Genomic DNA, 71,948 nt, shown 5'->3' with positions numbered 1-71,948 from the left:
GGCACTGTCTCAAGGCCTGTAGCCCCTGGCTATGACCGACACTCTCTCACGGGGGAAGAAGAGAAGGACTCATCTCTCTATCTAGTTTAAGCAAAACCCAGGAAAGGTCCATAGCTGACAAGTCGGCACATGTATCGATCGATCAACCATACACTCTATAGAGGTTTTACATAACCACAAGATCCGCCTTCCTCGCTGACCGTCGTCAACTGGGCTGATTCCGGCCACTTGCTAGCCTAGGATAATGCCACTCTACCATTCAGCCCTGGTACACCACAAGTCTAGTTTGGGGTGGCTGAAACTGTGAGTCATGAGCCGAGTCCACAAGGTCTCCATGAAGTCTCGGAAGGGTGTGTGGGAAATCCTCCACGCCCCGTACCTCCTTACACTGTCCGCTGTCAACCTAGCAGTAGTGGCAATATCCTACCAAGTAGTCTGGCCGTCCCGTACCATATAGGGCGAGTGGTACGTAAGGCTTCCTAGTGAATCTGAGTACTAGTAAGTCCTTAGGGTTGACCAAGCCAAAATGTCTTCATCAGGGTTTCCATTTACTGTGCCACCACAGCACCTCCATCCCGGGCTCCTCCCATCACAGGTTCACACCCAGGACCACCTCATATACCTTTTTACCAACCATAGGTATCCATTCCCAGGGGTGCCCAGGTAGCACCCCATGGCAAGACTTGCCCCAGGCTCATCGTATACTCTAACTTGGTCGACACAACCCTCACCCTCCACACACCCAAGTCACACACGCAGCACTCTCCCCATAGTCCAGATAACACCAGTTTCCACCACGCATGTAGTATAAGCGTAGTAGAAGTATAAGTAATGAAATATATAGCAGTAAGCATGTGTCTAGCCTAATAGCAGGGTATGCAGGGGTAAGGTTGCATCAAGGTAAAGGCCTTCAAGTAAGCATACTACCATGCAAATCCTATCTTAGTATGACTGTAGCAGTAAAGTAAAGCAATAGCAGTTCTATATTAGCCATGCGTAATAGGTGCTACGAGATTGGGTGGGATGTGGCACCTTCAGTGTAGTCGTCTCTGTACTCCTCACGGTACTCACAATCCTCGTCTGTCTGGTTCTCCTCTGAGTCTGCAAACGATCGCATTATAGTCGCGTTAGCGACGTCTATAGAATAGCACAAAGAAGCAATGAAAATTCAAAAGAGCCAAATGCACTCAAGCATGGGTTCATTGCGTAGAGCTCGATTTTAGATGAATTTTGGTCCTGGTTTCATATTTTTCTGAGGTCATATGAATTAGTTATGAATTTCCAAAGATCAAATCATCTCTGAAAATGGAAAAAGGCTGAATTAATCCTGGGCTGACACGTGTCACGCAGTGACTGGTCCACATGGCATGCTGGTGTCAGCATGATGTCAGCATCTCGGTTCTGAGCTGACAAGTGGGGTCCAGCTGACGTCAGCATGACGTCTGCAACGTCAACGGTTTCGACAGGTGGGTCTAGGGACTCTTGGGTCACTGACATGTGGGTCCAGTCAAAGTCAACATCGGTCAATGGTCAACGGTCAGGGTCACTAACATGTGGGGCCTGGGATGCTGACGTCAGCAACTGATGTCATCATGACGTCAGCATGACGTCACCCTAACTGTGTTGGTTTCTGACATGTGGGTCCCGTGTGACGTTAGCATGACTTCAGCATCTGACATGTGGGTCCAGAGTGTCCGTGCCACTAACATGTGGGGCCAGGTCAACGGTCAACGTTGACTGGTCAACAGTCAACATGGGCTGGGTCTCAAACGGGCTTTGGTGGGCTCGGGTTGGGCCGGTCTAGGCCAGGCTGACCCGGACACGTGGCAGGCTGTGACGCAGCCACGTCACAACCTTGGGCCTCCACTAGGCTGTGGTCTTCGTCTGTGGGCGTGAGCGTGGCTCACGGTGGACCAAGAGGCGCTGGTCCATGGACCGCAGATAGGTCTACGGTGGACCGAGTCCACCCTTCTTCTCTCAGGCGCGGTCCATGTGCACCGGGTGCACGCGTGGGTGGCCGGCGAGGGGAGTTTCCCCTGTTTCTCCCGCGGCTATGCTCTTACCGGCGGCAAGCTCGCTGGTGAGCCTCCGTGGCGGCGCTAGTGCGCAATTGACGTGGGTGGAAGCTCCACCGAACCTCGGCATCTTCATTAGTGGGGTTAACACGGCGTGCGGGGTCCCGTGGTGTGCCGGCCATGGCGGTAGTCTTCCGGGCACGACGGCAGTGCCGGTGAGGTGGCTACGACCATGGTGAAGCGTCCTGGTGGAGCGTGTAAGCTTCTATGGATCCAAGGGGATGCGGCGAGGGCGTCCAGGGCTCAAGGTAGGGCTTCAGGTTTCCAGGTGGCCGGTAGGGGCTTCCTGGCGACCACGATGACATGGTGATGACGGCGGGGCACGCGGGTGCACTACGGGGCTCCGGTGGGGTGGTCACAGCATGGTCGTGGGTGTGTGCGTGGGTGCGTGTGTTCCTAGAGGCCAGAGATGGCCCTGGCCTATGCGCTCCCGGTGTGGAGCGCCATGGCCGACACGGTGAAGTCCGGCGGCGAGCAGGGAGAGACCGAGAGGGGGCTCACCATTGGTGTCGAAGGCGATAAGGTGGTGATGCAGTGGCGGTTCGAGGCCGTGTAGCTCCGGAAGCCGTGTAGTGTCTTGTTGCGTCATGGTGTCATCCTTGCTCCGCTGGCTTTGGAGGTGCTTCGTCGGTGCCTCCTTCTTCTTTCTCCCTCTGCCTTCTTTCTTCCTCTCTTGGCTCTCTCTCTCTTGGCTCGGGTGTGCAGGGGGTGGCCACAAGGTGGCGGTGGGCACAGGAATGCGCTAGGGCAACCGGAGCCGGGGCTTTTATAGCTAGAGCTCCAAGCTCCAATGGCGGATGGCTGGTGATCGGCGGATGGGGATCAAGGGTGATCGGGGGTGCGAGCTTGCATCCAACGGTCGCGAGTGGTTGCATGGGCGCGGCACCAAGGAGACAGGGCCATGCCCCGGGCGTGACCCCCTGGCCCGCCCCTGCTAGTGCTGTCGGGGCTCGGTCAGAGAGGGAATCGGTGTGAGCGGTCGGGGCATGGCGTGGAGAAGATGAACAGGAGGGCTGACATGCGAGGCCCACGTGGCAGCGGCTGCAAGCAAAGGCGGGGAGGCGTGTGGGCGTGAGCGGTGTCCGGGCTGGCTGCTAGGCCTATGCGAGCTCGTGGGCCGGCCTGCTGCTGCGCGCTGGCGGGGCTGGCCGGTTGCTGGCTGGGCCATGAAGCCGAGCAGGCCTGGGCCACAGCGAGGCTTCCTCCCTTTTCTTCTTTTCCTATTTTTCTTTTCTTCTCCTTTGTTTGAATTCAAATTTGGTTTTGGAATTTGAATTCAAAATTGGTGCACCAAATTCATTGGAGTTTTAGATATGAGGCCCACAACATTCTTATATAAATATTAAGAATTTATTTAGCTATTTTGTATAACAAAAATAGGTGTGGTTTTGTTATACAAAAATAGAATTAGTTTTTCTCTTTAAACCTTTATTTTTTGGTTTGAGTTTTAATTATTTTATGGTTTATTACTTTATTGCAGTTGTTAAGCATATCATAACTCAAATGGAAATCCAAATCACATTTTGAATTAACAATGTATGCAATACTTTATTTGTTAGAATTTAAATAAACACAATTAACTAATGTGATGCCATGCTTATGGGTTGACTTGGGTTGGGGTTAGACCTAATGCATCTCTTAGGTTGGGTTACTATACATGACACTCATCATCACATGGGAGTTTTAAGAAAAATTTTGTAGTTGGTATGTTTAGTGTATGGATTTTTGGGTTGTTACAGTCCTACCCCCTTAACAGAATCTCATCCTCGAGATTAAAGCGTAACATACTCTTCGAAAAGGTAAGGATAGTGTAGCCAGAGGTCAGACTCTTTCTCCCATGTTGCTTCTCTCTCTGTGTGATTGCTCCATTGGATCTTGCACATTGGAATAGTCTTGCTTCGGGTCTCTTTGGTATCTCTGCCCAGAATTCTGATAGGATGTTCTTTATACTCAAGTGTATCTTGAATGTCAAGTGTATCAGTTGGAACTACTTCATTAGGCACTCTCAAACACTTGCGTAGCTATGAGACATGGAATACGGGATGTACACCCATCAATTCCTTGGGTAGCTCAAGTTTGTAGGCGAGCTTTCCGATCCTCTTGCAAATCTTGTATGGGCCAACAAATCTAGGGGCAAGCTTTCCTTTCACACAGAATCTGATAGTTCCATGTAGCGGGGATACCTTGAGATAGACGAAGTCTCCCACATTGAACTCAAGTTCTCTTCTCCTTTTGTCAGCATAGCTCTTGTATCGACTTTGAGCAATTCTCAAATTCTCTCTTACTTGAGCAACTCCTTCTTCGGCATCTTGAATTTGAGCAGAGTCAAAGAACGATCTTTCTCCCGGTTGGGACCACATCAAAGGTGTCTTATAAGGTCTGCCATACAGAGCTTCAAATGGCGACATCTTGATACTGGCTTGGTAGCTGTTGTTGTAAGAGAACTCTACATAGGGTAGGCATTTCTCCCAATCAGAGCCATAATTCAGTACACTAGCGCGAAGCATGTCTTCTAAGATCTAATTTACTCGTTCTATCTATCCATCTGTCTATGGGTGATAAGCGGTACTGAAGTCAAGTTTGGTTCCAATGGACTTGTGCAGAGCTTCCCAGAATTAGGACATAAACTGAGGACCACGATCAGATACAATACTAGAAGGAGCTCCATGCAGTCTGAGGATGTGCTCAACATATAGATCTGCTAATTTTTCGGCATTGGTCTTGGCCTTAACTGGTACAAAGTGAGCAATCTTGGTCAAGCGATCAACAATCACCCAGATGGAATCATTGCCTTTCTGTGAATGGGGCAATCCAACTATGAAATCCATGGATATGCTCTCCCATTTCCACTCGGGAACGTCAAGAGGCTTTAGCAATCCTGCAGGCCTTTGATGTTTAGTCTTGACTCTATTACAGGTGTCACATCGTGCCACATGTCCTACAATGTTTGTCTTCATGCCCTTCCACCAGAAGTGTTTCTTCAAGTCTTGGTACATCTTTGAACCTCTAGGGTGAATACAGTACTTGGAATCGTGAGCTTTTGATAGAATTTCCTCTCGTAGTACTGGGTCAGATGCAACACAGATTCTGTTCTTGACCCAGATGGTTCCTTGTTCATCATCTTGGTGGTTGGTCTTGTAGCCTAGTTTCATCAGACCATGGAGATATTCGATCTCTTTGCAACTTTTCTGAGCTTGATGGATGCGATCTATGAGATCATACTGTATGCGGAGCTCATTCAACAAGCCATGCGGTAGTATCTCTAGTTGGAAATCATCAATCTCTTCCTTGAGCTCAGGTGGTACAGATTCAGTGATCAAGGTGTGACAGTAACTCTTGCGACTAAGAGCATCTATGACTACATTAGCTTTTCCTGGATGATAGTAAATTTCTAGGTCATAATCCTTGATCAACTCTAGCCATCGGCATTGCCTCATATTTAGATCTTCCTGAGTGAAAAAGTACTTCAAGCTCTTGTGATCCGTATAGATATCACACTTGTTGCCTATCAAGTAGTGTCTCCAGATCTTCAAGGCATGCACAACTGCTGCTAACTCAAGATCATGGGTTGGGTAACGGTTCTCGTGTTCTTTCAACTGTCGAGACGCATATGCTATCACTTTTCCATCTTGCATCAGTACACAACCAAGTCCTTAACGGGATGCATCACAATAGACCACGAAATCTTTGCTGATATCAGGCAATGCTAGCACAGGAGTTGTGGTAAGCTTCTGTTTCAATTCCTGGAAGCTTTGTTCGCACTCGGGCGTCCATTCAAACTCCTTTGTCTTCTTCAGAAGGTTGGTCATTGGACAGGCTATCTTGGAGAAGTTCTCAATGAATCGGCGATAATATCCAGCCAGTCCCAAGAAACTTCTGACTTCTGTCACATTACGGGGTTGATCCCACTCTTTCACAGCTTAAATCTTAGCTGGGTCAACTGCAACACCTTCAGCTGATAGTACATGGCCTAAGAAGGCAACTTCCTGTAGCCAAAACTCGCATTTGCTGAACTTTGCATAGAGCTAATGTTGGGCTAATTTCTCAAGTACGGTTCTCAGATGATGTTCGTGTTCTTCAGCGGTGTGTGAATAGACAAGGATGTCATCAATGAATACTATGACGAACTTATCCAGTTCATTCATGAAAACCTTATTCATCATGTTCATGAAGTATGCAGGAGCATTTGAGTCCAAAGGACACTATGGTGAACTCAAACTGCCCATACCTAGTCACAAAAGCTGTCTTCGGGATGTCACTCTCTCGAATCTTCATCTGATGATAGCCGGATCTGAGATCAATCTTTGAGAAATACTTGGCACCTCGAAGCTGATCAAGCAGATCATCAATCCTTGGTAGGGGGTACTTGTTCTTGATGGTGACTGCATTCAAGTTCCGGTAATCAATGCACATTCTCATTGAGCCATCCTTCTTCTTAACAAACAGAACAAGGGATCCCCAAGGTGAAGCACTGGGTCTGATATATCCCTTCGAGATGAGCTCATCAAGCTGTTTCTTGAGCTCAGCCAGTTCATCAACTGACATGCGATAGGGTCTCTTGGCAATGGGTCTTGTTCCCGGCAAGAGATCAATGATGAACTCTACATCATGGTCTGGTGGCATACCCAGTAATTCTTCAGGGAATACATCGGGATAGTCTCTGACCGCCGGCACATCATGAATTGTCTTCTCCTCTTTCTGTGATTCTGAACTCGCTTTAAGGGCACACATGATAGAGGTGGACTTTCTGGACTGGGGTTCACATCTAATGACTTGGCCTGATGGGTGGGTCACTTGGATATATCTAGGTGAACATGATATGATACCTCGGTGAATGGTTAACCAATCCATACCTATGATGACATCTAGGTTTGTGGAAGGTAACAGGGTTAGGTTGGCTTTAAAGATAAGACCCTCAATGGTAAGACTCACTCCCTTGCAGATGTGGGTGCATTTTAGGTCTCCTAAAGGTGAGCTGGTGATGATAGGCTTTTCATGTGGGGTTACCGGCAGGTCATGTTCTCATGCAAACTTGGATGATATGTAAGAACAAGTTGCTCCTAAATCAAATAGAACTGATGCAGTATTGCCATTAACTAAAAACATACTATACACCACGTCAGGGGTAGCCTGTGCTTCCTCGGCGTCCAGATGGTTGAGACATCCACGAGTAGTAGATCCCTTGAACTAAGACTTCTGAGCAGCTGAGTTCTGAGGGCATTCAGCGGCTTTGTGACCTGGTTGGCCACAAGCAAAGCAGGTGAAAGGCGTACCGCCTGTAGGGGTTGGCGCGGGTGCCTTCCAGTTTCCAGTGCTTGGTGCAGAGCGGTTCTGTGCTGGGCGTTCATTCGCTGAGCGGGGACGGTTGAAACGGTCCTGAGTGTTGCGGTCCTGAGCATAACAGTCCTGGGTGTAATGATCCTGAGCAGGGCGGGAGTATTTGGCGGTGTAGCCTCCACTACCCCTACTCGACCCAGGGTTGTCATCCCTATTGTGGCGAGAGCGTTCCCTAGATGGTGCATATCTATGGAACCTCTTGCGATCACGTCCACGGAAGGACTCCTCAGACTTACGCTTCCTCTCCCTATACTCTTCTCCAGCTTCAGCACGGTCCTTCTTGATCTAGATGCAGCGATCCACCAGAGCACGCAACGTGTTGCTCTCAATACCGCCAAACTTTAGCTTGATGTGCGGGTTAAGTCCCTTGTGGTAATAGTATAGCTTCTCCTTCTCAGAGTTCACAACATAGGAAGGTGCATAGTGTAGAAGGTTGGTGAAACGAGTAGTGTACTCAGTCACCCTGTCTTTTCCCATCTTGATGTTGCGGAACTCCTCAGCTTTGGCCTCCATGACACCCTTGGGAATGTGATACTCAATGAATGTTTCGGCGAACTCATCCCACGAGATGTTGGCAGGGTCCTCATGGGAATCACTGAAACTATCCCACCAGGCGTGTGCTGCACCTATGAGCTGGTGTGCGGTTGCTCCAACACACTCATCGTCGGTGAAAGTAGTGAGGTCAAGCTTCTTCTCCATCTCCTTGAGCCAGTCATCGGCTACAAGCAGGTCAGGGTTGGTGCCATCATAGGTAGGTGGCCTTAGCTTTAGGAATCCTTCTAGCTTACTTTGGAAATCATTCTGCTGACCTCCCTGGCGACGGTTTGCTCCTTCCACAAGAGCTGCAAGAAGTTGGGTCTGCTGTGCCATTACTTTTGCCAGGTTCAGTGGTGGTGGTGGAGGAATGTTCTCCTCAGGCGGCGGAGTATTCTCCAGGTTGAAGGGTATCCCTCCACGTCCACGGCCATGGCCACGACCATGGTTGTTGCCACCATGTCCCCTATTTGGTTCGATTGGTTCAGGGGTGGGCGCACGTCCACGGTTCATTAGGCGATTAGATCGGCGGTTCGGCATCTGCAACACGGGTCATAGAGAATTTAGTGCTTGTGCCATAAGTGCTTATATTTCAATATGATTACATGATTTTTACGATTTAAAGAAAAACATTTATACTATCCAACACTCATTACAAAGAAGCAATAAGATCCATAAGATGCAATAAGATCCGAAACATTCATTACATGGGTTTTATTACATAGCATCATCTCCAGTAGTTACACTTGAAGACGTGCGAGAATCGTACTACGCGTAATGTCTCATAATACATCTCATAAGGGGTACATCATGGGGTACAACTTACGAAAGCTACTGACATGACTCAAGACCACGTAGGGTCATCCTACTCTAACTCATATACCGCAGCTGGGATACGACTGTTCTCGATCTCAATCTCCTCGTTAGACTTGTGAAGTCGGGACACATACTTCAAGGCCTCGGCGAGCTCCTCAGTAGGCTTGGCTCTAGGTAGGGTAGGGCAGGCGTCTAGGTTAAGGCGAGTCGGGGCAAACTCAAACTCCTCTATCCTAGGCTTTGTCTTGCTGCGAATCTCCTTGGGTAGCTGATCCCACATACCCTTCATCTCCCTGAGGCGCTTTCTGTCAGACTTCTGCCAAGCCTGCCATGTCCTCTCACACTTGTCTTGTAGGTACTCGGTTTGCCTGAGTGCCTTGATCAGGTGACCCTAGTTGCGAACGGCCTTCTTCCTGAACTCCTCTAGCTCTTGAGTCATGGTCTTATTCCGAGATTGGATCTTTAGCATATCAATCCCCTTGGATCTCTCTCTGTCTCCTCTGCGGTTGAACTTGGCCTTCCTGTCGTCCAACTCTCTCTGCAACTCCAATACCTTGCTGTCGAGGTAGCAGTTCCTATTGCCTAGGTCGGCTGCTTTGTCCTGTAAGTCAGTGACCTCAGCTCTGTGGACTTCTTCACGACAGTTGAGCTTGTCCTATAGCTTGGCAACTGTCTCAATTAGACTAGCTCGCTCCTGTGCTCCCTGCGAGTCTTGCTCCTGGTGCTCCCACAGAAGAGCCTGGTCCTGACGTCTCCTCTGCTCCAGCTGGGTCACATACCTGTCCTGCTCCAGTAGGTGGATAGCTGAGACACGAAGGCATCTATCCTCCTCAGCAAGGATAACTCTGCCGGCTGTGAAACTCTACTCCCTAGGGGTAAGGCTAAGGTCGAGGGCCTGGGGAAGTAGACGGAACTCTATCATCTTTAGGTGCTCGTAGTGGTCCCTCATCACTCTACGAAGTGCCTTGTGTGAGACAGCTCGCAGTCCCTCCTCGACTGTGTCCTCTATAGTCAACTCGGTGAAAGCTAGGATAGAAGGTAAGGTAGTGCTAACTGGGAACTCGAGTGAGGTGACAACTGGTCCTTCGATTCCTCCTTACTGAGCTGGCTTCCCGGTGCAGGTGACCTTGACAAGCTCGTCGGGGATACCTAACATGATGAGAACTCGGCAGAGGGTCTGTGCAAAACCCCCGAGCTCACGTAGGTCGAAGGTAAGCTTGGCGTGGTCTAGAGGTAGGGGTCCTAGAGGCGGCCAGTCGACGTTCGTTGCCATCTGCATGTTTTAAGGAATCAGGTGTTAGCAGGTCAATAATAGATAAGCCTTGCATAAAAGTAAATGCAGGGTCAATATATAACCGAAAGAAGGGCTGTTCACGTCCTATTCTATCGTCCATTTCTAAGGGTTTCGTCCGATGGTCAAGTATGGCTCTGATACCAACTGAAATGACCCCGATTTCCACGAAGGGAAATCCACAGCGTCGAAGTGTAATAAGACCATTGTAGATCATATTACCCAAATTCCAGTCGAATATCACATCCACACAACGATAATATCAGAGTACAAATAGTGCGGAATTACATAAATTATTACATCGCCGCATTGGTAGAATCAAAAGTAGCATTCATTCAGAGCAGCTTGAAGATAAGATCGCCAAACTCGAGCGTAGGCACGAACCCCTCAACCATCAAACTCCTCGGAGCTATACTCCTCAGCAGAACCTGTGTGCCAAAATTTATCAGTACGATTTGTACTGGCCACTCCCAACCCTATGAGCATTGCTTTGTGAAAATTGGATGCATGTTGGATGTAATCAAAAGGAACCTATAAGGCTGGGGTTTCCTATGCATTAGCATATGAAGTACATATAAAAGTATAGTCAATTTTAACACCATTCGCACACACATTCCACTCCATTCCCTTTCTAGAGCTAGGTTTCGATCCTGGGATCGATACACCACCATCACCACCCCATCACCATACCATAACCATACCATCGCTCAATCGACAGGCCAACTCCCTCTCGGCACTGTCTCAAGGCCCGTAGCCCCTGGCTACGACCGACACTCTCTCACGGGGGAAGAAGAGAAGGACTCATCTCTCTTTCTAGTTTAAGTAAAACCTAGGAAAGGTCCATAGCCGACGAGTCGGCACATGTATCAATCGATCAACCATACACTCTGTAGAGGTTTTACATAACCACAAGATCCGCCTTCCTCGCTGACCGTCGTCAACTGGGCTGATTTCGGCCACTTGCTAGCCTAGGATAATGCCACTCTACCATTTAGCCCTGGTACACCACAAGTCTAGTCTGGGGTGGCTGAAACTATGAGTCATGAGCCGGGTCCACAAGGTCTCCATGAAGTCTCGGAAGGGTGTGAGGGAAATCCTCCGCGCCCCGTACCTCCTTACACTGTCCGCTGTCAACCTAGTAGTAGTGGCAATATCCTACCAAGTAGTCTGGCCGTCCCACACCATATAGGGCGAGTGGTACGTAAGGCTTCCTAGTGAATCTGAGTACTAGTAAGTCCTTAGGGTTGACCAAGCCAGAATGTCTTCATCAGGGTTTCCATTTACTGTGCCACCACAGCACCTCCATCCCGGGCTCCTCCCATCACAGGTTCACACCCAGGACCACCTCATATACCTTTTTACCAACCATAGGTATCCATTCCCAGGGGTGCCCAGGTAGCACCCCATGGCAAGACTTGCCCCAGGCTCATCGTATACTCTAACTTGGTCGACACAACCCTCACCCTCCACACACCCAAGTCACACACGCAGCACTCTCCCCATAGTCCAGATAACACCAGTTTCCACCACGCATGTAGTATAAGCGTAGTAGAAGTATAAGTAATGAAATATATAGCAGTAAGCATGTGTCTAGCCTAATAGCAGGGTATGCAGGGGTAAGGTTGCATCAAGGTAAAGGCCTTCAAGTAAGCATACTACCATGCAAATCCTATCTTAGTATGACTGTAGCAGTAAAGTAAAGCAATAGCAGTTCTATATTAGCCATGCGTAATAGGTGCTACGAGATTGGGTGGGATGTGGCACCTTCAGTGTAGTCATCTCTGTACTCCTCACGGTACTCACAATCCTCGTCTGTCTGGTTCTCCTTTGAGTCTGCAAACGATCGCATTATAGTCGTGTTAGCGACGTCTATAGAATAGCACAAAGAAGCAATGAAAATTCAAAAGAGCCAAATGCACTCAAGCATGGGTTCATTGCGTAGAGCTCGATTTTAGATGAATTTTGGTCCTGGTTTCATATTTTTCTGAGGTCATATGAATTAGTTATGAATCTCCGAAGATTAAATCATCTCTAAAAATGGAAAAAGGCTGAATTAATCCTAGGCTGACACATGTCACGCAGTGACTGGTCCATGTGGCATGCTGACATCAGCATCCCGGTTCTGAGCTGACAGGTGGGGTCCAGCTGATGTCAGCATGATGTCAGTATGACGTCTGCAACGTCATCAGTTCCGACAGGTGGGTCTAGGGACTCTTGGGTCACTGACATGTGGGTCCAATCAAAGTCAATGTCGGTCAATAGGCGAGTCAACAGTCAACGGTCAATGGTCAGGGTCACTAACGTGTGGGGCCTGGGATGCTGATGTCAGCAGCTGATGTCATCGTGATGTCTGCTTGACGTCACCCTGACTATGTTGGTTTCTGACGTGTGGGTCCCGTGTGACGTTAGCATGACGTCAACATCTGACATGTGGGTCCAGAGTGTTCGTGCCACTGACATGTGGGGCCAGGTCAATGGTCAACATTGATCGGTCAACGGTCAACATGGGCTGGGTCTCAAACGGGCTTTGGTGGGCTCGGGTTGGGCTGGTCTGGGCCGGGCTGACCCAGACACGTGGCAGGCTGTGACGCAGCCATGTCACAACCTTGGGCCTCCACTAGGCTATGGTCTTCGGCTGTGGGCGTGAGCGTGGCTCATGGTGGACCAAGAGGCGCTGGTCCATGGACCATAGATAGGTCTACGGTGGACCGAGTCCACCCTTCTTCTCTCAAGCGCGGTCCATGTGCACCGGGTGCACGCGTGGGTGGCCGGCGAGGGGAGTTTCCCCTGTGGCTGTGCTCTTGCCGGGGCGAGCTCGCTGGTGAGCCTCCGTGGCGGCGCTAGTGCGCAATTGACGTGGGTGGAAGCTCCGCCGAGCCTCGGTGTCTTCATTGGTGGGGTTAACACGGCGTGCGGGGTCCCATGGTGTGCCGGCCATGGCGGCAGTCTTCTGGGCACGATGGCGGCACCGGTGAGGTGGCTACGGCCATGGTGAAGTGTCCCGGTGGAGTGTGTAAGCTTCTACGGATCCGTGGGGACGCGGTGAGGGCGTCCAGGGCTCAAGGCGGGGCTTTGGGTTTCTAGGTGGCCGGTAGGGGCTTCCTGGCGGCCACGGCGACATGGTGACGACGGCGGGGCACGCGGGTGCACTACGGGGCTCCGGTGGGGTGGTCACAGCATGGTCATGGGTGTGTGTGTGGGTGCGTGTGTTCCTAGAGGCCGGAGACGGCCCTGGCCTACGCGCTCCCGGTGTGGAGCGCCATGACCGACATGGTGAAGTCCGGTGGCGAGCAGGGAGAGACCAGGAGGGGGCTCACCGTTGGTGTCGAAGGCGATAGGGTGGTGATGCAGTGGCGGTTCGAGGCCGTGTAGCTCCGGAAGCCATGCAGCGTCGTGCAGCGTCGTGGCGTCGTCCTTGCTCCGGCGGCTTCGGAGGTGCCTTGTCGGTGCTTCCTTCTTCTTTCTCCCTCTCCCTTCTTTCTTCCTCTCTTGGCTCTCTCTCTCTTGGCTCGGGTGTGCAGGGGGTGGCCACAAGGTGGCGGTGGGCACGGGAATGCTCTAGGGCAACCAGAGCCAGGGCTTTTATAGCTGGAGCTCCAAGCTCCAATGGCGGATGGTTGGTGATCGGCGGATGGGGATCAAGGGTGATCAGGGGTGCGAGCTTGCATCCAACGGCCGCGAGTGGTTTGCATGGGCGCGGTGCCAAGGAGATAGGGCCATGCCCCGGGCGTGACCCCCTGGCCCGCCCCTACCAGTGCTGTCGGGGCTCGGTCGGAGAGGGAATCGGCGTGAGCGGTCGGGGCGTGGCGTGGAGAAGATGAACAGGAGGGCTGACATGCAGGGCCCATGTGGCAGCGGCTGCAAGCGAAGGCGGGGAGGCGCATGGGCGTGAGCGGCCTGCGGGCTGGCTACTGGGCCTATGCGAGCTCGTGGGCCGGCCTGCTGCTACGCGCTGGCGGGGCTGGCTGGTTGCTGGCTGTGCCGTGAAGCCGAGCAGGCCTGGGCCACAGCGAGGCTTCCTCCCTTTTCTTCTTTTTCTGTTTTTCTTTTCTTCTCCTTTGTTTGAATTCAAATTTGGTTTTGAAATTTGAATTCAAAATTGGTGCACCAAATTCATTGGAGTTTTAGATATGAGGCCCACAACATTCTTATATAAATATTAGGAATTTATTTAGCTATTTTGTATAACAAAAATAGGTGTGGTTTTGTTATACAAAAATAGAATTAGTTTTTCTCTTTAAACCTTTATTCTTTGTTTTGAGTATTAATTATTTTATGGTTTATTACTTTATTGGAGTTGTTAAGCATATCATAACTCAAATGGAAATCCAAATCACATTTTGAATTAATAATGTATGCAATACTTTATTTGTTAGAATTTAAATAAACACAATTAACTAATGTCATGCCATGCTTATGGGTTGACTTGGGTTGGGGTTAGACCTAATGCATCTCTTAGGTTGGGTTACTATACATGACACTCATCATCACATGGGAGTTTTAAGAAAAAATTTGTAGTTGGTATTTTTAGTGTATGGATTTTTGGGTTGTTACAATCGTCACATGTAAAGTTTGCATTAATTGTACATTTCATCATCACAGGTTCTTTGGATCAATATGAAATTTGGCTTTCATCATCACATATTTGGGTCATAGTAAAACTCACCGCCGGGAGTTAAGACCTGATCATTCAGAAATCCACCTATTGTCTCTTGGATTGCTTTGAGATGGTGTGTGTCCAGGGTTTTTTCCTTCAACCAACGAGTCTTCAATTTGAGATATGAGATAAAGAAAAAGTATATTAGTATGTATATATATGTGTGTATCAAGAATAATAATAAATAAATTGTATCTATCACGAATATATATATATATATGTGCACACTTACCCTTTTTTCCTCTAGACTAGTTCTTTTTGAGCACACTCTCATGAACTCGCAAACATAGTATCCACAGAGATTGGTCCCCTGGGGCTACAGCAGAACCCACTTTATGAGAAAAAGATTCGTCATCATCCGAGCATAGGGAAATTGAACTAAGGTAGGTATATAGTACTTACTTTGTATAGCACTACTTTCAGTGGCACTTTGCGTTTCATATGGTGTTCCTGATAGACCTTTTCCCAATAGCTACCAAATAACATAAAAAATATTTGAACCATTAATTTGCATGCAGAGAGACTGGAATAGTTTTGCTAGTGAGACTGCAATTACCTCTGAATAATATCTATTATCTCTTGGAACTCTTTTTGCTCTTTTCTCATCGAGTCCCAGATGCCTAGATGACCTTTCTCCAGATCGAGTTCCATCAATATCCAGTGTTCACTGCCATGTCCATTAACACTCATTAATTAGCTAACAGGTATAGTGAACATATATATATGGATACACGATCGTTGACATTATGAACACTTACCTGAAGTTGTAGGGGAAGAGTATACATTTCTTGTCACGTTGCTTCTCTAAGAACATCTTGATATTGGCCTCCGTTTCTGCTTTCCATGTTGGATGGGGTTTAGGGTTTTTGAATATGATATGTGGATCAATGAAACCAATATCAGTACACCCTCTCTTTTTGCACTCTCCCATCTCAAACCTGCATCATATATATAGAGTGAGGATAATAAACACAGACATGTATGTACGTAGCGACTTATTATTAATTAGTAGAAAGAATCACTTACGGACAATAGTAGCTGATGAGATTCTTGTCGAGAGAGTTTCGGTGGACTAGTTGGTGTAATTCAGCAAACTCAATGTACATAACGTCATCGCCACAGAACCAATGGTCGTCTTTGATTCTGATAGAAATATAGAACTCTTTCCGGTGACACGCGTCGAAGTACAAGGTGTTTAGCTTGAACAATTGTGTACCCAGTTCATTGATGGTCTTAGGATTCCATAGACTCCTGCCATGCTCATATTTCTGCCATTCATCCGCTACCGGTGCACTTTCGAAGAGGAAATCACCAAGGTCGATACCTCTCATAGCATAAAAGTTAGCAAGTTCTGTCATATCCACTTCTTTATCAGCCGGTATTTCCATCATATCCAGCATATCTATGTTTGAACCATATTCATTAGCAATAACTAGAGGAGGGACTAATTGCAATTCTTGTTCTCCGAGTTGTGCAATAGTTTTCCCTGCTTTAGCAGCTTTCTTGATTATCTTGCTAAGAGTGCGGTCAAAGTCTGATGGTGGCGAGGGCTTACGAGCTTACCGCCTCTTTTTCTGCTTAGCTTCCACCATCCGCCTTAGTTTAGCTGGAGGTAGGTGGAAGTGCTTCTGCTCCTGCTGCTTCCTCTTCCCTATGCCTGAGAAGAATGCTTTGATGGTTTTTTTAACCTCATCATCTAACTCCTCTTTACTCATTTCACCAGGCAATTTCTGTGGAATTGGCCTTGGTTTCACGGGGGCCTTCTTGGTCATCTTCGCCGGTGGGGCAGATGGCTTATTTGTTTGTAGCTGTCTTCCCTGGTTCATGGGAGGAGGTGGGGGAACAGGCGTTGGAGACCTTCGAGGCGGCGTTGGGGAATGCCTTAGAGGTGGGGGAACAGGCGTTGGAGACCTTTGAGGTGGCGTTGGGGAACGCCTTGGAGGTGGGGCAACAGGCGTTGGAGACCTTTGAGGCGGCGTTGGGGAATGCCTTGGAGGCGGTGGCGGCGGCGGTGGAGACCATCTTGGAGATGGTGGGGATGCAGCCGTGTCTTCTACCCCATCGTAACCGCCGCCCGGAGCACTATGCTTGTCTGGTGATTGTACTATTGGACTTAGGTTGGGGGAGGCCCTGCTGTGTGCGTACAGAAGACAATGAGTCAATTGTTGTTTAAGAGGCAATATAAAATTAATCAAAAAATTGTTTCGTTCACTTTCATCCGTACCTATTGTGCAGCAACGGCTTCCCGAGAATATTGATGTAGCGCTTGCGCCATGCAATGAATGACTTCTTTGCTTCTCCCATGGTCTTCTCCCCGTCACCTCCATGAATGTCAAGAGGCACATCGCTAAAACCTTCAATAGCTTTATCCACCGAGACGATAGCATATCCAGCTAGTACTACTACCCCATGGATTCTTGATGTCTTGGTACGGTCGATAGGGTTTACAACACCAATAGCCACGTTCACTGTGCCATTATCTTTTGGAATGTGCAGCTCACATGATGTAAAAGATTTAGTGACGTCATCCCCAGGGAAGCGTAGCTCTGCATCTTTTATGGCATCAGGCAGCTCCGTAGAAGCACAACTGCTTCTCAACTAATCGGGGGGGGGGTAATGTTGATTCCCGGAGCTGTTGTAATCCCGTGGGCACTCAATTGTATTTGCACTTGCCTTGCGACTTCCTCTTGCATTTTCGCTTGCATTTCTTTTTCTCGCCTTTGTGATTCAAGCACCGCTTCCCGTGACTCAATAACATATTACTGCAAGATGCGGATCCTCTCTGCCTCCTCATCCTTCCATCTCTGGCGGCTTCTGTATGAATCGATCCATTCAGGGAAACCTTGCACCCATGGAACGACCCCTTTGCCTCTAGTTCGTCCAGAATGCTCAGCAGTCCTGATGGAATATGTCAGTTCATCTTTCTCTCTATTGGGTCAGAATACTCCACTATCTCTAGCTTTTAGAATTTGAATCAACATTTCTATTGCTCTTTCGAGTTATGCCATGGACGAGCTTCCCGGTGACTGGGTCCAATCCTCTCCCATGTCCTAAAAACCAATGCTTTGTGCGTTCAGGCCATGGTGCTGATTCAGGTACGACCCCCTTGGTAATATGGTCTGCTTCTATTTTTTGCCAGTTGGGAACGGAAGTCGCGTAGCCACCTGATCCCATGTTATGGTGGTATTGCTTTTGTCTAGAATTCTCTTGGTTCCTTCTCGTCTGTTCCGCACTCTCTTCTGATGTCTTATACTGTACAAATTCCTCCCAGTAGGGCCTTGCCTTCGCGATTGGGCCCTTATCGTTCCAATTTAGAGTCTTGTTCTTCTTGACGTATGATTTGTACAGCTGCTTCTTCCAAGATTGGAATTGGGTGGCCATCTTCTTCATTGTCCAGTGCCTAACTCGCTCCGTCAACCTTTCGTGGGTGATGTCTTCATGATAATCATCTGTTTGGAGCGTGAAATGTGCAAGAACATCTTGCCAAATCAGCTCCTTGTCCTTATCAGAGACATAACTAATATGAGGAGCATTGTTATTTTTTTTCATTCACGGGCATTGATCGGGAGCTTGTCCCTTACAAGGTACCCATAGTGGTACACGAATTTCTGTGCATATTGTCCTAGTGGTTCGCCTGTAGCCACGTTGAATTCTGAGATGATGTAGCGGCCTTCCAATGACTTTTTGTCCCCTCGAACATTCTTTGTGTTCCCAGTCATCATCGTCGATCCAGACGGCTATGTACGCATAGAAACACAAAAAGTATTATAAAACGAAGGTCGATCCAGTGGGCTACATGTATGCATAATAAATAAATGAGAGCTAGATATTGAGAAATATATACCTCGCCGGAATTATCTTCATGATCGAGATTCAAGTATTGACTCCCGTCGTCTTCCTGCTGGTCATTATCAACATCGACACAATGTTCAGTGCTGGCGTTGATAATATCCATCATTTCCGCCTCTAGGTCATCGTCTCTCGGGTTGGCCATAGAGAGCCTAAACAATTATAAAACAATAATTATGCAATTAGGGTTTCATAGACATTTCATATACATTTCGGGGCGGTGGTGCCTGCGCGGGGCGGCCGGCCAGCGTCGGTGGCCGGGGAGGGTTTAGGGTTTAGGGTTTAGGGTGGTTTAGGGTTTAGGGTGGTTTAGGGTTTAGGGTATAGGCCACATGGTATCAGAATATAACACAATTGATTTTATCTTCTTTCTTTCTTTAGCCAGTATGCCATATTTGATTGTATCGAAACTTTTACTTTGAAAGCCTACCATAAAGCATACTAAGCAATTATACATCTTTGTAAATGAAATCATCTTCAAGGATGGTAAACAATTAACAAGGTAGGCAATGCATCAAGTAGGTAACATTTGAATTAATCAACTTAATGCAATAGGTAACATAGATGATAAACTTTTTAAAGTAAACAAGGTAATGGTTTAATGCATAAACCGGGGCTTGCCTTCGTTGATGATCTCGGGTTCCGAATCAGAACCACAATTATCGAATCCTGAGACAACCGGGGATTCTTCCATAACTTGCTCAACTAGAATCGGTTCACTCTCGGATTCTACACGAAATAATAACATATGCTTCAACATGATGATAATGTAAACATGATGCTTTCATGGTGCATGAAATATGACCAAAACAAGATCAAACCCTAAACCTAACACTTAGGGTTTGCTTTTATCCATTTTTGAATTAATTTGGAAATAAGCTCAAACCGAACTTGTTCCAAATGACCTCAAAATTTTATGTAAGCTTCCTCATGACAAATTAGTGTACCAAAATAAATTTCATAATTTTTGGAGTTATACAGTGGCCTACAAAAATCATGAAAATTACATTTATTAATTAATTGACTGAATTTTTGAACATTAAAAATTTATTCAAATTTCAAGTTTCATATTTTTAAACCATAATAGAACATGTATAGAAGCTACACACAAATTTTTAGAATTTTTGGAGCTGTAATTATTTTCCTATGAATTTCCAAAGTTGCTGCACTATTCAAAATCTAGAAAATAAGAAATCTCCCTATTCTCTCTCCCTCTCTCTCACTGACGACCTGGCCCCGCATGTCAGCGACCCAAACAGAGCGCACGGCAGTGCTGTCGACTCTGGCCGACCAAACTCGTCGGTGGCGAGGCTCCGGCGAGGCGGACCGCACCAGCATGACCAACACCACCCCGCGAACTTACCCCGACACCCAGAACAACAGTAGACGCACCGGAGGAAGCTCTACGTCAGCCATGGCGGCGAGACACACTCCGACGTGACTGGGCTATGACTGGGAAAACGATCGAGCTTACGAGCAATAGGATGTCACAGGGAAGGCGCGGCGTCGGGGGCGTCGGGACGATGCCCTCCGGTGAGGAAGAAGGCGCGGCATCGGGGGCGGCGTTGCACGCGCACGGCGTCGGGGGCGGCCGGGGGCTCCTCGGTGACGGGCGTGGCGTCGGGGCTACTCCGGCGAGGTGGACGAGCCTCGGGGTGCCCTCCGGTGAGGATGGCGGCATCGGGGGTGGCCGGGGAGGCGAATCGGCGACGGTGGAGCTCTGGGGACGCGCTGAAGACGAAGACAATCGATGAGGAGGAAGAGAAAAGGGAGGCGGCGGTTTATACGAGAGGGACCTTTAGTCCCGGCTCCATCCACCGCTCAGGACTAAAGCACCTTTAGTCCCGGCTCCATCCACCGCCTGGGACTAAAGGGGGACCTTTAGTCCTGGCTGTTGGAAGAAGCCGGGACTAAAGGATTTTTTGGCGGACCGCCGAATGCAGTCCACCTTTAGTCCCAGCTGGCCACAGGAGCCGGGACTAAAGGTGGGCTACATTTTCATTTTCCGCCAACTTTTAAGCAGATCAGTTTATTTTATATATGTTTTGTATTTAAATGTTTAAGTCTTATTATTTGCACAGTAAATTCAATACTAGGCATAAATTTTTTTAGAAAAAGTAATAAACTTTATTTTCATTTACTGCACACAAAAAAATATGTGACCTAAACTATTGTGTTTTTATTATAAATGTTGAACATAATGCAACTAATACTCACTATTTTCGTTAATGCAAAAATGTAGACTTTAATTGAAATTATTAAATTTATTGGTTTTCGACAGGAAATTAGTTTTCACGTAATTGTAACGTAAATCTTTAGGTTCTTCATTAATCATTGTATAATTAATCGGTGAGTTCGGGCGCAAATTCAATTAAAGTTAAAAAAGTACCAAACCACCTCAGAAAAATCTCAAACTTGGTGGTGGCTACACACAGGGCATTTGTAGTCTTGAGAAAAAGTTTGAGACCAATCCGGCACTGGAAAGCAAATGGACTTGAGAGTCCCAGAGAACCTAGGTGTATAGATAGGGTTCGACGAAAGGTTCTATATACCTCTGTGAAGCACGTCGACTCTGCCTATGTTGAAATGGCTTGAAATTTTTTTGGCAGTCATTTACACCCAAAATATGGCCCCCACACAAGATCTTAGATTTTTCTGATAATTATTTTTATTATTACATTTTTCTTTGTGCCGCGTGAGACGAAATACGGTGAATTACACATTGAAAATAATATAATTTTGCATCAACCTCCACAAATATTTGTCTCCTAGGGCACAATAGACCATTTGGCAAAGTTTGGCACCATTCCGGATCATTTAGGGGGTTGACCCAGTTCAACGTATAATTAATCGGTGAATTCGCGCGGAAATTCAATTAAAGTGCAAAAAGCACCAAACCAGCTCAGAAAAATCTCGAACTTGGTGGTGGCTATACATAAGGCATTTGAAGTCTTGAGAAAAAGTTTCAGCCTAATCCGATACTAGAAAGCACATGGACCTCAGAATCCTAGAAAACCTAGGTGTATAGATAGGGTTCGACGAAAGGTTCTATATACCTCTGTGAAGCACGTCGACTCCGCCTATGTTGAAATGACTTGAAATTTTTTTGACAGTCATTTAAACCCAAAAATATGGCCCCACACAAGATCTTAGATTTTTTTGATAATTATTTTTATTATTACATTTTTCTTTGTGCCACGTGAGACGAAATACGGTGAATTATATATTCAAAACAATATAATTTTGCATCAATCTCTACAAATATTTGTCTCCTAGGGCACAAGAGACCATTTGGAAAAGTTTGGCACCATTCTGGATCATTTAGGGGGAGGACCCAGTTCAACGTATAATTAATCGGTGAATTCACGTGGAAATTCAATTAAAGTGCAAAAAGCACCAAACCAGCTCAGAAAAATCTCGAACTTGGTGGTGGCTATACATAAGGCATTTGAAGTCTTGAGAAAAAGTTTTAGCCCAATCTGGCACTAGAAAGCACATGGACATCAGAATCCCAGAGAACCTAGGTGTATAGATAGGGTTCGACAAAATGTTCTATATACCTCTGTGAAGCACGTCGACTTCGCCTATGTCGAAATGGCTTAAAATTTTTTTGGCAGTCATTTACACCCAAAATATGGCCCCACACAAGATCTTAGGTTTTTCTGATAATTATTTTTATTATTACATTTTTCTTTATGCCGCGTGAGACAAAATACGACGAATTACATATTCAAAACAATATAATTTTGCATCAACCTCCACAAATATTTGTCTCCTAGGGCACAAGAGACCATTTGGCAAAGTTTGGCACCATTCGGGATCTTTTCGGGGGTGGACTCAGTTCAACGTATAATTAATCGGTGAATTCGCGCGGAAATTCAATTAAAGTGCAAAAAGCACCAAACTAGCTCAGAAAAATCTCGAACTTGGTGGTGGCTTCACACAGGGCATTTGTAGTCTTGAGAGAAAGTTTGAGACCAATCCGGCACTAGAAAACACATGGACCTTAGAATCCCAGAGAACTTAGGTGTATAGATAGGGTTCGACGAAAGGTTCTATATATCTCTGTGAAGCACGTCGACTCCGCCTATGTCGAAATGGCTTGAAATTTTTTTGGCAGTCATTTACCCCCAAAATATGGGCCCACACAAGATGTTAGGTTTTTCTGATAATTATTTTTATTATTACATTTTTCTTTGTGCCGCGTGAGACGAAATACGGTGAATTATAGATTGAAAACACTAGAATTTTGCATCGAAATACGGTAAAATAAAACTTAAAAACTTATGTGTGAAAATTATATTTTCCCCCTAAAATCTAAAACTATTTTTTCAACAAAAGACTCTAAAAATCAAAGTATACTTAAGAAAAGAATATAAATGAAACTAATAAACTAAAACTATTTGTTTTTTAATGACTACTGGCGGAAGCTTTATTCCCGGTTAGAGGTTATAACCAGAAACAAAGAGCAATATTTATTCCCGTCTAAAGCCTCCAGCCGGGACTAAATGCCGATCTTTAGTCCCGGTTATAGCCTCTAACCGGGACTAAAGGTTTGCCTGCCGAGCCAGCAGCGTTGGGCAGCGACCTTTACTACCGGCTCGAGGGTATAGCCGAGATTAAATCTCCTTCACTCCCGGGTTCAAAAAAAATGCCGGGAGTAACTCCGAAAATGGTGCCGAGACAAAAAGGTCTGTTTTCTACTAGTGTATATTCCATCGGCCTCCCCCTTGACATCAATAGGGTAGCTGGTGTTTTCCAAGATACAATAGTCTATCTCATTACAAAAAACTGGATAGGATTTCCTTTCCTTCATTCATTAATACGGCACACGTTCCCTATACCCATAGCATACACTTTGTATCACTCTCCATGCCACCCTTGTTTTCTCCTCTTTTCGTATCTCCAGACCATCATGCGTGCATCGTTTCATTTCAGGAGGATTCCAAGGGCAACAGAGAGTTCAATTCGTATGGCATGCATAATTCCACTTCTTTCCCCCATCTAAATTCATAATTTGTTCCACACGAGGCTTGGAGACCCCTCTCCAGCTTTCTTCCCCAAGGTCTCAACCTCACAAGTAGCTGCAGGTCTGCTCTCTTCCCTACGTGTCTAGCAGTAGAGTAAGTTGTAGCATTTTTTAGACACGGTCCAACATTTTTCAGATATGGTAGGTTATTATTATATTTGGACACGGATGACACCGTTTGACAAGTTTAGGGACTTGTTGTGACCACCTTGAAAATTGAGGGGTTGAGATGACACCGTCGGCCAAGTTTAGGGACATGCGGTGATCATTTTGAAAGTCCAGAGACTTGGATGACACCATCTACCAAGTTTAGGGACCCACAGATATCATTTTAGAAGTTTAGGGACCTGGATGAAACCGTCGGTCAAGTTCAGAGACCGGCGGTGAATTTTGCTCTTTCTTCTTTGGATAATTCGAATCACTTTAATTGATTTGAATCAGAAATAAGATCAGCCCTATATTACCTCAAAAGAAAAATCGCCACCGTCCCTCGTCGTCGTTGGTCTCTTGCGGCCACTGTGTGTGAGACCATGAGTTATAGATAACCTGACCCGATAAGATTCTGTGTATAAGTGAAGTCTTGATTACTACTACAGCCATTCAAAATTATAAGTCATTCCAATTTTCTTAAAGAGTCAAAGCAGCATCTTTAGTTTGACCAATTCTATATAAATAAAATAATGACATTTATGATACTAAATAAGTATCATTAGATTCTTCATTAATTATATTTTCATAATATATCTATTTGATGTCATAAATCTTTGTAATTCTCTCTATAATTTTGGTCATACTTAAGATGCTTTGACTCTACAAGAAAGTTAGAATGACTTATAATTTAGAATAGATGGACTACAAGACTATATACAAGAAAAGAAAAAAAATAACCTTCCTATGTTTGAATGCAAAACATTTTTAGATTTTTAAAAAGATACCTTGGTTTTCTAAAATACTTTGGTAGGATTTCGATCATAGCGTTATGTAATGTTTGGATGCAATAATTTTTAAGGTTTTGAAAACCATAATACTACAACATCTTTTAGGGTCTACATCTTTGTTGACATGCCTATTCTATAGCTGCAATTCACTCCTACATGCGAAATGCTATATATACATGTAACCTTCCACCTAACTGATTTTCAATTTTATGGTTTATATAGTGGTTGTTTTTATAAACATATGCATGTGGGCTCAAACACTCATAGAGAAGTAGAGAACAGTATACGCGCCCATGATATTCGAGATTGGTTAACTGATGCAAATAAAATAGTTTTGAGTGACCATGGGGGTGGATTGGTGTCTTCAACTACTACTGCAGCCTACTATAGAGTAATAGCTAGTGGTTAGCGTCAACAAACTTGCCTTTTATACGCTATTGATTGGTGTTCAACTAATGCAAATCTCTGCAGGGGCATATTACGTGGCGTATAGAAACATCATTAACCAAACTTCAGTTAGGTCGTAGGATCTTTTATACACCTACCTGACATCGAGCATTCGCTATTCATATTTATGACTACTTTTTTATTTAATTAGTGGCAACCAACATATATTCTAAATAATAAGATATTTTAGTTTTTTAGATATATATAATTTTTACTATGCACTTAGATATAAACTATGATTAGATACATAGTAAAAATAATATATAGAAAAGTCAAAATGTCTAGTAATTTGAAACAGATGGAAATATCAGTTTATAATGTTCTCCCAAATAAGCCTAAGATCATCCACCAGCCATCCAGTGAAAGGTACATCATTTAAATCAAGCTTCATATGGTGTACAGTCATATCAAGTTGTTCACAGAGCTTAAGGGCATGCATGGTTAGTAGTCCCCCATCTTAGTCTCATTTAGTCCCTAAATTACCAAACATGGGGACTAAAAGAGGGGCTAAAATGGTTTAGTCCTGTAGTCCCTTGAGGGGTGGGTATTTTAGACTACAAGACCAAAAGGACAGCCCATGCCTCCCCCTCTCTCTCCTCCTCCCTCGCGCGACTGCGAGATCCAACGTCGTGGCTCTCTCTCCTCCCCTGAGGGCGTCCACACCAGCCGCGCCCGCCTCAATGGTCTGCACGCCACGCCGCACCCGCCTCGGGCCGCCGCAGCCTCCTTCTCTGCCGCCGCAAGATCCCTCGCTCGCCTGAAAGGAGTCCGCCGCGAGATCAAAGCACAACAGAGCAAATATGGTACGAGCACGGGCGCAAGCCACAGCTGCGGACAGGGACGGGCGCAAGGAAGGAGCCATCGTGGATGGGGAAGGAGGAGTTGGACTAGAGACGTTTTGGTCTTCCTTCACAGCAACTTTAATGACTTTTAGTCCCTTGAACCAAATAGGGTTAGTCCCTTGAACCAAACAGGCCCTAAAAAGATCAGAAAAAAGATTGCAGAGGGGTTTGTCATAAATCCAGGCATCCATCAAAGGGTTGTCTTGCCATCTCTGAGTTTCGCTTGCCTACCTTGGAGTTATATGTCTCTAATTTTTAGGAGGCCTGACGACATGGCTGAATCAGTTTGCCTGTGACTCACAACACAAAATAGATTTGGCATTAAGGTATTTGACGTGAATGATTTGTTGCCAAAGCCCATCCTCATTATCTAGCTTCCACCACCACTTGCAGAGCAAGCTAATGTTCATTTTCCTAATATCCTTAATACCAAGCCCACCTTTTTTCTTATGTTTACAAATTTTTGTCCATTTGATCAGATAATATTTCTTCCTAGTACCCTCTCCCTACCAGAAGAAACTTCTTCTAATTTTGTCCAATCTGGAAACAATGGTTTTAGGTAGAAGGTAAATGGACATATGGTATATGGGAGCATTGTTTAAGCTGGAATTAATCAAAGTTGATCTACCAGCTACGGACATAGGTCACATAGTCCCACCTTTCCATGTGTCTTGGCACTTTTCTCAACTAAATTTGCTTTGTCCATAACTAATTAGCTCCTCTATTTATTTACTACAGCAACCATCCTGGCTTCTGGTGCCCACCACTGAAACACACGTCTCTTCCCGCCTATAAATACATGGTCTTTTTCTCTGTAGGATCGCAAAGCTACCGGTACGACACTCCACTACCTAACATCCAGCAAGTAGCCTTTAACCCTTCTCAATTTTTTATCACAGTCTCCACATATAATATCTTGACATCTCGACAAGTTTCAAGATTTTCGGTCTTCATTTGCTTTTTATAGAATTTAAAAACAACTCGACCGCAAGTTCGTGGTCACGTTTCGTGAACAAGATGTTCGAAATTGGTGGTATGTTCGTGGATACGGCCTCACATTATACTAACTAACATGAATATCATTTTTCCATTCTTTTTTTTCATTATTCGAATCACTAGCAGTTATAATTTGAATTATCTAAGAAAATTCAATTAAATGAAAGAAATATAGAAAAAGTCTGAGAAATATGTCACATTAGAACATGGAGTATTAGGTACTGTATGTGGACTGCAGAAAAAGTTTGGAGGTCAAAAGTGGAATTTTTTTTTGGTTTGCCGAGTGTCAAGTGTCAGGAGAAGACACTCGGCAAAGAGATTTTTTTTAAAAAACCCTCTTTGCCGAGTGGCAGTCCGGGTGGCACTCGTCAAAGAATTATAAAAAATAAAAAAAATACTTTGCCGAGTGCCAGATCGGGGGCACTCGGCAAAGGGGGATTTAACCCGTCGGCCCACACACACTGCACACACGCACGCAGGCACGCCCGTGCCACCGCCGCTGCCGCCCCCGCCCGTGCCCGCGCCGCCCCCGGCGCCGCACCGGCGGAGGAGGAGAAAGAGAGGAAGAGGAGGAGAGGAGGCGAGGAGGAAGAAGGAGGAAGAAGGAGGAAGAGAAGTAGGAGGAGGAAGAAGGAGGAAGGAGGAAGAAGAAGGAGGAGGAGGAGGGGGCGCCCTGGCCACCGTTGCCACATCCTCGGCGCTTCCCCATCCGTCGCCTTGTCCACTGGCGCCCTGACCCCTTCAACCTCCGCCGCCCTACGACGCCCACTAGGTATGCCCTACCGTCGTCGTTGTCAAAGTATTACTAGTAGTTGCGGTAGTAGTAGTGGTAGAGTAGCAATGGTGGTAGTCGTAGGAGTCGTAGTAGTGGATGTGACATTGTTATATATATGTGGTTGGATATAATCTTGTGCGTGTCGGCCATCGTGCCGTTGGTTTTTTTGCAGGTTTTGGAAACCTCACCGTGCGGGGGAGGTGCTGCCAAAATTTTGTATTGATAGTTTTATGTTTCTTTTTTTGCAGAGAAGAGCCCATCGGAGCGGAGCCAGAGTACCTCGGCGACCCCGATCGCCTTCTTCGCCGCTGTGGGTCTGCCTGCACCGCGTCGCCTCGCCACTGCACCGACCCGCCATGGCACCACTAGCCTGACTCCACCGCCACCCTAGGTATAACCCCTCTTTCCGTATCATGGTCATAGATCACGTAACCCAGTTAGGCGTCTCCCGTTCGAAAGAGATACGGTTGGAAATATGCAAATATTTCAATATCTAAAACTATATCTGTTTTGAATTGTCCACATTTTTTGGACAGCCCACAGATGCGTAGGTGGGGTTAGTTTCCATGGTCTGCTTCGATCCGAGACAGAGTTTCGGGCATCATCTCCCTGTTGTTCTCTGGATACACACTCTCCCTGGCAGAACGTGTATTTGGAGAACAACAGGGAGGTGCTGCCGAAATTCTATCTTAGATAGGAGTAGAGCATGAAAACAAACCTCATCTATGGATCCGCGGGTGGGATTAGGACCTATCCTCACCTATTAGTGCTGGGTACAGATGGTGGACAAGTGGTGCTCATGCGAGTGGGAGGAGACACACAACTTGTGCCAGGAGCGGTGTTTGATGATGCCAGGTGTATCACACCATCAAGGCAGTCGCAGCCTCATCGGATACGTAGAAATATGGGTACGCGAATTCATTTATTTATTCTAACTCTCAATTCTGCATGATTTCTAATCATCTTGCTATTTTTCTCGCAGTCGGCGTCACATGGTGGCCACCCTTGCTCCATCTTCAAGACATTTGCTATGGCCCACAAGGGCAAGGCGACGTCCGACGTCGACTACAACCCGGAGGACGGGCTCGAGGCGTACAACAATGCGACCGTCCACAACCGCCTCAGTGAGTACACATCGATGGCAAGGGAGGTCCATGAGCCAGAGTACGATCCGAGCACTGAGGACCTTGATGGAGAAGTCGTCATGAGGGTGGGAGGAGGCAAGAGGCATGGTCGGTACTGGATTGGCGACGGCGCAATTGACTTGGCCGCTACTCCCTGTCTCTCCCAGATTCGAGTAAGAAGCACGAGCACGAGCCCGGTCATACGACCTCGGCAAGACACTTCACACCACCAGATGGAGGCACTCGAGGTTATTCTTGGTTTATTCGTCGTTCATTGGTTTTTTCATACCTTTCCTTTGCATTTTTGTAACATTGGGGTGAATATATTGTAGGCCCAACTGGAACAAGAGAGGAGGATACAGAAGCAGATGCAGGCGAAGATGGAGAGGGTGGAGGCCGAGCAGCGGAGGATGGCGGACATTCTTCAGTACATGCAAAGTCTTGGCGCCGCTACGGGTGTAGTTCCGCCACCTTCGCTATTCTCTCCACCTCCACCTCCTCACTATTCTACTCCTGTGGGTATAAATATTTTAGTTTGTATGTTCATGCTTACGGTCAAACCTAGTAGAGTATGAAAGTTTTATTCATGTATGGTATATATTTATCCTGTCTCACACATGCAATCTCTTCTCCTTTATGCAGAATCAATCGGTGGCATCGAACGATCCTCATGCTTCAGCGAATCCTTCACCAAATCAGTCTCATTGGCCATCTTGATGATGATACTTGTGGTTGTTAATGGTACTTCTATTTGCAATTATGGTTGTAGATGATGGAGCACTTGGATTACTTGTGAACTTAATTGTGTTATATTGTGAGACATGTGACGTTTGTGATATATATGTGACGTTTGTGATATATATGTGGTGTTGGTGATATATATGTGCTGTTGATGATATATATGTGATGTTGGTGATGTTTGTTATATATATCTTCTGTTTGTTTCGATGGGATGTAAAAAACAAATAAAAAGGCTGTTTTTAGTCACTTTGCCGAGTGCAACGACCATGACACTCGGCAAAGTGACTACCTGGGAACATGCTTTGCTGAGTGCAAAGGCCATTGCACTCGGCAAAAATCATAGATTTGCCGAGTGCCACGTGCAAGGCACTCGGCAAAGGTCGCCTGTTTGCCGAGTGTCTTGCCGGTGGCACTCGGCACAGCGTCCACCTTTGCCGAGTGTCTAAGTCAACGGCGCTCGGCAAAGCGGCGACCTTTGCCGAGTGCTTGACCTTGACACTCAGTAAAACCACTGTCACGGTGGCGCTCGCCGTCACGGCGACTTTTCTTTGCCGAGTGTCAGATTAGAAATCGGCAAAGGCTTTGCCGAGTGCCCGATAAAGTGCACTTGGCAAAGAGGTCTTTGCCGATAAACTATTTACCGAGCGTCCTTTGCCGGGTGTAACACTCGGCAAAGGCTTTGCCTAGTGTAACACTCGGCAAATGCTTTGCCGAGTGTATATCAGCCTTTGCCAAGTGCCTGAGGCACTAGGCAAAGAAGCTGAATCCGGTAGTGTTAACTGATGCGAATAAAATAGTACGTTTTGAGAGACCATGGGGGTGGATTGGTGTCTTCAACTACTACTGCAGCCTACTATATATAGAGTAATAGCTAGTGGTTAGTCAAGTTAGCGTCAACAAACTTGCCTTTTATACGCTATTGATTGGTGTTCAACTAATGCAAATTTCTGCAGGAGCATACGTGGCATATAGAAACATCATTAACCAAACTTCAGTTAGGTCGTAGGATCTTTTATACACCTACCTGACATCGAGCATTCGCTATTCATATTTATGACTACTTTTTTTTATTTAATTAGTGGCAACCAACATATATTCTAAATAATAAGATATTTTAGTTTTTTAGATATATATAATTTTTACTATGCACTTAGATATAAACTATGATTAGATACATAGTAAAAATAATATATAGAAAAGTCAAAATGTCTAGTAATTTGAAACAGATGGAAATATCAGTTTATAATGTTCTCCCAAATAAGCCTAAGATCATCCACCAGCCATCCAGTGAAAGGTACATCATTTAAATCAAGCTTCATATGGTGTACAGTCATATCAAGTTGTTCACAGAGCTTAAGGGCATGTATGGTTAGTAGTCCCCCATCTTAGTCTCATTTAGTCCCTAAATTACTAAACATGGGGACTAAAAGAGGGGGCTAAAATGGTTTAGTCCTGTAGTCCCTTGAGGGGTAGGTATTTGAGACTACAAGACCAAAAGGACAGCCCATGCCTCCCCCCCTCTCTCCTCCTCCCTCGCGCGACTGCGAAATCCAGCGTCCACACCAGCCGCGCCCGCCTCAATGGTCTGCACGCCGCGCCACACCCGCCTCGGGCCGCCGCAGCCTCCTTCGCCGCCGCCACAAGATCCCTCGCTTGCCTGAAAGGAGTCCGCCGCGAGATCAAAGCACAACAGAGCAAATATGGAACGAGCACGGGCGCAAGCCGCAGGGGCGGACAGGGACAGGCGCAAGGAAGGAGCCATCGGGGATGGGGAAGGAGGAGTTGGACTAGAGACGTTTTGGTCTTTCTTCACAACAACTTTAATGACTTTTAGTCCCTTGAACCAAATAGGGTTAGTCCCTCGAACCAAACAGGCCCTAAAAAGATCAGAAAAAAGATTGCAGAGGGGTTTGTCATAAATCCAGGCATCGATCAAAGGGTTGTCTTGCCATCTCTGAGTTTCGCTTGCCTACCTTGGAGTTATATGTCTCTAATTTTCAGGAGGCCTGACGACATGGCTGAATCAGTTTGCCTGTGACTCACAACACAAATAGATTTGCCATTAAGATATTTGACGTGAATGATTTGTTGCCAAAGCCCATCCTCATTATCTAGCTTCCACCACCACTTGCAGAGCAAGCTAATGTTCATTTTCCTAATATCCTTAATACCAAGCCCACCTTTTTTCTTATGTTTACAAATTTTTGTCCATTTGATCAGATAATATTTCTTCCTAGTACCCTCTCCCTACCAGAAGAAACTTCTTCTAATTTTGTCCAATCTGGAAACAATGGTTTTAGGTAGAAGGTAAATGGACATATGGTATATGGGAGCATTGTTTAAGCTGGAATTAATCAAAGTTGATCTACCAGCTACGGACATAGTCCCACCTTTCCATGTGTCTTGGCACTTTTCTCAACTAAATTTGCTTTGTCCATAACTAATTAGCTCCTCTATTTATTTACTACAGCAACCATTCTGGCTTCTGGTGCCCACCACTGAAACACGTCTCTTCCCGCCTATAAATACATGGTCTGTTTCTCTGTAGGATCTCAAAGCTACCGGTACTACTCCACTACCTAACATCCAGCAAGTAGCCTTTAACCCTGCAAGGCATAGTACATATCATCAGAGAAACTCACAGATAGACCGACACGGACCACACTGCCTGCACATTCGAAGATGATAGGTGAACTGGATTCAGATGTTGTACGCTACTTCAGAGGCAAGAGCATCCTGATCACTGGTTCAACGGGCTTCCTGGGGAAAGGTACGGTACCTCTTCATGCATGAACTCGTCCAGCTAGTACTCCTTAATTTCAGTGTGTGCACGCAGTGTGTCTGCACAATGCATGCATGGCTGATCATCTCAGTGGGGATGCTTGCTTGCTGCCTTTTGGTCTCTTCGTAGTTCTTGTGGAGAAGATACTGAGGGTTCAGCCGGATGTCAAGAAGCTCTTCCTCCTTATTCGAGCCGCCGATGTCGAGTCTGCAAAGCAGAGGCTTGAGAATAAGGTGAACACAAAATATTTCTCTGTTCTTCCTTCCATCTTAGTTTCTGAAGTTGTATCCAATGGCCCACTCTGAACTTTTTCCATCACATGCACATATGTTTATGGAAACCATTTCTACAAAAAAAAAAAAGGCAGACCGAGTGCCGGAGGCTCCCACAAACCATTTCTACATAAAAGAACAGAACAATCATTTTTTCCGAAGTGTCGTCAAGAGCTTTGCTGAAATATATTAGTAGGAGAAATAAAAATTATACAGAAAAGTTACATACCCCAAGCAAAAAAAAAAAAGACAACCAACAACAGACCACTATCATGGAAAAAACTTGCTCCGACAACAGAGGAAAATTGTGTATGAATCTTTTAAGTATGCAAATTTGATGTCCTCTCTATCTTTACTACTGTGATCGTGCATATCTAGCAATGAACAACTCATGCAAGATGCATGCGCCACCCAAATCTTGCTCACCCAATATTAATAAAGGAAAGAAGAGTACATTACACACATTTGTTCTTTTATCTGAAGAGCAATTAAACGATTTGTTTTGTAGCTATGTCTAGCCATCCATTACCCTGCCTATCACCCATTCAGCAAAATATGGCCTCCAATCCGACTTCAATTTAAGATGACCTGTTGTCAAGCAGAAATACGTAACTGTGTGGCTATACTGTGCAGTAACGATCATCAATTACATAATGACAAGAACAATATACTTCAGTATGTTCTCTACTCGTGCAAATATGCAACGAAAGCAGAAAAGATCCCTTTAGTAGAAGAAGACAATGAGTGGTCCTAAGAGGTGGCAGTTGCGGCAAAAGCTTTTGATAAATGAATAGGCATAGCACTGATATGGAAGTAAGAGACAAAGTGATCCCTTGCAATAGCTGAGGGGGACCGAGTTCTTAATAAGTGGAGCGAAATCTGAAAATAATCTTGCACGGCCCCAACTCTGCAGGTTTGATGAGTCGAATGTGTCCTGATGGATTTGCTAGCTGCATTCAATCTGAAATATGTTTTCTTCTGACAAAATTTGAATGTTTGAAGCAAGACTTAAAGTACTATATACCTATTAACTGTTGCGTTTCACTAAATAATTTCGGTCTTATGGTAATCTTTCAATGCAAACTCTGTTTTTTTAACGGAATATGCAAACTCTGTTTCGTTATCGCTAGGTGACAGGAAGGGAGATCTTTCAAATTTTGAAAGAAAAGCATGGCAATGGGTTTGAAAGTTTCATCCAAGAAAAAGTATGCCCTTTGCCAGGAGACGTCATGTATGAGAACTTGGGCCTAGGCCCTGCCAAACTGAGAGAACTATGCAAAGAAATAGACATCATTGTCAACGGAGCTGCGACTACAAATTTCTATGAAAGGTCAGAGCTTATTTCTGTTAACATATTATATCAGATGGCATATTGTGGAAGCATTTGGTTAATTATTTGGCCAAACTCCAGGTATGATGTAGCTTTCGATACAAATGTCATGGGAGCCAAGCACATATGTGAGTTTGCAAAGAGGTGCAGTAACCTCAAGATGCTGCTACATGTTTCAACAGGTAGGAAGCAACAGTCCCGTGTTCCATGTGTGGCCAAATCTGGACCATCCATTTTCTTCAATTAAGGGGTATAATATAAGTATCACTAAAAGAATTATTAGCAATCTGAATCCATATAATTACATTATTCGTTGAGCAGCTTATGTAGCCGGTGAACAAGAAGGGATAGTGATAGAGAAGCCATTCCATTTGGGTGAAACTCTAAGGGAAGGGACACACCTGGACATCGAATCCGAACTAAATCTGATAAAAGAGACCAGGAGAGAACTGAAAGCCAACCCTTGTTCAGAAAAGGCTGAGAGAAGAACCATGAAGGAGCTTGGCCTCAAGAGGTGAGTGAGAACTAGAGAACTCATTGCTAGAAAAGTACATCTGTCCTGTTTATGCATCTTAATTTGCTGCTACCTACTAATACTGTCCAAATAATCACAAGCACATGACATGTCTCTGTCAATGATGAAGGGCAAGGGAGTTCGGGTGGCCAAACACCTATGTGTTCACCAAAGCGATGGGGGAGATGCTGCTGGGGCACCTTCGAGGAGATCTCCCGGTCGTCATCGTCCGGCCTAGCATCATAACCAGCATCCTGAACGAGCCGTTGCCTGGATGGATGGAAGGGATCAGGTACGTACGTGGCCAAAAAGACAGCAAGTTCACCAGTTGCAGACATCCAATAATTCTCCATTAATTTTGTTGATTTCTTCATTGGCTCATGCATGCATGCCTCATGGCAGCATATATATGCAGTATGATGCACAATTGCACAATGAAAATGTTCGCCTTCTGCAGGACAATTGACTCGTTCATCGTCGGTTACGCCAAGCAGGCTTTGTCAATCTTCTTAGTTGATCTCAACTTGATAATGGACGTGGTGAGTTTCGAAATTAAACACAGATCAAATTTAGAGAAGGGTTTTTGCTACGATACTCCAAAATGATTGAGCCGTCCATTAATTACAGGGTTTTGCTACGATACTAACCGGCAGGGGACGCGCTGTTGCTCCTACATACGTTTCTCTGACACAGATTCCGGGGGACATGGTGGTGAACGGCATGATGGTGGCCATGGCGGCACACTCGGAGGAGCAGGCGCAGCAGCTGAGCATCTACCACCTGACGTCGTCGACGCGGCAGCCGGCGCCCTACGCCGTCCTCGCGGAGTCGCTCCAGCGCTACTTCCTCCACAACCCGCCGCGCTCCGGCGGGAAGAACAGCGGCGAGCCCGTGCAGCCGCCTAGCAGGATGCGCTTCTTTCGCACCCTCCCCAGGTTCCGCGCCTACATGGCCGTCAACTTCAGGCTTCCCCTCGAGGTTTTTCGCCTGCTGAACATTGCCGTGTGCGGCGCTTTCTCCCGGCGCCACGACGAGCTCAGCCGCACGTACAGATACGTCATGCATATTGCAGAGCTGTATGCGCCATACTCCTTGTTCAAAGGATGGTAAGGAATTGAACCAGCCGATCAAAGCCTTCTCCTTCTTTACATTTTCTGCATTTTGGGATGCATGCATGGCCGCTGACGACGTACCGGTCTTTGGGTTTGGTCGAAATGAAGCTTCGATGACTCCAACACGGCGAGGCTGAGGGCGGCGATGATGGCAAACAACAACGGGCAAGACAGGAAATATGACGGCTTTGGTTTCGATCCCAAGTGCATAGACTGGGACGACTACTTCTACAGGGTTCACATCCCCGGTGTTATCAAGTACCTGTGTGATTAGTACTTTGTAGAGAGAGAGAGAGAGAGCCACATGTATCTCGTGTGTTTTAATACACAAGTACTGCGTATGTCAGTGTGCGGGTGTTGTGCTGAAAATGTTACTAAGCCAGAGTCTAGAGAGCTGCATTTTTCAGATTCTTTCCCTATTATATTTTTCATTGTAACATTTGGATGTTTTTAAATGGAAATATTTTAAGAAAAAAATATTTGTTTGATTGTGTATTGGCCTCTCTCTCTTCCCCCTGGCTAGCAACTGTATTCATTGACAGAAATTCTATTTAGCTATCATCAATAAATTACATATTAAAGCTATTGTTGTCCCTCTTCCTTTCTCCGCACTCCTATCCCACTATTCTGCAACTGTTGGTGATGCCAAATCAAGGTACCTTTCAATCTTTTCTCTTGGTTGGTGAGTCGCACTACTAATGAATAGATTTTTTTGGAGGCGGCCGAATCCGATTTTTGGAAGTCAGGAAGGAGTCTGCCTTGAGAACAACACCTACATTAATAGATATTTTCGGAGACGGGTGCCTGTCTTCGAAAATAGATTAAAAAACAAAAAAAATTGTGGACAAGCCCGCCAAGTCGATCCACAGGCCATCGAGCCCATCACCGCCAAGTTAGTGCTTCATGTTGAGCTCATCCTAGGGTGTTCCTAGGAACTTTTAGAGCTAATCTACCAAGGTGCATTGCAAAGAGAGTGCTCATGTGAATCTATAAGTCATTGATGGCTAGGTGGTCCTCATCCAAGTGATGTCTTTGGGTTGCTCTAGGCTTTGCATGTCCAACATATATCCATAACTCACCAATGCTTGACCAACAAGTGGTGGTAAGTAAGGTTGGCGTGGAGGTCTTGGAACCCTTCTTGCTGCTAACGTCTTCTCCTTATTTACCACAAAAGCAAGGGGCATACTAGAGCTCTACTAGCTCCACCGAAGCAATGGTGGTGACAGCTTGCGATTAGGGATATGATTGGGGTGTCCTCCTTGGCTTCGTCCTATTTCCTTTCCCTTCCCTCTTCTTCCCCTTCTTCCTTCAAGTGTTCTTAGAGAGAGAGAGAGGGTGTGGGGAGATGAGAGTGGGAGAGGTGTAGTGAAAGTGAGTGATGTGCTTAGGTGTGGAGATGTGGGACACTGGCTGATGAGTGGGACCAAAGGGAAGTGGAGTTTGATAGCTCAACTCTGCATGGTCCATGTTCTAGTGGACTATCTAGTATCCCTATTGGACTATTCGTCTAAGCTCGACGCTAACTAATTGGCAAAGTAAATGCTGGACCATCCATTGGTCGTTGCCGAACTATCCGCCACTCCACAACAATGCCAGATTAAAAACTTTTGACAAATGGTATTCGATCATCTACTCCTAGATTTTCTTTAATCATCTTAGCTAAATGATTCTTATACTTTGTAAGATACTAAACTCAAGCGATAAATTTGGCTTTGTAGATGTGGAGGTATTCTTCCGATTACAGCAGATGCTACAAAACTAACCCGACTGGTTTCTGGAACTGGCATGTCTGATTTGTGTTTGTTTTACCATTGTTGAAAGCATTGGTAAAAATATGGCTTGCAATAAGTGCATTGAAAGTGCCATCTGGAGGTACCTAGGGCCATAGGCCCCAGAAGTATAAGGGGAGGGGTTCAAAACCGTTACCTATTCGCATAAGGCCACCCGCTTTATTTATACGAGAGGATCACAACCGATTGAGCGATCCATCTATCCAATTATAAAAACACATGTATATATCTTCGCTTTTTATCTTCTACCGAGCTTTTCCAACCCTGTTTCTGTCCAACACGTCTCTTGATGAGATTTTCTAGCTTTCTAGGTGGCCTTGCCGATCTTAGGGCCCCACTATGCATATCCCTGATGGGTCTTCCTAGGATGCGTTCGTGGGTTTTTTAGGTGAAGCGGAAGCATTGAATTGGCCTGATTGACTTGCTAGTCGACCTTGTCGTTTAGACCTATCTTCGTTTTGTATCTAGGTCGTATGCATCCTCGGGTGATGTTTCCCCTACCAGTGTGTTGATTGAGCATCAACACATTTTTTGGCGACTCTGCTAAGGATGAAAGAAAGTTAAACTACTAAGATGGTCAACAGAAAGCCTTTGGTCGATCGACTCCCAAAGGAGATTCTTAAGATGCTGGAGGAGCGGGTGAAGGCCCGAGAAGTTGTATGTCCTTTTTGCTAATAATATGGCATTACAAAATCTTCCTAAAACTCCAACAAGGAGTCAGTAGGCTGATATGTACAAGTACTTTAGAAATCAGCAATTGGGAAACTTGTAAATTACGTGTGGAATAAGTTTTCAACTTAGATAGGAGGAGGTCCATCCCCATGAGACATCTTGCTCTAGGCGGTTAAGCCTAAATATGTGAGCACGAGGCTCCGATACCAATTAAAAGGATCAAGATGCCCAAGAGGGGGGGGGGGGGGGGTGAATTGGGCTAATTCTAAATTTCTTTGCAATAATTAAGTCCTATGGTTAGCCCAATTAACCCCTTATGCCTAAAAAGTGTTTCTAGTTGTTCAAACGCACAAAAGACTTGCAACCTAAGTTCCAATCCTACTCTAGCATGGCAATTCTAAGAATGTAAAGACATAAATTGAATTGCGCAAAGTAAATGCTCAAAGGAAATGCTCAAAGTAAATAGAGAGGAAAGAACGCGGTGATGTTTTGCCGAGGTATCGGAGAGTCGCCACTCCCCACTAGTCCTCGTTGGAGCACCCGCGCAAGGGTGTAGCTCCCCCTTGATCCGCGCAAGGATCAAGTGCTCTCTACGGGTTGATTCTTCGACACTCCGTCGTGGTGAATCATCCACAACCGCTCACAACTTGAGTTGGGTCACCCACAAGCTCCACCGGGTGATCACCGAACTCCCAATCACCACCAAGCCATCTAGGTGATGGCGATCACCAAGAGTAACAAGCACGAACTCTCACTTGACCACGACAAGCCTAATGAGAAGGTGGATGCACACTTTGCTACTCTTGATCTTCACTAATGAGGGCTCTCTTTGGGATTCTCAAATCTCAATCACCTCACTAGGACCTTGCTCTTCTTGGCACTCTCTAAGGTGTTTCTCAGCTGTTGGAATGAGCAAAAGTATCCCCACACACGAGTGGAGGTGGTATTTATAACATGGGCTGAAAAACAAACCGTTATGTGCCTCTGCGGGGTGACCGAATGCTCTGGTCATGTTGACTAGACGCTTCGGTTAGTATACCCTGAACTCTAGTGTTTACAGTGTGATCGAACGCTGGCCAGTGTCCGGTCGTGATTTTCCCTCTCTGGAACCTTACTGGAGTCGACCGAACGCTGCTTCTCAGCGTCCGGTCACTTGACCTCTCAGCGTCCGGTCCAACTAGACGCAATCACCTTGGTCAAATGAACTAATCGGACCTTGAGCCAGCGTCCGGTCACACCGGAGCCAGCGTCCGATCAGTATTTGACCCTCCATTCACTTGTTGTGGAGCTACCTAGTGCTAGTTTTAACAAGTGTGCACCACACCTAACTCACTAGACTCACCTAGGTCAAGCTACCCCTTCATACCCCCCTTAATAGTATGGCCAAAGGAAAAATAAAGTCCTAAACTACTCTAAGTGTCTTTCCAACTCTAATCGACACTTAGAACTAGTCCATCCTTAACCTTGTCGTCCATCCTTTGAAAACCAAAATGATTTCCATCGTAGGGGCATGACCACCTCGATTGCCCAATCGATCTCCATTACCATGACCTAACTTAAATGCCTCTAAAAACACATGTTAGTCATAGTAATCTTGTATTATCATTAATCACCGAAACCCTACTAGGGGCCTAGATGCTTTCAATCTTCCCCTTTTTAGTGATTGATGACAATACTACCTCAAGTATGTGAAAGAGATGAGGTTTTTAACATGCTTGGATCATATAAGCTTTTGTCAATAAGAACAAAAGGGTTAGGCGAGCTTATATGAACCAAGCCAACATGTTGTACTCAAAAGATATGAAATAAGCATGAGTACAAGTAATAAAGCTCATTTGCATCGGAGTAAAGCACGGAAGCAAGGACAAATGAGCATTGCACAAGTGATATGACATATAAATAATTCAAAGTAGAGAGCACACATGTCATATATCACGATCACGTAGATATCACTATCACACATATAGTTCAATGCATGAAAGTAAACACACGATGAATGCATAATAGTGTATCACACATAAAAACTCCAAATGTAATATATAAGCTAATATAATAACTAAGCTCCCCCTAAATAGTCGCTCCCCCTAAGACTATCATACTCGAACCCTCTCCCCCTTTGGCGTCAAACACCAAAACCTAAGGGTCGGTCGGCGGGGCTGCAGTGGACGAGCCAGGTGCTGAAGAACGAGGAGCAAGCTGAAACTGAGTGCCATCATCATCAGACCCTGAGCTCTGAGCAGTCTGACCCTCTATAGCTAGAAGTGATGCTGTAGTAGTCTAGGTCGGATCAGGAACTAGAGCTACTATAGACTGAGCTGGTATGACTATAGTAGGCTCTGATGATGCCACTGAAGAAGGGAGCGTCTCTGTAGTCCCGGTAATAGGTACAACTGTAGAAGGACCTGGGACATGTAGATATGGAGGAGTGGGCATCCCTGTCAACTCACTGAATGAAGCACCAAGGCTCCTGGACACGGTGGTCTCTGATACAAGCAGCGAAGACGTCCTAGCCGGTGTGAAGCCTATCTGAAAAGGTGTGAACTGCGGGGCTAGTGCTGGCGAAGCAAAGTACTGGGACACCTGCTCTGTAGGAGAAGTAAACGGCGATGGTGGTTGTCCCTGACTCTGAAGCCCACTGGGCTGTAATGCTGGAGTCGTGGAAGTAGTGGCTGCCTGACCAAGCTGGGGTGAAGGCTGTGGCGGTGGAGCCCCAATAGCTATCACTACATGCTACATAAATCCAAGGAGCTGCTGCTTCATGAGTATCTATTGCTGATGCATGGCCTGCTGCTGCTGCTGCTATAGAGCTTGAGTCTGCTGCTAAATAGCTAGCTACTGCTGCTGGATCGCCTATTGCTGCTGCTGGAACTCATCCTGCCGAGTCTGGAACTGTGCAAACGTAGCAGCTGTCTCCTGAGCCTGGTGTGCTTGGTCCTGCCTCATCTGCTCAAGGATAGCAAGGAGTGCGGGGTCTGTCTGCGAGGCAGGTGGCACTGAGCTAGAACTGCCGGCCTCATGATCATGTCGCTGTGGAGGCATCCGAGGAACGGGCTGGTAGTCATCATCAGAACTATCACAGGGGTCGCTCATGACTACACCCTCCTGCTGAGCAAGCTCCTCCTCCTTAGTAGCTACAATGCCCCTGATAATATCATCCTGCTAGGCTATAGACTCTAGCACCTCAGGACATCGACGCGGCTGACTGGGTGCTGTAGGTGTACTATGCCTGATCATCTATGTCATGTTATAGGTAGGACACTCTGTGGTGGCACCACTATACTCAGCAAGCATCTCTGGCGGCCTCACTATGACTGCCCTATGGATAAGCCATGTGATCCAGTGAGCATAAGGTAGCTGCCTGTGTCCTCTGAAGCCCTCAGCTATAGTGTCCTCCATCTCTGACAGAATAAGATCCCAAATATCAAAGACTGTCTGCTGCATCAGAGAGTTGATCAGCCACAACTGTATACATGTCAAGCCCTCTCTGTATCCCATCCTAGGAAGCAGTGTCCTCCTCATAACAGCCTCAAGTATGCGAGTAGTGGGATTTAGGTCACTGGGGTTCCTGCGTGATCCCTCTCCAAAGGGCTCAATGAAGCAGTGGCGAACCAAGTCCGTAGGGGGCACATTGCCTCCATGAGGACATCTAGGGGTGCTGTCTGGCCATAGCACACCTCGTGAAGTCTGACTGGCTGCTCCTGAAGCCTCAGTATCTCCCTAACCCTATGGCTTGTCAGGCGGTAGTCTCTTCCTCAGAATGCGAAGTGAATATATCTATGCTGCGGGTCAATCCAGAGGGAAGCATAGAACTACCAAACCTAAGATGGAACATATAGTCTGGTCCGTCCAATCAAACCTGATAGCCCCAATAGATATGTAAGGTAGGGGCGGATGTGCTCTCCAGCTGTTGCAACTATAGAGTCAATGTGGCACACCCTCTGAGATCTGAAAACTGCCCCACTGTTGAGATAGGCATTGTAGAAATCCTCCTGCAGTGGAGTGTAGAAGCCCTCTGAAGCTCTCTCATCCCTCCTCGGCGGAAACCATACCTCAAAATCAACAAATCTCAGCTGCTGAACCTGCTTGGCCGTGGCGGCCCTCAAGTCAAGATGGGTCACTGGAGGTGGACCCTGTGGTCTGGACGGTGGACGAGAACCCCTCCACTGTGTGTCAGCCCTCGGTGTGACTGGGGCACGGGTACGACCAGAGCGGTGAAGCTGTGGCTGAGGTGCCTGCTCTATCTCCTCACCCTGCTAGCCCTCCTAAGTCTGCGCTGTCGGCTCTGCTGGTGGGGGCTGTTACTGTGGCTCCTGCTGTGACTCCCCCTGAGGCTGAGGCTCCTCAATGGCAAGACGTCGTCCTTGCATCATGACAGTCCCAGGTGGACCACCATGAAGACGCTCAATACGCTCAAGTCTACCCTGTGCTTCTGGTGACAGATGATCTACAATAACAACTCCACTGCGAGTACCTCCTCTCTCGGCACGCTCTGCGGCCTCTGCAACTGCAGCTGCTCTGGCTATCTCTACATCAGGGTACTTCCGCTTCTTTGATGCAATCTTCTTCATTGCCTTGCCTTTAGGATCTGCAGGCAAGCGAGGTGGATGCCTCGGATCCTCATCTCCTAGACCACCTCCAACATTCTTTGTGCAAGCCATCTGATGAATCAAAGAAGAATCAACTGCCTCTATCAAAGATCAACTGCCACTGATACTTTCGAGGCTTGGCCTCGATCCGTACTCGCGAGCTTGGCCCTGAGTTAACTGACAACTGCCACACGATCTCAACGGCACCGACTCGCTGCACGATGGAATAGAAGGATATACAAATAAATACAATATATCTAATAGATGCAAAACCCTAGGAAGCAAGCAATTTAGATACGAAATTGAAACGACAGGCTTTCTACCTGATGAACCAGTGACCCGAGGAGAAAAGAGATGACGCGTGGGGAACCACCGAAACGCGAGGCTAGGGTTTGCAGTGGTGGATCGATGATCTGATATGGTGAATCGATGGCCCTAGATAGCAATGGGTGCTAGGGCACTGCAGCGCTTGCAATGAGGGTGCTGAGCTCGGTCTAGGGCGACACTGCTGCGGAGGATCTTGGCGGCGAGCTGAGCAGCGGTGGCGCGTAGGGCAGCTGGCGGCGGCGTTGGAGCAGCGGTGGCACGCGAGGCAGCTGGCGATGGCGCTGGAGCAGGGGCAGTGGCGGCACGCGGGCGGGGCAGCGGATTCGGCGACTTGCGGTGACGCACGGGCAAGCGGCGGTGCGGAGCTCGGGCGGCGAATCCGGTGAGTTGGCGACTAGGGCAGGGATGGCGGCGTGGAGGCGTTGGAGCGGCAATATCGGCATGGTGTGGAGATGGGGTAGGGTAAGACGACGCACAAATTAGGTTATAAGGTGACCCCCATGACTCAGAGAAGGAAACGGGAAAAGAGATCTGATGCTGCACGTTTTCTACTGACTGGACGCTCTGGTGGTAGCGACCGGACGCTACCACCCAATGTCCGGTCGATTCTAGAGAGGTCCAAATCCTCTGGAATCGCGACTAGACACATCCGGTGGACACCGTCCGGACGCAGCCAGAGTCCGGTCACCTAGCCTTGATGTCTTCATCATCGACCGGACGCTAAAGCTCCTTCTGACCGGATGCTGGAAAAACACTGTTTCAGCGTCCGGTCACTCCTTCGGCAGCAGGTTCACCTCCTGTGAACTGACCGGACGCTGGACATCAGAGTCTGGTGCAGCGTCCGGTCACTCCTTCAACAAATCTTCAAAGTCCTTCGCGCTGCCTGTTCTCAATCAAGTCCCAACTCCAATAAGATCCAAATAAACACCAATTGGTACTGATATGAGTGACCTCTCTCAAACCCTCAAGTTTTTCAAAATATTTTGCCTTAGGCTATAATTCTTTTTAAGAAAATAGGCAATAAGAGGGCAATTTGAAGACAAATGACAAACAACAATCATGCATATGCAATGCAATACTTGAAAGTAAATCTAGTTGCTTGTCAAGTTTGATCTAAGGTTAAGCTTCTTCACACGCTTTTCGGCGGTTATCTTAACCATGTTAGACAAGCGCTATATGCATTATAAAGCATTAAACATGTTGTATATTACAATGCAATGCAAGAGACAACACAAGCTCAATTTTTAGTGAAGTTGCTAAAATCAAGCACATTTAGTTCATTCCGTAATCTATAAAATGTTGCCTCATCTAGCGGTTTAGTGAAGATATCCGCCAATTGATTCTCGGTTCTTACACCTTCTAGTGATATATCATTTTTAGCAACATGATCTCTAAGAAAGTGATGACGGATATCTATGTGCTTGGTGCGAGAGTGTTGTACCGGATTGTTTGCAAGTTTTACCGCACTTTCATTGTCGCACAAAAAAGGTACTTTATCTAGAACTACACCATAGTCTAGCAAAGTTTGTTTCATGTAAAGTATTTGTGCACAACAAGCACCCGCGGCAATGTATTCCGCTTCGGTGGTGGACAAAGCCACACTATTTTGTTTATTGGAGGACCAAGACACAAGTGATCTACCAAGCAAATGGCACCCTCTGGATGTGCTTTTTCTATCAACTTTGCACCCGGCATAATCCGAATCGGAATAGCCAATTAATTCAAATCTAGCTCCTTTGGGATACCAAAGGCCAATGCTTGGTGTGTGCTTAAGATACCTAAGGATTCTTTTTACGGCAATTAAATGAGTTTCCTTATGATTAGCTTGAAACCTAGCACACATACACACACTAAACATGATGTCGGGCCTAGATGCGGTCAAATATAACAAGCTACCAATCATAGAGCGGTAGAGAGTTTGATCAACCGGGTTATCTCCCTCATCTAGGTCGAGATGTCCATTGGTTGGCATTGGAGTCTTGATTGGCTTACATTCATCCATCTTGAATCTCTTGAGAAGATCATTAGTATATTTCTCTTGAGAGATGAAGATCCCTTCTCTCATTTGCTTGACTTGAAAACCAAGAAAGAATGTAAGCTCTCCAATCAGTGACATCTCGAACTCCTTCGACATCAATTCACCAAATTCTTTGCATGAATCTTCATTTGATGATCCAAAGATAATATCATCAACATACACTTGACAAATGAAGATATGCCCATCAAGCTTCTTGGTGAATAGTGTGGTGTCGACCTTCCCAATGATGAAGCCCTTCTCAATGAGGAAGTCCCGAAGGCACTCATACCAAGCTCTTGGGGCTTGCTTAAGCCTATATAGTGCCTTGGACAACCTATAAACATGATTAGGATATCTAGGGTCTTCAAACCCGGGAGGTTGATCAACATAGACTAGTTCATTAATAAAGGCATTTAGAAATGCACTTTTCACATCCATTTGATAAAGTTTTATTTTATGATGTGATGCATATGCAAGGAGGATACGGATGGCTTCTAATCTTGCAACCGGTGCAAAGGTCTCTCCAAAATCCAAACCTTCAACTTGAGAGAACCCCTTTGCAACTAGTCTTGCCTTGTTCCTCACAACAACACCTTGATCATCTTGCTTGTTTTGGAACACCCACTTTGTTCCAATGTGTTGATGCAAAAGTGGATCTGCAAACACAAAGGGCTAATACCCGAATCGATATCCAAAGCATGCCAGTCGATTTGACCTGTTAATCGACAAGGATGAAGATACGAGCACTTTGGTCTTGACAACAGCGATACGCCCGGAAGTCACGGCCAAGAGGTACTCACACGGAACTCGAGAATCACCGAAGGTCGCACTGAAGCGATGCAACTCGCCGAATCAATGAGAACTCGTAAAAAGAAAAAAAAATATGCAAATTGACGAAGTCGCCGAAAAGTAAGTAGATGCAAATAGGAGTAAAAATTGGTTTTGATATTGATTGATATTACATTGCCCCTCAATCTATATTTATACCCTGATCGAAAGAGACATAACCAAATACGACTAGGACACCAAGTCCATATCTAAGGAAACACGTGACTCTTACATGAATCATACTCTAACAAATATAGAAAAGGAAATCAACTCCTATCTATTTCCCTGTCCGCCTCAATTACGATGGAATTCTCACCGACCTCCTTTCCATCGGCATACTTCCTGTTTCATCGGCAGTAGTTTTCAAGCCTTCCTTCATCGGCATCGACAATAACATCTCCAACCTTATCGGCAACGCCCGAGTCTAAATCAACCTTTCCATCGATCACCACCATTCATCGGCAACCATCTTTACAAGCTAATTTTCATCGGCTGTCAGCGTTTACAGTAACTTTCCTCCTGCCGATTAGCCCACTCTGATCATTTTGACACGTGCAAAAAACGGTGTCAACACATGCCCCCCAATTTCGAAGTATAAAACCATTAATGCTCCGAAATTTACTCCGGATAACGTTTGCCTTCGCCCAATTACCGTAACTCATCCTCCAAGCCAAAACTTGATCTATTATCAAATCTAATCAAATCTAGTCCTGATTCATGCACCTCAGTAAATATCGCACAATTTCCAACCACTCTTGCCCTGATTATGGTTAAGATACCGAAACAATAATCCATCGGCAAGATCCTAACATAATAATGCCGCCATTTTCAGAATTAAAATATCCTGTACCGAGATCTCTTCCAAGTCATGATTACTTGCCATCAAATCATCTGTACAATCCCTTGATTATCGTGCGAACAGTTACCATATCCATCTGAACCACCTTGACCCACATGCGCGCTGCATAGAGATAAGTCCAGAATACCCCTACTCCAAGCGGCTTATAAATAGATTTCTCCGGAACGCTCGTCTTCTACCCTCAGACTCCAATCTTTGGCATTCTCTCTTTCTGGCGGCGACTCCGACGAACAACTGCGCGACCTCAACCAACAAGAACTTTTCTCCAGCGTCAACCTCGAGTCTCCAGCTCGTGCCCCCATCTACCTCAAGATAATGGCAATCAACTTCGACGTCCCTGCGGTTTGTTCCACTTCCGTTACTTTTTACCTCGATTCCTCTGGTCTTTGCGAGTTCATACAGTTGGTAATTTTTCTCTTTTTCTTTGTTCTTCGGATCCTCTAAACTTAGGAACTTCGCAACAAATTAGTTATTCCAACCGATCAGCCGCATTTCCAATGCCTAGGACCAATGGGCAACCCAGATCCAACTGATCTAATTAATGTAGAGGTTACTAGAATCCCTTTTAGAGCCTAAAATTTCTCTCTGAATTTATGGAAAGATACATTCCGATCTTGGCCCAAAACCACCAAAGGGTGGAAAGATTGGTACTTGAGGGTCAACAGGTCGATGCAAGTACACTGGGCAGAACGGAAGCTAGACCAATGCATTAGACTATCCATTGCCGATATGCAAAAGAACGAGTCAATGATGATTGCAGCTGCTTACTTCTGGTCAGACACAACAAACACTTTTATGTTTGGACATGGCCCAGCTACTCCCACACTTGCCGATGTCTACATGCTCACTGGCTTGGACATTTCAACTACCGATGAAGGCTCCATCTATGGCAGAAAATCTGAATATAGGGTGAATACCCGCAACATCGGTGGTTGGATGGGATATATTCAAGAATGCCAGAGGACTGGGACAGTTAACCAGACGGAACATGCCACATTCTTAAATATGTGATTAGAAAAATTTATCTTCTGTGGTCAATCAATAGGACCAACCAACGCCTTCCTCCCCGCGGCTGAACTCTTGGCCAATGGTGTAAGGTTCCCTCTTGACCGATACCTTATGAGCTCCACTTATCATCTTCATCAAGTGTCTCAGAAACTTTTGCTTGGCGAACCCATCGGCAACTTAGGAGGCCCGTGGTGGTTTATCAACATGTGGCTGAATGCCCATATGCACAAACGTTTGCAATGGGACTTCTTTGCCCAACAATTCCCACAAGAAATTGCTGAAGACCACGTGCTTGGGGATGAGGAATCGGCAACACGCTCACCCCTCAATTTTGGTGAAGCCATAATTGTCCTTCCTAGAACAGAGGCCAATGAAGACCAGATCGGCAGATTCTTCCAAAGCTTCTATAATGGTCTTTCTTGTGATCATAGGGCCTGGGTACCTTATATTGACAAAGAAAATAGATTCCCCCTTCTTTTCAACTTTGCCGATGACACTCTGAATCAAGATAATGAACTCATGATGGCCATCATTACTCCCAGGGCAATCCCAGTAAACACATTCGGTAGCGGGAAAAACACCAATATCACGTATGAATTTTACAATCCATCGGCAGTATCCCGTCAATTGGCTTTTGGGCAACTGCCAATCAAACTTTGTTTTGCCGATGTGATCAAACCCAGAGAAACAATCACCCGCGGAACAGATTGGAGCAGGGTAGTGCGACTCTCCCCCGATGTCGATACTACAGATGTCGATATATCTATCTGGATGCCAGCATCTTTCATCACCGAATCATATAAGCAATGGTGGCGAGAGTGGAAGGAACAACTGTTTGCAACATCTGCTCACACATATCGGCACATGATCGACCTTGAATACGCCATTCCTGATGACACAGTAAGTTTCTTTTAACTCCCTTCTACTTTTTCCTTTCATATATCGGTAACTAACTTTCTCGTGACAGGTTAACAACCCAGCACCATCTATGAGCAAAAGTGGGAAACCCTTCGATCTTCGGCCTGTTTCCCCGATATCACCGATCGGCTACAACACCCCCACCTTAGCTGCTTTGACTCACCAGAAGACCCATGCCAAGACCATCACCTCCAAGTCCAAATTGGCTATAGCTAGGGCCACTCCATTGGCTGCTGCTACAACCCTGATCAAGGCATTCAAGGTAACAACCCTGTTTATTTCTACTCATGCCGATCACAAACTGTATTAACATTAATCATCAGGGTGTAAGAGCCACTGCTGGATCGTCATCGGCAATTCCTCCGACATCAAGCATCACTACCTCTGACAAACCTTCAGAGGTATTCCTTTGATTTTACATTTTATCTGTTAAATATCATACCTTACACTTGTTTTGCAGCAACAAATGGGTACATCGGCAAGCATACCAGATGTTCAAGCTCTACAACCAACAAGTGCCGATGCCCCCTAGCCAACCGTTGCTGAGGCCCAAGCAAAGCGCAAAGCCTTAACAGATGCCGAGGCACAGCCAAAACGACAGAAATCCATGCCGATCCCCACATCTGCCCCAACGTCTACAAGCCGGCCAGAATCAGTCGATGCAACTGAGCAAGCAGTTAATCCTCCTGTACAGGACATACCATCGGTCATCATACCCCAAGGGCCAACCACCGATGAGGCCACAGAGGATATCCCATCGGCAAGCTCAGCTGATCCTCCACACGGCATACTCCAGGCTGCTTCCTCCAGCCAAGTACAGGAAATTGCCTTGAAACAGGTAAGCCGATTGACCTAGTCGATTTATAATATTCATACTTATCCTTAACTGACCTCTTTTTCTTTTTCTCAGGAACAAGACTCCCCAAACAGCCTATTTTCCTTTGCCATTGACGTTTCTGACGATGATGGAGAGGAAACAAGTTCTTCCCTTGCACTGGGAACAATATCGGCAGAAATTAAGTCCAAGTTAGAAGCTCTCCTGGACTTGTTACAGCAGGATACCGCCCAACTGGTAGATGACTCGGACCCCGCAAAGGCAATTTTCAAAACAATCCGTGGCCAGGTCCCTGCCGATGTTGCAGAAGCACTCTTCCCAGCAGCCCATTTAGAAAGCCGCCAACTGCAATATCAATGGGCTGCTCAACGCATTGCCGATAGAGCAGCTCAGGCTCAACTCAAAGAAGAGATGCTACAACTGAAACAGATTGCCGATGAGAAGCACAAGGGCATCGGCAACTTGCAGACTTTGGGCGCTGAACTTAAGCAGAAAATCTTAGATTTATCGGCAAAGAGGATGGCTCTATTGGCTGAATTGAAAGAAGTCGAGGCAGCCTTAACTCATGCCCAACAAGAAGAAAGCCAGCTACCCGATGTCATCAAGGCCCTTCAGCAAGAAAGAGACATCCAGGCTCGCAAAGCCTTGGCCATGAAGAAAAAACTCAAGCCTGTGGAGGGTGCTGCCGATGAAGACATCAAAGAAATGAAGGAAGCCGACCAGATTCGCCTGCGTGCGATATTGGCTATCCAATCCTTGTTAAACTTGTAAATCTTGTCTATTGCATCGGCACTTTATGAGACATTGACATCCTTGTATAATTTTAGCCGATAGGACTGTTATCGGCACTTATACTTTTATGCATCCATCCAGATACTAGGGTAATATTTCTTTAAATATTTTCCATTTAATGCTCTAGGAAACACAACCCCTTCGAGGGTTTCTAGAATATATGCGTTACTAGGAACAGACTGATTTATCCGATATGGACCTTCCCAATTAGGAGACCACTTTCCAAACTTTGAACTTTTAGTCCCAATCGGTAAAATCAATTTTCAGACCAGATCTCCATCGTCAAACTCCTTTACCTTCACCTTCTTGTCATACCATCTGGCTACTCTTTTCTTATTTTCTTTGATGCTAACTAAAGCCCTTAACCGATGACCCGCCACATCTTCCAACTCATCCTTCATAAGAGTATCATAATCATCGGCTGTGAGCCGATTTTGAGAACGTATTCGCCTAGAGCCAGTTTTAATTTCCCAAAGCAATACTACGTCGTGTCCATATACTAACTGATAAGGCGTTACTTTGGTTGTACCATGACATGACATTCAATATGACCACAAGGATTCATTTAATACTGTATGCCACCTCTTAGGATTTTCTTTAATTTTGCGCTTAATGAGTTTGATGATCCCTTTGTTAGAAGCCTCAGCCTGACCATTAGCTTGAGCATGATATGGAGAAGAATTTAAAACTTTAATTCCCATACCTACAGCAAACTCATCAAATTCTCCCGATGTAAACATAGTACCCTGATCGGTAGTGATAGTTTGAGGAATACCAAATCGGTAAACAATATGCTCTTTCACAAAATCGATCATATTAGTCGATGTCACCTTTTTTAAAGGAATTGCCTCAACCCATTTTGTGAAATAATCGGTAGCAACCAGAATAAATTTATGTCCTTTGCTCGATGGCGGATAAATCTGACCGATGAGATCGATAGCCCATCCCCGGAACGGCCAAGGTTTAATTATAGGGTTCATAGCCGATGCAGGCGCTCTTTGAATATTACCAAATTTTTGACACCCCTGACATCCTTTAAAATATTTAAAACAATCTTCAAGAATAGTCGGCCAATAGTATCCATTCCTTCTGATCATCCACTTCATCTTGAAAGCCGATTGATGCGCTTCGCACACTCCTTCATGAATTTCACCCTTCAAACTTTTCGATTCATCACTGCTAACACATCTGAGTAAAACTCCATCTATAGTTCGATAATATAATTCATCATCGAGGAGCACATACTTGGTAGCTTGGAACCTTATATGTCTTTCAACCTTTTTATATGGATCCTTTAAATAATTGACAATCTCCTTTCTCCAGTCATCGGTATCGACTGCCGATGTTAGCACTTCCTGAATAGGCTGATACCCTGAAGCATGCTGAGCTAGTCGATTAGCCTCCTCATTATGCAGTCGAGAAATATGTTCAAGACGAAAATTTCTAAACCCTTTCAACAATTGCAAACATCTTTCATAATATGAAATTAAAACTTCACTTCGGCATTCATAAATCCCAGCCAATTGATTTATAACTAGCATAGAATCACCAAAGATTTCAACAGCATCGACACGTATCTCCTTCAGCAATTTTAACCCTTTTATCAAGGCTTGGTATTCAGCCTGATTGTTTGTCGATGTAGCAACAATCGGCAATGAAAACTCATACTTCCTTCCTTGAGGTGAAATCAACACAATGCCGATACCTGCTCCTTCACCACATGTGGACCCATCGAAGAAAAGTGTCCAAGGAGCAACCTCCAGAGAGTCCACTGTATTACAATGCCGAGTGACAAAATCAGCCATAACTTGCCCCTTAACTGCCTTAGTCGATTCGTAACGTAGTTCAAATTCTAATAATGCTAAAATCCACTTGCCGATTCTACCACTTAATATCGGCATCGACAGCATATACTTGACTACGTCGTCTTTGCATATGACCGTACATTCGGCAGATAACAAATAATGTCTTAATTTGACACAAGAAAAGTATAAACACAGACATAATTTTTCGATGGCCGAATACCTTGTCTCAGCATCCACTAATCTTCTGCTCAAATAATAAATAGCACGTTCTTTCCCTTCAAATTCTTGAATAAGAGCTGAACCGATAATGGTATTATCAGTTGACAAATACAACCGATCAAAGATTGCAATTCAGTTTTATTGGCAGGAGCAACCACCTTGTTAATTGCATCAATAGACTTCCTACTGATTTTGATGCCCCGCTGATGCACCATAAAACCCAAGAATTGACCTGCCGATACACCAAATGCACATTTATTAGGATTCATCTTCAATCCATGCTTCCTTGTGCACTCTAGTATCTTTCGTAGATCGGCTAGATGTTTTGTGATATCTCCAGACTTAATCACTACATCATCAATGTAGATCTCCACTAATGTGCCGATGTATTCATGAAAAATAAAGTTCATAGCTCTTTGATAAGTAGCGCCGGCATTTTTCAAACCAAACGTCATGACTATCCACTCAAACAACCCTACATGACCTGGACATCTGAAAGCAGTCTTGGGAATATCTTCTTCAGCCATGAATATTTGATTGTAACCTGCATTACCATCCATGAAGCTGATAATTTGATGTCCGGCTGCAGCATCAATCAACAAATCAGCAATCGGCATTGGATAGCCATCCATCGGTGTGGCTTTGTTGAGATTCCTGAAATCAATACAAACACGAAGTTTTCAGAGATCCACTCTGCATATCGACACTGCCGAATAAACTTTGCCTCAATTAATTTAGTTATTTCGGCCTTAATGTCAGGAAGTATATTAGGCTTGCATCGGCGCGCTGGCTGCTGATGTGGCCAAAATCCAGATTTGATAGGTAACCGATGTTCAACTATCGATCGGTCTAATCCAAGCATCTCAGTATAATCCCAAGCAAAACAATCTTTATACTCTTTTAACAAATCAGTTATTTGCTGCTTACACTTGGAATCTAACTTAGCACTAATAAAAGTAGGTCTTGGCCCATCGCCATCACCAATATCTACTTCTGCTAAATCATCTGCCGATGTGAACCCTTGACCTAATTTTCCATCATCGACAAACCTATCCATTAAAACTCTTCTTCAGAACCGACTGCTTGGATCGGTGGAATTTCATAATCAGCAACTCTAAGGAACTCTTTTTCCCAAACTTCTCCTGATATGCATTTAGTTCGCTCATAAGTATCTGATTCTGTCGATGCGATGATATAAGAAGAATCACCAGGGACAAACTCAATCTTATCCCCAATCCACTGTACGAGGCAGTGATGCATTGTAGAAGGAACACAACAATTAGCATGAATCCAATCCCTCCCTAGAAGCAGATTATATGCACCCTTGCCATTAATAACAAAGAACGTCGTCGGCAAGGTTTTGCTGCCGATGGTTAATTCAACGCATACTGCCCCTTTAGCCAGTGACACATTGCCTTCAAAATCCTTCAGCATCATATCGGTTTTGGTCAAGTCTTGATCTCCCTTACCAAGTTTCTGATACATCACATAAGGCATAATATTAATCGCAGCCCCTCCATCGATAAGTATCTTAGATACAGGCTGCCCATCAACTCTGCCTTTCACAAACAAAGCCTTAAGATGCTGTCTCTCATCATCGGTATGTTTCTCAAAAACAGCCATCATTGGATCTAGTGTCAACTGAGCTACTTGATCAGAGAGAACAACTTCTTCCTCATTATCAGATAGTGCCAAAAACTCCATCGGCAACATGAATACCATATTAATATCTGCCAATGGACCCTTATTTTTGTGTTTTACCTGCCACTGCTGATGACCAGACCTCTCATTGGAGGAATTTTTCTCTCGGTATAAATCCTCCTGATGCTCACGTTGCATCCTCCTTTTCTGTGTCTTTGTTAGACCCTCCGGGCACCATCGAGGAAACTTGGTTTTCCAAACCGGCTGATAACAGGTCCCAGTTGATTCTACACGGCGTATATTAGGGTCCCTATAGAATATTTCTTCATCGAGAACTCTTGCGTTTGCCATCTCCTCAAGCTCCTCTTGATTCCTTGGAAAATATCCAGCGCGTTTACCAAGCCTCTCATGTACACTAAGTCTACCCCCCAGCCGACCATGCACTGATGCTCTGCCTCTGATCGGCTCATTGATAAATAAACCCTGATTGCCAGGTTGAAACCTCCTTTCTGACCGATTGACCCCATAATAACCATTGCACTCAGGGCAATTTTCAACAGTTGGCAATTTAATACCTTCTTCCCAGCAATGGATGAAAAACGGGCACCTCCAATGATCTTTATGCCGATACCATTCTTCCCGACGTCTCTCTTCTTGCTGTTGTCGATATCGGTCCTTACGCTGACGCCAACCCTCCTGCTGCCTTCGATGGGTAATCACAATGCTAGGTCGAGGAGGGTTTTTGGAACTACTGCTTTCTCCCAGCAAACCCTTACTTTTTGCATCATCGGTAGTTATCCGATGTTGGGGATCCACTGATACGTTTTTCTCAGCAGCCTCTGACGTCAATACCTTGGTCTTCCCTTTGGCCTCCAACATATTTGCTGGAAAAGGGTGTTGATCAATTTTTATTGGCTTCTGGGCCTTGGAAGTATCAAACTTAATTCTCCCAGATTCAATAGCCGATTATAACTGTTGCCTGAACACCTTGCACTCATTTGTACTGTGTGAAGTTGCATTGTGCCATTTGCAGTACAAGATCTTCTTCAACTCTTCTGCCGATGGGATCACATGATTAGGTGACAGCTTAATTTGGCCCTCTTGAAGCAGAAGATCAAATATCTTGTCGGCCTTGGTGATATCAAAGGTAAACTTTTCTGGCTCTTTCTGACCAAAGGGACAAGATATCGGCTTTTTATTCTTAACCCACTCAGCTAAGCCGATAACTGGTTCTTCATCAGAATCAGAATCTCCTACTTCTTCAACAAATGATACTTTTTTACTCCAATTCTTTTTTGGTTCAAAAACCCTAGTATCTTGATCAGAGATCCTTTGCACAAGATGATTGAGGCTTTCAAACTCCTGAGAAGCATATCTATCTTTAAGATGTGGCAATAACCCTTGGAAAGCCAGATCGGCAAGCTGCTGATCATCCAGCACCAGGCTGTAGCACTTATTTTTTACATCTCGTAGCCTTTGCACAAAGCTTTCTACCGATTCATCATTACGCTGTCTCAATTTTACTAAATCGGTAAGCTTCTTTTCATGGATTCCAGCAAAGAAATACTTATGAAATTGTTTTTCTAGATCAGCCCAAGTAATAATAGAATTTGGTGGTAATGAAATGAACCATGTAAATGCCGATCTAGACAAAGATGATGAAAATAATCGAACTCTTAATTCATCTCTGCTAGCTGCCTCACCACATTGAATAATGAAGCGATTGACGTGTTCCATTGTTGATGTATCATCTTGCCCAGAAAATTTAGTGAAATCTGGTACCTTATACCGATTTGGGAGAGGAATTAAATCATATGCAGGAGGGTATGGAGTCCGATAAGAATAAGTATTGACCTTGGGCTTTATCCCAAACTGATCCTTCATAATTTCTGCTATCTTATCGGCCCAAAAAGCATCAGCCTCCTGTTGACGAACTGGCTGAATTTCTACAGGAGGTACCTACTGATATCCCTCCACGTATCTTTGTGGCCCACGATCCCCAGCAATCGGCATATTTGCTGTTACTTGTGGTCCATTAACCTGCTAGAAAGGATTCATCGGCTGAGCTGCCGATGCTTGATTCTGGAAACCAGCTTGCATATGACCTTGTTGAATCCCTGCAACCTGCTGATTTTGCTGAACTGTATGTTGAACAGGTAACTGTCCTGACCAACCATTATTAGAACTCATCGGTACAAAACTTACCGATGGCTAGTAATTTGCTGACATTGTTGGATAATTATAACCAGCTTGAGGCATGAACTGAACCCCAGTTTGACTCATAGCAGGGGCTTTCTGCTGCATCGGCAGTAAGCTTGCCGATGGACTTGAATTGGGTGTTTGAACCAAAGGCATCTGGAAACCTCCTGGAGTTGGTTGCATAGTAGTTGCTGTGGCATATTGAGGCACTTGAGCCATCGGCGAAATAGCCGATAGTATAGGAGCTTTTCCTACTGCATCAAACACTTGAGGTAACCCAGGATTGAAAGCAGATGACTCCGGAGGCATACCATATCCTCACCAATTAGCAGGAATCTAGCTATTCTGAGACACAGGGCCTGACATAGCTGATGCCGATAGATCTGTATTAAGCTGAACTCGTCCTCCTGGTAGTACCGGATTTGATCGTATCGGTGTAGACTGAATATTAGGTAAGCCTGCCGATACTGGAGGAGAAGTAACTTCTGTACCCACAACGGCCGAGGGAGCCGATGGAGTATTGACAGATGCCGGCTCTGGTTGGTGATAGGCAGGCCCAACGTAATGCGGTGACGCTTGTCCTTCTTTGAGAGTTCAAACCACAGCATTATGAACAGTATTGGACATCACATTGGAATGATTAATCAAAGCATGATTTACTACAGAATTAACCATCTCTTGAAGTTTACCAGGATTGGAGTCAAAGGTAACCTGCCGAGGTAACGGCAAATCTTGCTTCTGGATGACTTGTCCACTCTTGTTTAGGCTAAATGATCTCAGACAAAGCTGCCTGTATTCTTCTATAGCCTTTTCCATGGTCTGCCTCTGCTCTTCCTTAAGATCTTCTTCTGATACCGCGATAATGTTCCCTGAATCGATCTCGGGATTGAACATATTGATCGGATTGATTGGTCCCACCGAGCGTGCCAAAAGATGTGTTGATGCAAAAGTGGATCTGCAAACACAAAGGGCTAATACCCGAATCGATATCCAAAGCGTGCCAGTCGATTTGACCTGTTAATCGACAAGGATGAAGATACGAGCACTTTGGTCTTGACAACAGTGATACGCCCGGAAGTCATGGCCAAGAGGTACTCACGCGGAACTCGAGAATCACCGAAGGTCGCACTGAAGCGATGCAACTCGCCGAATCAATGAGAACTCGTAAAAAGAAAAAAATATGCAAATTGACGAAGTCGCCGAAAAGTAAGTAGATGCAAATAGGAGTAAAAATTGGTTTTGATATTGATTGATATTACATTGCCCCTCAATCTATATTTATACCCTGATCTAAAGAGACATAACCAAATATGACTAGGACACCAAGTCCATATCTAAGGAAACACGTGACTCTTACATGAATCATACTCTAACAAATATAGAAAAGGAAATCAACTCCTATCTATTTCCCTGTCCGCCTCAATTACGATGGAATTCTCACCGACCTCCTTTCCATCGGCATACTTCCTGTTTCATCGGCAGTAGTTTTCAAGCCTTCCTTCATCGGCATCGATAATAACATCTCCAACCTTATCGGCAACGCCCGAGTCTAAATCAACCTTTCCATCGATCACCACCATTCATCGGCAACCATCGTTACAAGCTGATTTTCATCGGCTGTCAGCGTATACAGTAACTTTCCTCCTGCCGATTAGCCCACTCTGATCATTTTGACACGTGCAAAAAATGGTGTCAACACAATAACTCTTGCACCTTTTGGCCGCTCTTCAAGAGTCTAAACTTCATTGCGAGTGAAGTTGTTCAACTCTTCATGCATGGCATTTATCCAATCCGGATGTTGAAGAGCTTCTTCTACCTTAGTAGGCTCAAAGCAAGAGACAAAAGAGTGATGAGCAATAAATGAAGCAAGTTTTTGAGATCGAGTCATTACACCCTTTGATGGACTCCCTATGATGACATCTTGTGGATGATCTTGAAGTAGGGGTGTATTTCTTCTATTGACCACTTGAGGGGGAGGTTGTGGAGCATCAACATCTTGTGCTTGTACCACCATTTGTTCATGGGAGACATGAGTATCTTCATTTTCTACTCTCCCATCTTTTTCATCATCTTGTGGCACACTTGATGAAGAGGGTGGATCAATCACTTGTACATCATCTTCATCATCTTTAGGCATGATGTCTCCAACTGGAATGTTCTTCATAGCCTCCCTCAATGGTTCATCACCGACATCATCAATATTCTCATGTGCTCCTTAGGAGCCGTTAGATTCATCAAATTCCACATCATATGTTTCTTCAACCAAGCCGGTGGCATGATTAAATACTCTATATGTTTTGGACTTTGATGAGTAACCAACAAGAAAACCAATATCACAATGTCTTTGGAACTTCCCTAGGTGTTGCCGCTTCTTGTAGATGTAGCATTTGCAACCAAACACCCTAAAGAAGGAGACGTCCGGCTTCTTCCCATTGAGCAACTCATAAGGTGTCTTGCCAATGAACTTTTGAAGGAATATGCGGTTTGATGCATAGCATGCGGTGTTGATTGCTTCCACCCATAGAGCTTCAGGGGTGTTATATTCATCAAGCATTGTTCTTGCAAGAGTGATCAATGTTTGGTTCTTCCTCTCAACTACACCATTTTGTTGAGGAGTATATGTTGCGGAGACTTCATGTTTGATTCCAACTTCATCACAATAAGCTTCTATGTTTGTGTTGTCAAACTCTTTCCCATTGTCACTTCTTATCTTCTTGAGCTTCACTTCAAATTCATTTTGTGGTCTCTTGGCAAACTTCTTGAAGCAAGATGCAACTTCAGATTTGTCATGAAGGAAGAATACCCATGTATACCTTGAATAATCATCAACAATCACAAGATAATAAAGATTTCCTCCCAAACTCTTGTATGTTGTTGGTCCAAATAAATCCATGTGAAGGAGTTCTAGCACTCTTGCGGTTGACATGAAAGCTTTTGTTGGATGGGTATTTGCAACTTGCTTGCCAGCTTGACATGCACTACAAAGCTTGTCCTTCTCAAACTTCACATCCTTCAACCCTCTCACCAAATCATTCTTCATATGCTTCTTGAGTGAGCTCATCCCAACATGAGCAAGTCTTCTATGCCATAGCCACCCAAGTGTTGTTTTGGTGAATAGGCATGTCTTCAAGTTTGCATCTTCGGAGGTGAAGTCCACTAGATATAGGTTGTTGTATATAAATCCTTTGAATATCACATGATCATCATCCTTCTTGGATACAACAACCTCCTTCTTGGTAAACAAGCATTGGAAGCCAAGATCACACAATTGTCCAACGGATAGCAAGTTGAAACTCAATGAAGCAACATTAGCACATTGGAGATGGAATGATCATTTGATATTGCCACTTTGCCCAATCCTTTGACCTTGCCCTTTGAGCTATCTCCAAATGTGATTCTTTCTTGCCCATCTACTTCTTCATCTAGTGAGGTGAACATACGAGGATCACCAGTCATATGTTGTGTGCAACCACTATCAATAACCCAATGACTTCCACCAGTCTTGTAGTTCACCTACACACAAGAGATCAAGCTTTAGGAACCCAAACTTGTTGAGGGCCCTTCACCTTCTCAACAAGTGACTTTGCAACCAAAATTTTCTTAGGCCTATTCTTATTTGGAGGTCCTAAGAACATCACTTTCATCTTTCCATTAGAATTCTTTCTAAGCATGTAGTGAGTATTGAAAGCAAAGGGTCTAGCATGCTTGGGCAAGGGTTGTGGTGGTGGAGTTTGGCACTCATGAGCAAAGTGGCCTTCTTGTCCACACTCAAAGCATCTCTTTGGCTTTGGCTTTGGCTTTGATTGTTGTTATTGAGCTTGAGCCTTCTTCTCTTTGTTTGCCATGTACCCAATGCCACTTCTATCCATCTTCATGATGGTGTTCATTAGGAGCTCACTTTGAAGATATTTGCCTCTAGTGAATTTGCTCAATCCAATCTTAAGATGCTCTTTCTCCAACTTGAGCTCCTTGTTTTCTTCCTTGAGAGCATCATTGTTCTTTTCTTCCTTGAGCTTCTTGTTCTCATCTTTGAGCTTCTCATTCTCAAGGATCAAACCATCATGAACAATAGTTTCTAGCATAATAGGCTTGGTGGTTTTGAGTTCTTCAAGATCCTTCTTGAGCTTTGCATTATCATTCTTGAGCTTGACATACTCATCATAGTCATTGCACTCAACCACTTGCTTGCCTTTGCCACTAGATCCTTGCTCAATGCTCTCATCAATTAGATCATCACATGATGTAGCTATATCAATCTTAACAACATCATTAGTGGCATCATGTGGCTCATTGGGTAAAAATTCTTGAGCAATAACAAGGGTATCATGATTAACCTTAAGAGTAGTGCATTCATCTTTTAGCTTGTTATGGATAGTGATGAGCTCTTTGTGCACCCACTCAAGTTTATCATGTTTATCTTTGAGCTCTTTCTTAGAAGATTTGAGCTCCTTGAGTTTGAATGACATAACATCATTTGCTTCTCTAAGCTCAACACTAGCCTTTTTGGCTATCTCACATTTAGCTAAAAGAGAATCATTCTTAATCTCAAGCTTTTCATTTCTAGCTCTAGTCTTTATGATGATCTTAGTGTATCTCTTTAGTAATTTAGCAAGATCATCATAAGTAGGTGACTCATATTCATCATCGCTATCACTATCACTATCATCATTATGAGCATGATCATCACCACTACTATCATCATCATGTGATACCTTTCGTTCACCACTACTATTCTTGAGCAATGACAAGATTATCATGATTAATCTTAAGAGTAGTATATTCTTCTTTTAGCATGTTGTGGCTAGTGATGAGCTCATTGTGTATTCTCTCAAGTTTATTATGTTTATCTTTAAGCTCTTTCTTAGAAGATTTGAGCTCCTTGAGTTTGGATGGTATAGCATCATTTGCTTCTCTAAGCTCAACACTAGTCTTTTTGGCTATATCACATTTAGCTAAAAGAGAATCATTCTTATATTCTAGTTTTTCATTCTTTGCTCTACTCTTTCTAATTATCTTAGTGTATTGATTTAGCAATTTAACAAGATCATCATATGAAGGTGATTCATATTCATCATCATCACTATCGCTATCATCATTGCTAGCATGTTCATCACCACTACTATCATCATTTGATACCTTGCGATCACCCTTGGCCATAAGGCATAGGTGTGTAGAGGATGATGGTGGTGGTGGCGGTGAAGATGATGAGTCAATAGCAATGGCAGCCACCTTCTCGTTGTCACTTTCATCATCGGATGATCCACTAGATGAATTAATGTCCGTGAGCCAATCACCGACGATGTAAGCCTTTCCACTCTTCTTCTTGTGGAAGTCCTTCTTGCCATCTCTCTTCTTGTATGGCTTGTTATTTTTCTTCTCATCTTCATCTTTATTGATTGAGTCATCTTTTTTGCCCTTGTTCTTGTTCTTGAACTTATCTTTCTTGGGCTTTGTGCATTGATGAGCTAGATGACCAAGTTCTCCACAATTGTAGCAATCCATCTCGGAGATTGGCTTCCTTCTAGAGCTTGTGAAGAACTTCTTCTTGCCATCAAACTTGATGCCACTCTTGTTGAGCTTCTTTAGCATCTTGGCGGTCTTCTTCACCATGAGAGCAAGACTTTCATCATCAACTTCATCTTCACTTGAGCTCTCATACTCAAGTCTTGCCTTGCCCTTCTCTTGGCTAGCTTTGAATGCTAAGTCCTTATCTTTCTTCTTGGTAGAGGATGAGCCATCTTGTGGCGTGATGTGCATGTACATCTCATGAGCATTGATCTTCTCCAAGATTTGTGTCGGTGTAGCGGTGGAAAGATCACCTTGATGTAGCACGGTCACAATATGCCCATATTTGTCAATGGGGAGGACACTCAAGATCTTTCTTACAACATCGGATGGTTGCATTTGAGCGAGTCCAAGCCCATTGACTTCCTCTACAAGAACATTCAAACGTGAATACATTTCATTAGCACTTTCCTTAGGAAGCATTTCAAAAGAGTTGAGCTTTTTCATGACAAGATGATAGCGTTCCTCACGCTCACTCTTAGTTCCCTCATGGAGCGCACAAACGTCCGACCATAGTGCATGGGTGTCTTTGTGGTTCCTCACACGATTGAACACATCTTTGCAAAGGCCTCTAAAGATAGTGTTTCGAGCCTTTGCATTCCACTTCTCATAGTTCACCTCATCTCCTTGTAGGTTAGTAGCATCCTGAGGTTTTGGGAAGCCTTGTGAGACGGCTCTAAGTATACCAACATCTAGAGCCTCAAGATACGCCTCCATGCGAATTTTCCAATAAGCAAAGTCATCTCCCTCAAATATAAGAGGAGGTCCATCCCCGTGAGACATCTTGCTCTAGGCGGTTAAGCCTAAATATGTGAGCACGAGGCTCTGATACCAATTGAAAGGATCAAGATGCCCAAGAGGGGGGGGATGAATTGGGCTAATTCTAAATTTCTTTGCAATAATTAAGTCCTATGGTTAGCCCAATTAACCCCTTGTGCCTAAAAGTGTTTCTAATTGTTCAAGCGCACAAAAGACTTGCAACCTAAGTTCCAATCCTACTCTAGCATGGCAATTCTAAGAATGTAAAGACATGAATTGAATTGCTCAATTAAATGTTCAAAGTAAATAGAGAGGAAAGAATGCGGCAATGTTTTGCCGAGGTATCAGAGAGTCGCCACTCCCCACTAGTCCTCGTTGGAGCACCCGCGCAAGGGTGTAGCTCCCCCTTGATCCGCGCAAGGATCAAGTGCTCTCTATGGGTTGATTCTTCGACACTCCATCGCGGTGAATCACCCACAACCGCTCACAACTTGAGTTGGGTCACCCACAAGCTCCGCCGGGTGATCACCGAACTCCCAATCACCACCAAGCCATCTAGGTGATGGCGATCACCAAGAGTAACAAGCATGAACTCTCACTTGACCACGACAAGCCTAATGAGAAGGTGGATGCACACTTTGCTACTCTTGATCTTCACTAATGAGGGTTCTCTTTGGGATTCTCAAATCTCAATCACCTCACTTGGACCTTGCTCTTCTTGGCACTCTCTAAGGTGTTTCTCAGCTGTTGGAATGAGCAAAAGTACCCCCACACACAAGTGGAGGTGGTATTTATAACATGGGCTGAAAAATGAACCGTTATGTGCCTCTACGGGGTGACCAGACGCTCCGGTCATGTTGACAGGATGCTCCGGTCAGTATACCCTGAACTCTAGTGTTTACAGTGTGACCGAACGCTGGCCAGCATCCGGTCAGCACTGACTGTATGAGTTCGGTCGTGATTTTCCCTCTCTGGAACCTTACTGGAGTCTACCGGACGTTGCTTCTCAGCGTCCGGTCACTTGACCTCTCAACGTTCGGTCAAACCAGACGCAATCACCTTGGTCAAATGAACTGACCGGACCCTGAGCCAGCATCCGATCACACCGGAGCCAGCGTCTGGTCAGTATTTGACCCTCCATTCACTTCCAACTCTCGAACATATGTGAATGAAGTTTGCTCCATTAGATCATAGGGCTGTTGTGGAGCTACCTAGTGCTAGTTTTAACAAGTGTGCACCACACCAAACTCACTAGACTCACCTAGGTCAAGCTACCCCTTCATACCCACCTTAATAGTACGGCCAAAGGAAAAACAAAGTCCTAAACTACTCTAAGTGTCTTTCCAACTCCAATCGACACTTAGAACTAGTCCATCCTTAACCTTGTCGTCCATCCTTTGAAAACCGAAATGATTTCCATCATAGGGGCATGACCACCTCGATTGCCCAATCGATCTCCATTACCATGACCTAACTTAAATGCCTCTAAAAACACACATTAGTCATAGTAATCTTGTATTTTCATTAATCACCAAAACCCTACTAGGGGCCTAGATGCTTTCAATTTAGACCTACCTTCGCTTCTCATATTTAGGGCAGCGCGACCTCAGACGATTTAGCCCCTACCAATGTGTTGACTGAAATCAGCGTCAACATCTTAGCTTCAAATGTTTTGGAACAAGTAGAGCCAAAGTCTACCTCCTTGATCTTAGTGACTACTCATAGACGATCTATAAAAAAACTGTTGATAGCGGCCTCCAAATTAGCTTTGTCATATGCCTTCTTCTTGTTTTCCATCATCTTGTGAATCTCGTCACAAAGTTATTCAGAGGGCCTGATGATGATGTTCTTCATTCAAATCACCCTTAGGATCAGACATGGTAGCCGGTAAATTCTTTGACTTTCACCCAGCGTTGTCACCGAAAAGTGTGTTGGCACTGCATTGTGCTATATCACACAACAAGATTCAAAGTTTTTGATATTGAAATCTAGAACCTCCAGTTTCACCAATGATCTTCGATAAATCCATTGAATGCTTGCCCCAGAGGAACCTTTTCAGGGCATATGCGTACACCTGTTTGATCTAGCATTGGCAAGCCAGCTAGAACACCAATAAAGATGGTAGGTAAACAATAGCTAGGATTTGGAAAGATTAATGTTGTATTTGATAGATTTGAACTGATGTGGGTGATATCACTAGTAAAAAAAGGGCTTCTATTCCTGGCTGCCAACCCCCTTTATTCCTGGTTACGCAGCTGGGAATAGGAGTTCGGGAATAAAGGGTTAGTAGCCGAGAATAGAAGTGGACCTTTAGTCCCGGTTGGTGATACCAACCAGGACTAAAAAGGTAGCCACGCCAGCACCTGGGCTGGCCCATTTATTCCCGGTTGGTATTACCAACCGGGACTAAAGGGCCTTTTTTTTTCTTTTCCTGCTTATTTTAATTGATGATTCTTTTTTTTAATTTGGTTTTCGAATACGCATTATTCGCTGCAAAGTAATATATGTATACGCGCGCGTACTGTAAAGTTTTTGCTCGATCAATGCATGCAAGCAACACAAGTAAAAGTAAACTAAAACATAATATTACATTTCATCGTTGAAACGATCCCGATTTCCGCGAAGGGAAATCCACAGCGTCGAAGTGTAATAAGACCATTGTAGATCATATTACCCAAATTCCAGTCGAATATCACATCCATACAACGATAATATCAGAGTACAAATAGTGCGGAATTACATAAATTATTACATCGCCGCATTGGCGGAATCAAAAGTAGCATTCATTCAGAGCAGCTTGAAGATAAGATCGCCAAACTCAAGCGTAGGCACGAACCCCTCAACCGTCAAACTCCTTGGAGCTATACTCCTCAGCAGAACCTGTGTGCCAAAATTTATCAGTACGATTTGTACTGGCCACTCCCAACCCTATGAGCATTGCTTTGTGAAAATTGGATGCATGTTGGATGTAATCAAAAGGAACCTATAAGGCTGGGGTTTCCTATGCATTAGCATATCAACTATATGTAAAAGTATAGTCAAGTTTTAACACCATTCCCACACACATTCTACTCCATTCCCTTTCCAGAGCCAGGTTTCGATCCTGGGATCGATACACCACCATCACTACCCCATCACCATACCATAACCATACCATCGCTCAGTCGACAGGTCAACTCCCTCTCGGCACTGTCTCAAGGCCTGTAGCCCCTAGCTACGACCGACACTCTCTCACGGGGGAAGAAGAGAAGGACTCATCTCTCTATCTAGTTTAAGCGAAACCCAGGAAAGGTCCATAGCCGACAAGTCGGCACATGTATTGATCGATCAACCATACACTCTGTAGAGGTTTTACATAACCACAAGATCCGCCTTCCTCACTGACCATCGTCATCTGGGTTGATTCCGGCCACTTGCTAGCCTAGGATAATGCCACTCTACCATTTAGCCCTGGTACACCACAAGTCTAGTCTGGGGTGGCTGAAACTATGGGTCATGAGCCAGATCCACAAGGTCTCCATGAAGTCTCAGAAGGGTGTGGGGGAAATCCTCCGCGCCCCGTACCTCCTTACACTGTCCGCTGTCAACCTAGCAGTAGTGGCAATATCCTACCAAGTAGTCTGGCCGTCCCGCACCATATAGGGCAAGTGGTACATAAGGCTTCCTAGTGAATCTGAGTACTAGTAAGTCCTTAGGGTTGACCAAGCCAGAATGTCTTTATCAGGGTTTCCATTTACTGTGCCACCATAGCACCTCCATCCGGGGCTCCTCCCATCATAGGTTCACACCCAGGACCACCTCATATACCTTTTTACCCACCAAAGGTATCCATTCCCAGGGGTGCCCAGGTAGCACCCCATGGCAAGACTTGCCCCAGGCTCATCGTATACTCCAACTTGGTCGACACAACCCTCACCCTCCACACACCCAAGTCACACACGCAGCACTCTCCCCATAGTCCAGATAACACTAGTTTCCACCATGCATGTAGTATAAGCGTAGTAGAAGTATAAGTAATGAAATATATAGCAGTAAGCATGTGTCTAGCCTAATAGCAGGGTATGCAGGGGTAAGGTTGCATCAAGGTAAAGGCCATCAAGTAAGCATACTACCATGCAAATCCTATCTTAGTATGACTGTAGCAGTAAAGTAAAGCAATAGCAGTTCTATATTAGCCATGCGTAATAGGTGCTACGAGATTGGGTGGGATGTGGCACCTTCAGTGTAGTCATCTCCGTACTCCTCACGGTACTCACGATCATCGTCTGTCTGGTTCTCCTCTGAGTCTGCAAATGATCATTATAGTCACGTTAGCAACGTCTATAGAATAGCACAAAGAAGCAATGAAAATTCAAAAGAGCCAAATACACTCAAGCATGGGTTCATTGCGTAGAGCTCGATTTTAGATGAATTTTGGTCCTGGTTTCATATTTTTCTGAGGTCATATGAATTAGTTATGAATTTCCAAAGATTAAATGATCTCTAAAAATGGAAAAAGGCTAAATTAATCCTGGGCTGACACGTGTCACGCAGTGACTGGTCCACATAGCATGCTGGCGTCAGCATGATGTCAGCATCCCGGTTCTGAGCTGACAAGTGGGGTCCAGCTGACGTCAGCATGACGTCTGCAACGTCAACGGTTCCGATAGGTGGGTCCAGGTACTCTTAGGTCACTGACATGTGGGTCCAGTCAAAGTCAACGTCGGTCAACGGGTGAGTCAATGGTCAATGGTCAACGGTCAGGGTCACTAACGTGTGGGGCCTAGGATGCTGACGTCAGCAGCTGATGTCATCATGACGTCACCCTGACTGTGTTGGTTTCTGACGTGTGGGTCCCGTGTGATGTTAGCATGACGTCAGCATCTGACATGTGGGTCTAGAGTGTCCATGCCACTAACATGTGGGGCCAGGTCAATGGTCAATGTTGACTAGTCAACGGTCAACATGGGCTGGGTCTCAAATGGGCTTTGGTGGGCTCGGGTTGGGCCGGTCTAGGCCGGGCTAACCCGGACACGTGGTAGGCTGTGACGCAGCCACGTCACAACCTTGGGCCTCCACTAGGCTGTGGTCTTCGGCTGTGGGCGTGAGCGTGGCTCACGGTGGACCAAAAGGCGCTGGTCCATGGACCGCAGATAGGTCTACGGTGGACCGAGTCCACCTTTCTTCTCTCAGGCGCGGTCCATGTGCACCGGGTGCACACGTGGGTGGCCGGTGAGGGGAGTTTCCCCTGTTTCTCCTGCAGCTGTGCTCTTGCCGGCGGCAAGCTCGCTGGTGGAGCGTGTAAGCTTCTACGGATCCAAGGGGATGCGGCGAGGGCGTCCAGGGCTCAAGGCAGGGCTTCGGGTTTCCAGGTGGCCGGTAGGGGCTTCCTGGCGGCCACGGCAACATGGTGACGACGGCGGGGCACACGGGTGCACTACGGGGCTCCGATGGGGTGGTCACAGCGTGGTCGTAGGTGTGTGCGTGGGTGCGTGTGTTCCCAGAGGCCAGAGACAGCCTTGGCCTACGCGCTCCCAGTGTGGAGCGCCATGGCCGACACAGTGAAGTCCGGCGGCGAGCAGGGAGACACCGAGAGGGGGCTCACCGTTGGTGTCGAAGGTGATATGGTGGTGATGCAGTGGCGGTTCGAGGCCGTGTAGCTCCGGAAGCCATGCAGTGTCGTGCAGCGTCATGGCATCATCCTTGCTCCGGTGGCTTTGGAGGTGCTTCGTCGGTGCCTCCTTCTTCTTTCTCCCTCTCCCTTCTTTCTTCCTCTCTTGGCTCTCTCTCTCTTGGCTCGGGTGTGCAGGGGGTGACCACAAGGTGACAGTGGGCACGGGAATGCGCTAGGGCAACCGGAGCTCCAAGCTCCAATGGCGGATGGCTGGTGATTGGCGGATGGGGATCAAGGGTGATCGGGGGTGCGATCTTGCATCCAACGGTCGCGAGTGGTTGCATGGGCGCGGCGCCAAGGAGACAGGGCCATGCCCCGGGCGTGACCCCTTGGCCCGCCCCTACCAGTGCTGTCGGGGCTCGGTCGGAGAGGGAATCGGCGTGAGCGGTTGGGGCATGGCGTGGAGAAGATGAACAGGAGGGCTGACATGCGGGGCCCATGTGGCAACGGCTACAAGCGAAGGCGGGGAGGCGCGTGGGCGTGAGCGGCGTGCGGGCTGGCTGCTGGGCCTATGCGAGCTCGTGGGCCGGCCTACTGCTGCGCGCTGGTGAGGCTGGCCGGTTGCTGGCTGGGCCGTGAAGCCGAGCAGGCCTGGGCCACAGCGAGGCTTCCTCCCTTTTCTTCTTTTTCTGTTTTTCTTTTCTTCTCCTTTGTTTGAATTCAAATTTGGTTTTGGAATTTGAATTCAAAATTAGTGCACCAAATTCATTGGAGTTTTAGATATGAGGCCCACAACATTCTTATATAAATATTAGGAATTTATTTAGCTATTTTGTATAACAAAAATAGGTGTGGTTTTGTTATACAAAAATAGAATTAGTTTTTCTCTTTAAACTTTATTCTTTGGTTTGAGTTTTAATTATTTTATGGTTTATTACTTTATTGGAGTTGCTAAGCATATCATAACTCAAATGGAAATCCAAATCACATTTTGAATTAACAATGTATGCAATACTTTATTTGTTAGAATTTAAATAAACACAATTAACTAATGTCATGCCATGCTTATGGGTTGACTTGGGTTGGGGTTAGACCTAATGCATCTCTTAGGTTGGGTTACTATACATGACACTCATCATCACATGGGAGTTTTAAGAAAAATTTTGTAGTTGGTATTTTTAGTGTATGGATTTTTGGGTTGTTACAGTCCTACCCCCTTAACAGAATCTTGTCCTCGAGATTAAAGCGTAACACACTCTTCGAAAAGGTAAGGATAGTGTAGCCGGAGGTCAGACTCTTTCTCCCATGTTGCTTCTCTCTCTCTGTGTGATTGCTCCATTGGATCTTGCACATTGGAATAGTCTTGCTTCGGGTCTCTTTGGTATCTCTACCCAGAATTCTGATAGGATGTTCTTTATACTCAAGTGTATCTTGAATGTCAAGTGTATCAGTTGGAACTACTTCATCAGGCACTCTCAAACACTTGCGTAGCTATGAGACATGGAATACGGGATGTACACCCATCAATTCCTTGGGTAGCTCAAGTTTGTAGGTGAGCTTTCTGATCCTCTTGCAAATCTTGTATGGGCCAACAAATCTAGGGGCAAGCTTTCCTTTCACATAGAATCTGACAGTTCCATGTAGTGGGGATACCTTGAGATAGACGAAGTCTCCCACATTGAACTCAAGTTCTCTTCTCCTTTTGTCAGCATAGCTCTTGTATCGACTTTGAGCAATTCTCAAATTCTCTCTTACTTGAGCAACTCCTTCTTCGGCATCTTGAATTTGAGCAGAGTCAAAGAACGATCTTTCTCCCGGTTGGGAACACATCAAAGGTGTCTTACAAGGTCTGCCATACAGAGCTTCAAATGGCGACATCTTGATACTAGCTTGGTAGTTGTTGTTGTAAGAGAACTCTGCATAGGGTAGGCATTTCTCCCAATCAGAGCCTTAATTCAGTACACTAGCGCGAAGCATGTCTTCTAAAATCTAATTTACTCGTTCTGTCTGTCCATCTGTCTGTGGGTGATAAGCGGTACTGAAGTCAAGTTTGGTTCCAATGGACTTGTGCAGAGCTTCCCAGAATCGGGACACAAACTGAGGACCACGATCAGATACAATACTAGAAGGAGCTCCATGCAGTCTGAGGATGTGCTCAACATATAGATCTGCTAATATTTCGGCATTGGTCTTGGCCTTAACTGGTACAAAGTGAGCAATCTTGGTCAAGCGATCAACATTCACCCAGATGGAATCATTGCCTTTCTGTGAACGGGGCAATCCAACTATGAAATCCATGGATATGCTCTCCCATTTCTACTCGGGAACGTCAAGAGGCTTTAGCAATCCTACAGGCCTTTGATGTTTAGTCTTGACTCTATTACAGGTGTCACATCGTGCCACATGTCCTGCAATGTTTGTCTTCATGCCCTTCCACCAGAAGTGTTTCTTCAAGTCTTGGTACATCTTTGAACCTCTAGGGTGAATACGGTACTTGGAATCGTGAGCTTCTGACAGAATTTCCTCTCATAGTACTGGGTCAGATGCAACACAGATTCTGTTCTTGACCCAGATGGTTCCTTGTTCATCATCTTGGTGGTTGGTCTTGTAGCCTAGTTTCATCAGACCACAGAGATATTCGATCTCTTTGCAACTTTTCTAAGCTTGACGGATGTGATCTGTGAGATCATACTATATGCGGAGCTCATTCAACAAGCCATGCGGTAGTATCTCTAGTTGGAAATCATCAATCTCTTCCTTGAGCTCAGGTGGTACGGATTCAGTGATCAAGGTGTGATAGTAACTCTTGTGACTAAGAGCATCTATGACTACATTAGCTTTTCCTGGATGATAGTAAATTTCTAGGTCATAATCCTTGATCAACTCTAGCCATCGGTGTTGCCTCATATTTAGATCTTCCTGAGTGAAAAAGTACTTCAAGCTCTTGTGACCCGTATAGATATCACACTTGTTGCCTATCAAGTAGTGTCTCCAGATCTTCAAGGCATGCACAACTGCTGCTAACTCAAGATCATGGGTTGGGTAATGGTTCTCGTGTTCTTTCAACTGTCGAGACGCATATGCTATCACTTTTCCATCTTGCATCAGTACACAACCAAGTCCTTGACGGGATGCATCACAATAGACCACGAAATCTTTGTTGATATCAAGCAATGCTAGCATAGGAGTTGTGGTAAACTACTACAGATTTGATATCTTGTCCCGATTGGGAACTGGTTTTAGTCCCGGTTTCCCAACCGGGACTAGCGATCCAAGACTGAAGTGTTGTTCTTTAGTCCCAGTTTGTCACAACCGGGACTAAAGATCCTCCCAGCTTTAAAAAAAAATAATGCCTCCCACCGCTGCGCCCTCTGAGATTCGAACCCAAGACCTCATGCACTGCCTCGCGCGGAGCTTACCACCCCACCTACACAACACATCTAACAATGGATGGGATGCTTTCCTTTTGAACTAACCCATCGGAGGACCTTTAGTCCCGGTTGGTGTTACCAACCGGGACTAAAGGGTCCTTTAGTCCGGGTTGGTGTTACCAACCGGGACTAAAGGGTCTACCTTTAGTCTGGGTTGGTATTACCAACCAGGACTAAAGGTTGGAGGACTTTTTAGTCCCGGTTGGTGGCTCCAACCAGGAATAAAAGAACATTTAGTCCCGGTTGATATTACTAACCGGGACTAAAGGTCCTTTAGTCACAGGGGCAAAAAATGTCGAGGCTAATGCTAAATTGAGAAATCGATCTAAAGTCTGTTCTCTAGTAGCTTCTATTTCAATTCCTGGAAGCTTTGTTCACACTCGGGCATCCATTCAAACTCCTTAGTCTTCTTTAGAAGGTTGGTCATTGGACGGGCTATCTTGGAGAAGTTCTCAATGAATCGGCGATAATATCCAGCCAGTCCCAAGAAACTTCTGACTTCTGTCACATTACGAGGTTGATCCCACTCTTTCACAGCTTCAATCTTAGCTGGGTCAACTGCAACACCTTCAGCTGATAGTACATGGCCTAAGAAGGAAACTTCCTGTAGCCAAAACTCGCATTTGCTGAACTTTGCGTAGAG

At 45.4% G+C, this 71,948-nt stretch overlaps 1 protein-coding gene across 1 annotated transcript; it reads left to right on the top strand.

The window, feature by feature from the left end:
- The first annotated feature begins 32,024 nt into the window (after positions 1-32,024).
- On the top strand, positions 32,025-35,913 carry LOC136487533 (fatty acyl-CoA reductase 1-like). Its single transcript, XM_066484653.1, has 9 exons — positions 32,025-32,221; positions 32,363-32,466; positions 33,636-33,835; positions 33,917-34,017; positions 34,157-34,349; positions 34,480-34,641; positions 34,807-34,888; positions 35,043-35,455; positions 35,570-35,913. Exons 1-9 carry the CDS (start codon positions 32,134-32,136, stop codon positions 35,733-35,735), a joined length of 1,509 nt encoding a protein of 502 aa, XP_066340750.1. The 5' UTR covers positions 32,025-32,133; the 3' UTR covers positions 35,736-35,913.
- Positions 35,914-71,948: the final 36,035 nt, after the last annotated feature.

The sequence above is a fragment of the Miscanthus floridulus genome, chromosome 10 (genome assembly GCF_019320115.1).
Source record: "Miscanthus floridulus cultivar M001 chromosome 10, ASM1932011v1, whole genome shotgun sequence".
NCBI lineage: Eukaryota > Viridiplantae > Streptophyta > Magnoliopsida > Poales > Poaceae > Miscanthus > Miscanthus floridulus.
The sequence above is the reverse complement of the archived record's forward strand: the minus strand, read 5'-3'. Positions and strand labels throughout refer to the sequence as shown.

Excerpts from the sequence above, each read along its gene's own strand:
- LOC136487533 (XM_066484653.1), top strand. The coding sequence starts at position 32,134 with ATGATAGGTGAACTGGATTCAGATGTTGTACGCTACTTCAGAGGCAAG. Across the intron at positions 32,467-33,635 it reads AGCAGAGGCTTGAGAATAAG|GTGACAGGAAGGGAGATCTT; the intron begins GTGAACACAAAA and ends CGTTATCGCTAG. Across the intron at positions 33,836-33,916 it reads ACTACAAATTTCTATGAAAG|GTATGATGTAGCTTTCGATA; the intron begins GTCAGAGCTTAT and ends GCCAAACTCCAG.